The sequence below is a fragment of the Psittacula echo genome, assembly GCF_963264785.1.
Source record: "Psittacula echo genome assembly, chromosome: 6".
NCBI classification, from domain to species: domain Eukaryota; kingdom Metazoa; phylum Chordata; class Aves; order Psittaciformes; family Psittacidae; genus Psittacula; species Psittacula echo.
In genome coordinates, this window is record NC_137743.1 from 72,941,675 (window position 1) to 72,993,946 (window position 52,272).

Genomic DNA, 52,272 nt, shown 5'->3' on the forward strand with positions numbered 1-52,272 from the left:
GTAAGTTCTTCTTTGCAGACCTGCAGCCTTACCCATGTCTCCAGCTGCTGCAGTTCTAGGCCATGAGATACCGTGTGCCAGGTCTTGTGACAGGAGAGTCCTGAACCTGCTGCAGGGAGACTGATGCATGAACAGGCATCACTGCACACTGGGCAGAGCTACTCCAGCATTCCTACTGTGGGAACTGTGGGCACAGGGCAGAGGTGTGGAAATGGCAGCACGGTGCTCTGATTGCCCTCCTCTCCCAGCAGCTTCTGTGCTCCTTGCAAATGGTTGCATTCCAGGGTAACGTGTGTCTGGCATGTGGGATACTGGGGAGGGGAAAAATGCTGCAAAACACTGAGTGTGGATGGGGTCTGATTGTGGCCCTAGAGGCTTAACATTAGGTGGCCAGATTTCTGATGTGCTTTATAGGTGCCATGTTAGATAATTGGAGAGGAAATTACAGTGCAAGCGATGCACTGTATTAATTTAAAACTTGTTAACAACAGCTAAATTAAAACAATTTAAAAACAATTATATAGACAGGCAGACAACAGCTATAGCATTCATATAGATGCAAAAGCATCTGCCTCAATGCAGAGGTTACCTTTTTAAAACCAAGAAGATCCAAGTTTAGAAGAAACATGGCGGTTTTAGTGTTATTTGTAATGGTATTGGCACTGTTTCTCTTCTCCGCTCCTTAGAAAGAAAGACAATGGAGAAGGAGGAAGAGTCAAGCCTAAGCAATTTCAAAGCTAACAGAAAGGGCTGCTCAGAACTGCCTTGCAGGCTTTGGTGGCCCAGGGTTGGAATTAAACCTTTGGAAGTTTATCCTAAACAAACTTACTGCAGGGCTTATGCATGCAATTTGGTGCTTCTGAATGAAGTCGCACATTCATGCTAATGTTTGTGTTAAAATACTGGAAAGCATTTTCCTTTTCCTCATAGGAAATTTGTACCCATGACCTGCAGTTTCTAACACTTGGTACAGAACAGTAGTTCTGCCAGCCCCCTGTCCAAGAGCACACAAAGTACATCTTTGCAGGCCTCTATCTTTCTTGGCTTCAGCCCATCTCAAATTCTCTCCTCAGGTACTAAGTCTCCATTAACTCTACCTTAGCCTTTGATAACTGTGAAGCTGGTTTTATTTTGCCTTAAGACAAAATTAAGTTGGATCAGAAAAGAGAAGCTAGAGAAGCTAAGGTAAAGAAACATTAACTCTCATACATCTGTGCTGTTGGTATCCCTGCAGTGATCCAGATGCTCGCATGCTAGCCAAGAAGCCTCTGCATTGCCTGTGATGACATCTTAGATTGCTGCAGAGGCAAAGGACGGATTTAATCAATGACACAAGTACTGCAGTCTCCTTATGCTATGAAACAGAGGCTCCTGGCCCTGATTTGCATGACTCACTACTAGCCAAGGGTGGTACAGAAGATTTTAAAGCATGAAAATTTAGGGCTTCTAAAACTCCATCTTGTGTGTTCTGAACGACCTCACTGGTTACTCTGTTTCCCCAAAAACATTGGGATTTACTATTTCCCTAACTATTGTTTTGCTTCAGGCTTTTTCCCTTAAATGGCCATAGTCTTATGTTACTTATCAGCTTCAAAAGACGATCAGGCATGCAGTATTTTTGTCCTGTCAGCTGGTGGTGGATTTCAAAACAGGATGCCTATTTTTTCCCCCCATTATTTGTAACAGTGAGACACAGAAGTCTGAGCTTTTGTTTGCAGTTACAGGTTCAACCTGGTGATTCATTCTTCCTGCAGCTACATTTCCAGGAAAAGACAAAGTCCTGGCTCTTCTCCAAGTTATCCATAGGCTGCTTCAGAGTAAGATCAGAAAGCACTCCTTCTCCTGCAGCTGGGACACTTTCTAAGAAGAGAGGAATTGAATGCAACACATCGCAGAGCTGGTGTTGTAGCCCTGCAGACAAGCAAGGAGGCACATGGCCTTGGAGAGGCATGTGCAGTCCTAAGTCAAGGTGCAGATAACAGCAGAATTCACAGGATTTAAGATTCTTGGTCTAGTGAAGCACAACTGAACATTTGCAAGGAGCCATTCTCCATTTCTGGGACTGATGGTGACTGTGAAGCTGGATGGTTGTGGAAAATCCTGCAATTTCATTCCTAGCATGTTAGGAGACTCATGTTGTAGTTGGTGTAGTCAAGAAGAAAAATCCCCGTGGATTTGGGAATTTTTCAAGAGTTGTTATTCAGTTAGGAGCTGGTAACTATGGTTTCAGACATCTCTCAGGGCTACTGCTCACGGATGAAGGGAGGCCTGGTTTTGCATCATGAAGCAAGGGACTACAGGGTTGTGTGTTTATGAATGTAAACTCTAAGCTTTCAGGGAGGGGGTTAAATAAAAACATGCACAAATCTACCTGCAAGTAACCATCACAGGAAATGTAAAGACTTGTCTGAGAAGTGGAGCTCCTTTGAACACAAGCAGACAGCGGCTCACGTGTACAGGGCAAACAGGCCAAGTAAAGAGACAGAATTATCTTCCCTTGTAAGCCCACAAGCAAAAACACAGCTGGTAGCACTAATATTAGTCCTGTCAAGCCTGGCAGTCTTCATTTATTATGCACCCTGCAAATAATTATACATATACTTAAGCTTACAGCCCAGAAGCTGCAGTCAGTAGCTGGCAGCAAAGGCTGGTATAGATCCTTTGACCTCATTAGACTCACATCAGGAGTTAATCTGGTCCTTTGTATTTCAGAATAAGTCATGGGTCTTTTCCATCTCTGCATCTCAGACGCACAGATTGCTCCTCCTTCAGCTGTCATCACGGTCTGACTTTGGTTTTGTTTCAGGGTCCTGCCTGGCTTTCCTTACAGCCTGTGTGGAGTTCTCCTTACGATTACAGCAACTTCCCCAGAGGGCTTAAATTGTGACTCGTTTCCCACAGTTTGAAAAGTTGCTTTCCGTGTTGTAAAAATTCAAGCAAACACACTCTCTCCCCACCATGCATTATTAGAAGTTAAACATGAGCCATCCCATGGTGGAGGAATGAAGGCCCATATGACAAACTTGCTCTCTTTAGGGAATAGTGGCACTAAGTGCCGAATTTATAAACTTCCATCTGTGCTAGCGTTAACACACGCTGGAATCCATTCGGCAGTCAGTACCTTTGAGCTATTACTTTGTAGGTGTCATGTAGGTCACATTTTCTTTGAGAATTACTTTTTATCTTCATAAAAACAAGATTCAGGTTGAAATCAAAAGAAAGCAAACTTACAACGCCATAATAAGCCAAAAGCTGCTCTGCCCCTATTTGTTCCCTGGGAGAAAGATGCAGAATGCTTTTGACGAACAGATGCAAGGACCCTAATGATGTTACTCCGGCCCTTGTGCTGGTCCTTCTTTCCCTTAAGTGACTGAAACCTGTTAGGTGTCACCTGCAACTGAAACAGGAAAAGAGAGAAAACTAAAAAAGCCCAGAATGCCTTCATTCGTGGCTCACACCTGCCTAAAATCCAGGACTTTGGTCTGTGCCCTCGTTGCCTGAGTTATCCTAGTCAAATGCAGCGCCAAGGCAGTGTTCAAGTGAAACTAAACATAGTCCCTAACAGGTTAATTGAGCACGAATGCTCAGCACTAATCCAGACTACAAATACTGCATGCATTTAAAGCTGAGCAATAAACTGTGTTCTCATCCCATAATAAAAAGCTTTCATCATCTTAAGAAGTGTTTGCCCAGTGCAGAGGATGACACGAGTTCTTTCTGATCTGTTTGAATTTTGTCTGCAAACATGCAGGTTCAAGCCCCATTCAGAATTGGCCATAGCTTGTGATCAGGCCTCTTCCCTGCCTGCCACTGACTCAAAGAGAACAAGCAATACACCCATGAAACCCATTTCCATCAATTGCAAGTCTCTTTTGTGCCAGTTTTCACCCATTACAACTTGAACTGGAGTGTTCTTCCCAAGCATGGTGCAGAAATGACATGTGGTGCCATTGGTGGGACTGGCGCTTCCCAGTGTAACCCTCTGCTCCTCCCTGGGAATAGCATCAGTTCTTCCCTGTTCCCTGGGACAATCTTATTGCTATTCTGCAACAGGACTTAGTAATCTTTATGGGCCAGCCCTGTAATCAGGAGAGCTCAATAAAACTGACCCACCTCCCTTGCACCATCATCTGCATTGGGAATTGCCCTTCCCTGGCTGCACCCCTGGTGAACCAGGACAGCCCTGGAACCAGGAAGGGGGGGGAATGCTGCAACTAATGGGAAACACTTCCGGAAGAGTGGAGGACAGTTCAGTGCAACAGGTCGTGTAAAAGCACAGTATTTGGTATCTGTGAGAGTGGGTGCTGCCCAATGGGTGCCCTCCTCTGAGAGGAGGGCAGCAACTGAGTGTCCCGCAGCACAGACCTCTCTTCCCGGAGCAGCAGGAAAAAAGCGCTGGATCCCAATGGTCTGTAGTAAGCTATTTTCAGCTTATGTATTTGTTATTGCCAAGATCCACCATCCAAAACTCCTGCTTATGGAAAACGTGGAACTAGGTATGTGCTGCCCGTTGTACATCAAAGGAATTGATTCCTTTATAATGGAAGCTGTCTGATGATTCACTGGGGTAAATCAAGCAAAACAGTAGGAAGACAAGATGGAAAACAGGAAGAGAACCAGGACTAGCAGTAAATCATGATAGATGGTATTCAGGATATTGCTGGAGCAGTAAGTCAATAGAGTGCTAAGCTGCATGAATAAAAGATAATGTGTTTCATCTCTGCAGGGTGTTGCTCAGGCTGTTCCTATTAACAGGATCACCTGGTTCTGCAGAAAATATGCACAGCAACAGGTTTTGTCATATCATCCTGATAAATCAGACCAGTATTAAGATTTTAAGAGTTCATTTGCCAAAATGGAGGGGGAGAATGAATATTCCTCATTACTGCAGCTACAGGCAAACATGCACAGATATGGAAAAATACTCTTTAGTGGTGTACTGAGGTATGTGGAAGCAGAAGCTTAAATTCTTCTGGAATGACGGGGAGGTGGGACAGTTTGCTGTTTCTATGATTTCCAGGGATTAAAGTCAGCTTCCTCTTGCTTAAGACCTACATGAATAAGGTTACACAGGGAAGCAGACTGACTTCTTTCCTCCCTCTGCATGTTTGTATAAATCCTAATGCTCTACAACAGCGCTAGCGTGGGGGAAGAGAAGCCCTTCTCTCTTCCCCTTTGCAGCATTACACACTGAGAACAAGTATGAGACCCATGGGAAACTTCAGCCTGTGGGAGGCAGAGGAACTAAAACCTTCATGCCCACATAGCAATGAGCCACGTCACATACTCCAGCCACTCCAAGTTCCCAGCATTTTTCATCTATCGGGACAATTACGTGGGGTTTTGGCTGCTGCCCTCGATGGATGGGCCCTGGCCCTCAGCTGCCTGGTGAGCCACTCATGCTCACTGCTTCTGCACCCTTGAACAAGGATTTTCCACCGCCCAAAACCACAGCTTTGGCAATGGGCTCCCTGAGGCTGCTCCAAAGCACAGGCTTAGCAGAGGTCCCAGCTCCACCACAGACAGGCGGCCCCATTGCATGTGCTGGTGCAGCTGCAGGGAACAGGATGGACACAGTTTAAGGAATGGGATGCTTGGCGTCACGGCTGTGCAGCTGAGATGTGTGGATTTGCCTGTGATTCCTACCACTACTCCACATGGAGCAGGCTCTCCTCTGCTGGCGTTGAGCCGCTGGACAAGGCCAGAGTACAGCAGGAGTGCAGCTTGCTCAGGCACTGCCACTTTTAACATAGAGCCACCCATGTGAAACAAGTAAGGGAACTGCTTTTCTGGGGTAAGAGGGTAAATTACCCCAGTTTGTATTATATTAAATAGTGCCGTGCAAGCCAGCTCTTATTCCTGCTTGGGAATTAATTACTTCACTAAACCACACTGACTCTTCACCTTTCTTCTGTTCCCCACCATCCTCACCAAACATCAGCGGATGCAGTGCCAGAGGGAAATTAACACCAGCTTCTGCATGGCTGTTCGCCGTGAAGCCCCTTTTCTCCCTCCCTGTCTCCGTCCCGCTTTATTGTTAAGTCCCGTCCTTCCTACACCTGGGAGTAGGACCCGCTGTCCTACAGCTTTGTTCCACGCAGAGTACAGAGGCTGTGGAGGGACGCTGGGCTGAAGTGGTTCAAAAAGCACTGAAAGTAAATCTCCTCTGAGGCCCTCGTGTAATCCACAGCGAGGTCAGATTTCTCTGGAGTAACAAGGCTTTACAGACTTTCAGCAGCATGTAGAGAGGCTTAGCTAATGCAGTTTAGAGAACTTGCCAGAAGTGGGAAAGTATAATTCACCAGTCTGAAGGAGTAATCCTCATACAAGATTATAAATCATTTAGTTCCTCCCTTTATTGTGGCTGGGATTAAGCCGTACAGATTCTAGAAATACAGCACCTATGACTGCCTCCCTTCGAAGAAACCACCCATGGTTTTACCTGAAAACTGTGTCCATGATCACATGAGGGAGTCAATGTTAGGGTTTGTCCTACAAAATGGAGCAAAACCCTGAGCCTGCCTATCTCTGGAATATCTGCCAGCATGATAGCAGCGTTTTGTAATACTCTGTGTGTTCTGAAGTCTTCTGCAGAGCCATTCTTCTTATCAGGGGCCAGAGTTAAATTTCTGTAGCAATAGTGAGGTGATCCATTGCAGAATGACCTATGTTCATGTTTATCAGGGCCTCTGACTCCTTTGGGTATCTTGCCCTCTAATCCGTCTTCCCTGCAGTGTATTTGAGCATTCCAGTCCTCTGAGCAGCTCTCAGGTAGACGAGACTCACAAAGCAAAAACGCAGCAGTGCTGGAGGCTTTCCATACAGTCCCGGGGATCCCAGTGGCCACGTGTAATGTTTCATCCCCAGGCTGCATGCAAGTAATGCACAGAGCAGCAAATGGAAGCCATTAGTGAGCAGCATTGATTATGCTCAACCACTTTGAGGGACTTTGAAGTCATGGAATCACAGAATCATAGAAGAGTTTGGAAGGGACCTTTCAAAGCTCATCTAGTGCAACGCCCCTGCAATGAGCAATCACATCCTCAACTGGATCAGGTTGCCCAGAACCACATTCAGCCCGGCCTTGAATGTCCCCAGGGATGGAGCATCCATGACATCTCTGGGCAACCTGTGCCAGTGTTTTACCACCCTCATTGTAAAGAATTTCTTCCTCACGTCCAGCCAGAATCTCCCCTCTTTTAGTTTAAAACCATCACCCCTCATCCTATCACAACAGACCCTGCTAAAATGTCTCTCCCCAACTTTCTTACAGGCCACTTTTAAGGACTGAAAGGCCGCAATAAGGCATCAGAGTTGGTCACAGAGCTCCCAGGTGGCTGCTGCAGCCCCCAGCCCAGCCTGGCACCTGGCAGCATGGGCTGCCCACTTAGCATGCATGGGGACAGGTGGGAAAAACACCCCGGAGGAACCCAGGAGCCCTTAAAAACCTTTAATAAGTGGGGTAAAGAGCCAGTGTGGTCACAAACAGCCTTTTAAACTAGCAAGTGCAGCACCACGGCTGCCTACATCCCCCATTGAGCCTCCCTGGACTGCTGTACATAAGCATTGTAGAGGCAGCACACAGCATGCAGGCAGGGTATTGCTAGTATTATTATTTATTTATACATGTGTCTGGTTTATTATACCATATTATTGCTTTTATTATTATTTCTTAATGACTTCATACAGCAACATGGTTTAGTGTGAGGTGTCCCTGCCCATGGCAGGGAGTTGGAGCTGGATGATCTTAAGGTCCTTTCCAACCCGAACCATTCTATGATTCCATTCTACTGTTATTATAGCATTACTATACTTTAATGCTGCAGCTGCACCACGTGGACCCCCGGGCGGGCCGACCCAGACGCGCGGGGACTGGGGGAGTGGGCGTGATCAGGAGGGCGTGGTCACGCCAGGGGGCGTGTCGAGGGGGCGTGGCCTACGCGGGGCCGCGGCCGGCGCTCTCCGTGTGCGTGCGCGTGTGGGGCAGGCGGGGGGCAGGCCGGGCAGGGCGAGGCGGCGGCGGCGGTGGCGGCGTGACGAGCGCCGCGCCCATTGGCGGAGCGGCGTCACGCGGCGGCGCGGAGGGAGGTGATTGGGTGGGAGCGAGGCGGGGCTGGGCCGGGCCTCACTCCCCGTCTCCTCCCTGCTCCCCCCCGGCCTCCCCCCCCCCCCCGCCCGGGGGAAGGTGGCCGGTCGCGCGAGGTCCGTCGGTCGCCGCGCGCAGGAGGCGGCGGGGGGCTCGCGCGGCCGTTGGGGCGGGCGGAGGCGGCGGTGATGCGGCGCTGAGCCCGCCCCGCCCTCGGCCCTCCCAACCTCCGCCCTCCCGGCGCCTCGGCTCCCCCTCCCCCGCCACAGCCCGGGAGCCGCGCAGCCGGGGCCCGGCGGGGGAGCTCCGAGCTCCATGGGCAACACCGTCACCTGCTGCGTATCCCCGGACGCCAGCCCCAAGCTCAGCCGGGCCCGCGGCGGTGGGGCAGCGCCTGGGCCCGAGCGCTGGGCGGACGCGTACCAGGCGGCGGCGGGCGGCGGCGGCGGCTCGGGATCGGCGGAGGCCGAGTCCGGCGACTCGGATCCCGGCGGCGGAGGCCCCCACCTCCAGCACATCAGCGACCGGGAGTTCCCGGATGGTGAGCGGTGGGGCCCGGAGGGCGGGCGGGCAGCTCCGGGCACCGCATCCCTGCCCCACCGGCGGCTGTCCCCGTGGTGCCCCCGGGGCGCGGCAGTTCCCGGCCTGGGGCGCGCCCCCTTTGTCCCGCTGGCGGGGGGGAGCGTCCGGTCTGGCGACCCCCCACGGGGGAGCGGCCCTGCCGCCGGCCGGCCCGCGCCGCGCCCCAAGCAAAGTTCCCCGTGGCTGTCACCGCGCTGACAACGCCGGGGTTTCCTGCGGGCGCACCGCTGAGTGCCGCCGACGGAGTAAACCGGCCCCGCGTACGGGACCTCTGCCCGAAGTGCACGCCGCGGGGCCACCGCAGCGGCTCGGCCGCTGAACGAGTAACCCGACGGAGGAGCCGCTGTTTCCCCCTGCCCGGTGCTGCACTGCCGGGGTCCCTGGCTGTCCCCGCTGGTCGCACCCGGCCCGCTGGGACCCCGAAGGAGCCATGGCAGAGCCTCCGGGTGCTCCCGTCTGAGGTGGAAGTCTGGCTGCTTGTTACTCCTTAACTCTGCAGTCGAGACTCAGTCGTAACGCTCAGGCAGTTAACAAAAGCTGCTGCGTTTCCAGCCTCTGTTGAACAGGAGGAAGGAAGAGGGTGTGTGGGGAGTAAGGGAATTAAGAATTACAGAGATTGTGTTCATATGACATCATTGTGGCTGGACATGGGTAATTTGTAATCTGGCTATGCAGGGTGCTCAGTTATAGCTGCGGACTCATTACACCGACGTTCCTTGTGGTGCAGCTCTCGGTATTCCCAGTTCGTTTTCCTTGAGCTCATGGGAAAGTCCGTGTTCAGATTCTTTCCAGTTCTACCTGGAGCAGTGGTGTCACACGGACTTGCTCTGTAATGCATTTCCTTTTGAGACATGCCTCTGAAGAGCTGGCAGGGTTGTGCTGCAGTGGTAGTTACAGGGACAGCATGTAACAGGTTTGTGGTGCTCCCGTCTGTCCGTATGCGCACATGATACCATAAGCGCACAGCACAGTGTAATAGCTTATGATATTCAAAACTCAGTTTAATTAACAAGCTTCTTGCTATTCGTTTTCATAATTATAACCACACCTATATGAAATGTGTTCAGTTGAAAAAAGATAGCCTGTCTGACATGTTTGATGTACAAGGGTATACAGTAAGTATTCATGGGCCCTCCATACTCATCTTGAACTTAGGAAAAGATTTTTCTTATCGGGGAGAAACTGGCTGCCAAAGAATGAGGAACCCTTCAGAAATGGAGTTATTAAACTTGCAAGGTTCTGCACAACACCATGTGGTGCAGCTGTTGCAGAAACGAGACAGACCGCTCAGCCCCTTGGATCTGCTTTGAGACAGCTGTGCAGTACAGCAGTAGGAGAAATTGTATTTGCCATCTAGGAGAAATAAAACTGTATTTTTGTGAGATGTTACAGAAATCTCTCAGCTCTCCCATGCTTGTTAAGGGAGGAGGAGCTGAGCTTTGAAAATTCCGGTAACTCAAGCAGAAATGCCCAAGCTAAATACATCTGTTCAGGAATAAGGGTTGTGTTTGTTTGAATCTTTCGTACATGGTCATGTCAGTAATGCTGAGTAACCAGGCTTAACTGTGAGTTCATCCAGATTTCAAGACTGGCCTTGAAGTGGGGAAGTATTTCATACTTTGAATTTGCAGATGTGAATGATGGTGCAGAGTCCAAGAGTAAGATAGTAGCTGTCTGTCACAGGTTTTACTTTTGTGGCTATGGAAACTTTAGTCTTGAGGCAGGAGGTAATCCTAAAATTAGAACTGCATAAGTAGTACATGTTTTAGATGATGTTAAAGATCACTTTTACAGTGGTACGTGGTTCACTGTTGGCGTGGCTCAGAAGATCTGCTACAGATGATTGATGCTATTTGTCTACAGTTTTCCAATAGATATGACTATTTAGGGCTGCAGAAAATATCAAAGCTTGGTATCTTTATGAAAATCCAATTCCATATGGTTAATATTAGCAATAAAACTTCCTATGTTCATTTTTGAATGTTACAAAGCACTACTTGGGTAGGATGGAAGCAGTTAACTTCAAAACGTAAAAAGCATTATTTGCAAAGCCTGAAACCAAATGTTATGAAACAGACATTGTGATGAGTTTTTAGGTGATACTGCTATCTGTTTAATTTAAGACCTTCTATGAAAATAATAAAGCTGTAAATGCAGCACTTGCATACACCAGATAGCTAAACTTATCCCTCTTAACTCTGGGATATAAAAGCTGTCAGCATACCCAAACTGTGCAAACTGCCTGCATTAGTGGTAAGTAGTCCAGCAGTTTCATCTGAGGGATAACTATTACTTCTGTAATTTATTAGTGTATAATATCATAGGTTAGCTAAGATGTCAATCTTGTCCATAATGTAAGGCTGGGAACCTACTGACTGGCCTTTTCTTGAGTCTTTGGCAGGGGGAAAAGAGAGAAAGCTACAGGGAAAAAAAGTCAAGATCATCTCGGCTATTTTTGTTCAATGCTGCTCACTCAGTTCTGGGAGTTTCTAAGAACACAGCTAAATATATCAGAAAGCTAGTATCCAAATGTGATGGAGATGCTTCATTCCTTAAATTTTTATCTTTGTTTGTTGTTCTTAAGTCAGTCTTAATGCTTTTGCACTTGTTTTGCTAAAATTGAGTGGTTTGGTTGAGTCAGGAATGCAGAAGTTACCAACTGAGCCTTGGACTTTTTGTTTTGTAATGCTTTTTCTTAGCAAGCAGAATGTAGTCCTTGCAGGTCTGTGCTCTTAAATGAGGATTATGCTGTCGCTTCTCCAGCACACTACTTAACAGGCATTGCTTTCCAGTCAGCACCACTTATATTGCCTGTATCAGATCAGAATTAAACAAGAAAAAACTCACTATCTTAAAGCGGGGAGGTTATGAAGTGGTATTTATGTATGGCAAAAAAGAGTGGTAAGTGGAATGGAGATAAAATACACTGTGAAAGTGTAATGTTTCAACACAAGTTAATTCCAATGGGAAGGGATTGCCAGATCCACTGCTAAGACAGAATTTAAGGGATGACTTTGTATTTTATGGTTCTCAAGATCCTGAGCCATAACCTGTTAAATGCACACTTTTCCAGAATGAGAAATAAGCCTGTATTTGTGGTACGATGTGCTAAGCCAAGTTGTGTTATGTAAATGGGAATAAATATAACTTTGAAAATGGTAGGTTTTCCCTACGTAGGTTCATGCATAGTGCTAATGTTAAAAGCTGAAATGAACCTGAAGGTGATGGTTCAGCTGTGCAGTAACTGTTCCTTCTTCCAGTGGGCAAGCAACAGTCAGTAGCAGTTTGAACTGACCAAAAGGCTTTCTTATCTAGTTTTAGAAATGGCAACTCTTTGATCTTAATGGGCTATTTGGGGTGTGCTGGTTGCTGGTGTGGGTTCTTTTTTGTTGTTTTGAGGTCCCCCCCTGAAATGTGTGTCTGCTAATCTCTATTTGGCCTTGGTTTTTTCCTGTGATATTCTGTTCCTGGTTGGTTGGGGGAGAGCTTCTTTTGGCTGACACTTTCTTGTCTATCCCTATGTTTAAACATAGATTTAACTTTTCATAAATGCTTTGATCCTTGGATAAAACTAGAACACGACCTTGCTTGGCAGACTTTTCTCACTTGTACTTGAAAACATCTCCCTCCACCACTGTTGTGTACTGAGTTCACGATTTTAAGCAGGGCTTTGCCTGATTCACATGAACCAAGGGAAAGATTGTTGGCCTACGGAACTGGTGGGACAAAATGAATTTATACCTTCACCTGGAGAACTAGAGGGTGGGCGGGGGGTGGAGAACAAGGGAAAAGACAGTCAGGAATGAGAGGGAATGGCAAATGGGATCAGGAGAGCTGCTGAGTGGGATGTGGTCGTCACGCAGAGGTTAGATGGGAAAACAAGTGGAAGGTTAACAGAGAATGAAATAAGTGAGGTTTACCTCAAGAGGCTCAGACTAGCGCCTAGAATGACTTCAAGCAGCTTTTTGCACCTTCTTTTCTTTCTCCAGCAGCCCCCTGGTTCTCTAGAGGCTGTGCCATGCTGAAAAGGGCAAGCTTCAAGTTGCCTGTGTACTGCAGTTATCACACAGTGTTGAACAGATACTTGAATACATTGACTTGGATCTGATTTCACCAACAGCTTGTCTATAGGCTTCCTTGTAGAAGATCTAAATACTGTTCATTTGTTCCTCTCATATATAATGTCAGCTTACTTCAAGCATGTGGCTGGAGGGATTTTTTCCTGTTTTGTTATGTTTTAAATCCTGGTTAGAACGTTAGTAAGTTAATAATAATGTACAAAAAATGCAAACACGTTGGTGCAAGGAGTTAGCTTTCTGAAGCCAGCAGTTTTCAGCACAGGAAAGTCATAACCATCTCATGTTTTTTGCTTGTCTCTATGTGAAGATCTGTAGCTGCATAGGCTGACAAATACCATTGTCTAGTTGGATATATACAAAGTTGGGGGTAAAAACTATCTGATGCTCTGGTCCCTTTTCTTGTGTTCCCTCTCTTTTCTTCCTTGTATTCTCTGAGTTTTTCACCAAACTTACGCTCACGCTTATTTCCCCAGAACTCTCAATATCTATTTCCTCTAACTGACTAGGAATTAATTACGAAGGTGTTTGTAGCAGTTGCAGACAGTATGTGATCTTGATAAATGTGAAAGAATGGACTCCCTATAAGCCTGAAACACCTTCCATGTTGTTGGCTTAAGATTGCCGAACATCATGGCCTTGTGAAATGACCTGTGAAGTGCCTTTAGTGAAAATGACTGAATTGCTGTCATTCAGAAACAATGATGAAGTTGATCTACAAATTTGGGAAATGGAAATAGAGATTATCATCACTGTTGTATAGCATCTGCACTTCTTCTGCTTGGGCACTGCTGGCAGCTAAAGAATGCTCTGTCCTTTTCTCTCCTTGCTAAATCTTTGAGACTTCTGCAGGAAGTAAATTTGTGTAAGCCTTTAGTTTTTAAGAATAGTTGATATGGAACATACATACATAAAGCTCATATGGAAGGAAACTGGTTTGTTTTGGTGCACACGTTTCTTCAGGCTTCCAGTATAACAGCTATGATAACTGAGAGATTTTCATGAAATGGGAAATACTGACAGGAAATATATGGCTAACGTGAGGGTTTTGATGAAACCTATGGAACTAAGGGAACTGAATTAATTTCCATCCTGACTTTTTTTATTAAACTGTTTCCATGTAATTAACCTCTAGGATCCTTTCTTTGTCAGGCTTTCTTTAGGACGCTTTCTCTTTTCCCTCCAACCAGTCAGGGTAGCTGTAAAGCAGCAGCAGTTTTGTGGCTCGGAGTATCTGTTCTCTCAAGTGTGATCAGTGTGGTGAGGTCATACCGAAAGGCTGACTAACAGGGGAATGAACTCTTGCACAAGCCAGCAAAACACAAAACCCTGCTCCTCCCAAATTCACATCACACATTAAAGTGAGATTTCTGACAGTGTTTCTTCCACATATATAGGAAGAAGTGACTCTGGGAGGCAGGAGGAAAATTCGACTTAACATTAGGAATCCATACGCTGGATCTGTAGATCCTTGCCAACAAGCTCATGTTGAGATTTCTAAGTCTGTTTGTTTTTTCTTCATTACAGCTGAAGTTTGAATGTGCACTTTTATTTCACTCACCAGAAAATAGTGTTTTCAGAAGAAAACTCTGGATGTTTCGACTTGAAGGCACAAACGAGGATGCAGCTAGCTTTAAAAGCTTGGTGCTATTTGTTTAAATGTGTAGTAAAGCCAGATGGATAAAATTGAAGATCATACTTGCAGGTCATGCAAATATCAGGTTTACCTCAACAGCTTATGCAAAAGCCCCACTGTCAAGCAGGTAGTGTTCTGCAGTGTTTGATGAGCTCTGTGTGTAGCACAGCTTTGCTTCTGTGTGGAGTTCTGCAAGGATCTCGAGTCATTGGAGTAATCAAGCATAGTTTTGGGGGTTTATTCCAGTGTGAAAAGTAACACTGGCGTGTTATCAAACATGTCAGCCAGACTCAGGTAATAAACTGCTGAATGCCAGCTTCTTTCAAAGACCAAAAAAAGCTTTTCTGTAAAACTGTTGGACATGTTTTGTTATGCAGATAGTTATTTTTCTTTTATAGAACAAGCTGCAGGTAAGCTGGGATTCCACAAAGCCACTGTAAAGGGTGACTGAGCCTGTGCCTAAATGGGCACAAAACTTGATGGCACTGTTACTTTCCTAAAAGCCCAAACTTCATTTGAAGTTTACACTAACATGAGTAATCGGAAGGGGGAAAAAAACCACGTACCCATCCCATCAGGTGGCATATGACACTTAGCACACAGTACAGTGCATCTTGTTCTGGTTACCTGCAGACACTTGGTGAAAAGAGTGTGTGAGGAGTTGTTACAGGGATAACTTGCAGTTATCAGCATGAATCTAGGATTATAAAACTTGCTTGCTCTTTCATGTGTACAGTTAGAAACTTTTGGTTTGGCATATCAATTAAAAAATTAGAGCAGTGGTGTTCTACTTTTACCTCCTGATGGAAGTGAATTGTGTTACGTGTTGAGGTCTGTATGGGGAATAAAAAGCAGACAGCATGTAACCAATTCTTTCTCCTTGTGTTTTTGAATGGGCCTACATTAAATGCAGTACAGAAACATATCTCTAGCAAAATATCAGTAACTTCTAAGATCTACCTTGTGAACTACTGTTTTCCTTCTAGTTCCAAGATAAAATCCCAGGAGCATCTAGTTTTCCTCCCTTTTCAGTGGTTCTGCTTTCACTGTGGAATTTGAGGCACTCCTGACATCCTGCTGTTCTGCCTGGCTAAAATGTGTAGAAGTGATTATAACCCTGGTGGGTACATAATGAAACGCATGGAAGCCTACTCAGCTTCCTTCAGACCCAAGGAAACTAAGTATTGTGTATGGTGGAACAGATTTCTCCATCATGTTTCCCCAACAGGGACTGTGAACTGAGGGATTTGCTGTGGAGGCCAGTGATAGTGGTGTGGATCCTCCTCTGCTTTAAGAAATGCTGGATCCTGTATTGACTTTTTTAAACCACATAACGTAATAGATAACTGAAACCCTGGCTAGCCCACAGTATTTAATAGATGGTCTGCGCTTTTGTTTTCTAAGTTTTTCTGATTTTAATAGCAAATTTGAAATGCTTATTGTGTCAGCTTGACACAATACAATACAATTCAGTTGAAGCAGCCCAACTAAGGAGTTTGGTGTAAAAGGACAAATAAGTCCTTCTTAATTAAGAAAGCTTGTTGTATACTGAAGTAAGTTCTGCAGCCTTCTAAAACATCACAGTGCACATAGATACATGCTGGGTATTGATAATGGTACTGCTGTTATCGTAGTAGTGCCATAAAGAACAACTGTCAGATTTTAAATATTAAATAAAATAAAAATAAAAAAATAAAAATAAAAAAAATAAATAAAAAAATAAAAAAAAATAAATTTTATAATTTAAATATACAAAATTCTTCTGTGTGTATTGTGTGAAGTCAGGATCTTTAAAAGTAATCATTTAACAATGAGGGAGGTCAAACACTGGCACAGGTTGCCCGGAGAGGTTGTGAAGTCTCTGTCTGTGGTGATGTCCAAAGCCTGATTGACACAGTTCTGGACAGACCCCGCTGGAGCAGGGGGTTGGACCTAGCTGATCTCAAGAGGTCTCTTCCAGCCTCAACAATTCTGCCTTTCTGTGAACAAAGGCCAAATGTGCGGGTTGGTTTTTGTTGTTTTCTTTTTAAATAGACTTGATTTCCTCCAGGGAGTTAGGGAGGAGCGTTTTTAAGGGACCTGTGCACATGCAAGTGTTGGTTAAGATTGTTTTCACCAAGCTTTTCCCTTAAAATAGAGTTCCTTTCTGAGAACTGGTGGTGTTTGATAGCACTTTGTTATGCAACAGATCCAGTCCTTTATGTATTCAGATTTGCTTGTATTAGTTATGAAAACAGAGCAAGTTTTGTATCTTTTGAGTCCATCCCATTCCGGAAGAGAGATGTGTTTTGTTGAAGGCAAATAATCGGGAGATCAGAGTGCTTTCCTTCTGTCCAACTTTGGGGAAGGAGCCACCAGTGGAACATTTAAAGGATAGACTAACCTGTGTGTAACCGAGGACATAACAGGAGAAGGCAAATGGAAAACAACCTCTATGTGCTGGGCTCTGTGATGAATTTGAGGTGACTGATGAGAGTAAACACAGGTTGAATTCAGAAACCAGAATTGTAACTTTTGGGAATGTTTGGAGGGATAGAAATAGAATAACAATTTAAAGGACAAATAATTTTATAAGAAGGTATTGTTAGGAATAACAGACTTTCTGAAATGTGTTGGCAAATTTGTTACTCTCATTTGTTTCATTATTTTTTTTATCTTTATTGGGACTGTTAAGTAACTCACATCTTTCACACTGTAAGGTAATGAAATATGAGGGAAGCTCAGACATTAATGAAAGCTAGTATCCCACTGAGCAAGGGAACTCTGTTTACAGGAAGAGATGATATTATGATTTAATGCTTTAAATATATGCTATATCAAAACATTACTGCTGTCTGGTAAAGCAGAGGATGGAGCTAAACCTATTAAAGAAATGCAGTATTTTAGCATTCTGAAGTAGTGAAATCATCGAAGGGCTGCTACTTAATAACAGTGACATCTTTGACTGTCACCTTTATTAATGAGACAATATGTGTAGCATGATGCAGTGTGTAAAATGTGTTCTTAATAGTTAGAAATCACCCGTGGCAGTGTGTAAAACAGTAGATAAGTAGCTAGCATTATAAATTCCTAAAACCTACACATGTCTGACGTTGCGTAGATGAGTGTAAGTGAAGTCTTTATGCAGATCTTGTGTTGAGGAAAGGACATAAGATCTTGAGCTGGGAGCAGAGGTTTGCTTTTCAAAGTAATATGATCTGCCCCGTGGGGAGCTGTGTGCTCTCATCAGCGCATGTAGTGCACAGCAGCAGCAGAGGTAGCAGAGATTGTCTGAAGGGCAAGCAAGCTGCAAGGCATTCTTGAGAATCAGTGGTGAGAGAGGGAAGTAACGTCAGGCTTCTCTGTGCTCCAGCTGGAGACAGGGTTGATCGCACAAGCTTGGTAGTACCACGGCACTGAGAGATGCAGGGAAATAGGAGGGAAAGCTGTTCTTAATACACACCTCTCAGAGCGAGCAGGAGGTCCATTGTAGCACAGCAACATTACTGTGCTGCTCCCATAGACTTAATTTCTGGTGGGAATCTTCCTTTCTCGCCTCTTTATCACTGAGTCTCTGATAGAAAATGTGTTTTGACTTCTATTGAGTTGATAGGCTCTGGAAAGAAAATGTTTTGGTCTTGTTTTTTTTGCATTTTATATCATCCTGTTGCTTCTCTCATTCTTGATTCTTCATGTTTTAATTCATCCTGGGCATACCACGCTGCTTGCTTTCTCTGCTGAGTTTACGTGTAGCCTGAGCTTTCTGTCATATATCTTCTGACGTAGCTCTTAATCAAGAGTTGCCATTATTTTCCAGGCTAGTTATCTTGGGTTTGACTTGTAAGTGCTACAACAGTGAAGTCTTAGGAGTTATGCTTGGTTGTGAGTCAAATTGTTTGCAGACAGATTTATCTCTTTCTTTGGGTTTTCTTTTTCCTAGTTTCCCATTCCATTTTGCCTCTTGCTTAATGTTTCCTCCATCAGCTGTATTGCTGTTGCTTTTTGGAATTCCATGAGCAGCACTGACAGTTTAGGAAGAGCAAATCATACAACTAATTTCTCCACCACTTGGAAAAAAGCATTGTCCAGTGAGAAGAGGGCAGAAAGGATGGTTAAAGTTCTCTGACTGCTTAGAAGGTGAAAGCTACAGGAAGGTGATCTGCTTAGATGCATCTTTTTTTTCTTTAGTCTCTTGCAAGACAAAAGCAGGTGTACTGTTTCTGCTAATGCTACATTATTCTGGGTTAAGAAACGTACAGTTGGTCTTGATCACTTCTTGTGGGGTTTTGTACTGGCGGCTGCGCAGTGTCTTGGACAAGCACAAGGTCCTGTGTTAAGAGTTACTGAATTCAGTAGTCCTTTTTCCTCTGTTCTTCTGTGCTTGTTCCTTCCTAATCTTCCTTGCTGCCTTTCCCTGAATATCGCACAAGTCTCAGACAGTCCTACTTGCTCTTCCCTATCATTCCATAGTGAGTCCCATAGCTCTGTAGGCATTAGTACCCATTGGTGGGAAAGGTGATCTGGACTGTGTGGACCTTCATTGGAGGCTTACAAAACTCAACTGGGTAAAGCCTCGAGCAGCCTAGTTCTACTTCATAGCTGACCCTGTTTCCAGCAAGAGGTTGAACTGGAGACCACCTGAGGTCCTTTCTAACCTAACATCCAGTTATTCTCAAAGTAGTTGCTGAACTATAAATACATAAATTCTGAATTGTGCGCTCTGTTTGCGTATAAATGTGCTAATAATAATCTGTATTTGAAATCTGCGTATTGCAGTCTTGTTCTGCCTGTTGATGATATTTGGTATTTGGTAGTTATTTGGTAGACGAGCAAAATACTTCAGTTTGTGAATCATTCCTTTCTCAATCTGGAAAGTTGATTAATATTTGCCATTATTAGTGATTGCTTGGTCTGTGCTAAAGTTTGTTGGGGTTTCTTTATTTGTTTTAAATAGAGTGTTAGCATTAGGAACTAGAGTTGATCTCTGTATTGTCTCTTAAAAGTGATTTTGTTAAATCAGTGTAAGAAACTTGTCAATATTGTGGACAAATTTTAAACAACAGTTGCACTATTTTGTTTGAGACATTGCAAGCAGTGGTTAAATGTGCCACTATGGTATACTATTGTGTGCTGGATTTCTTTATTTTTTCTCTCCAGGGAATCAAATGTGTATTAGTGGTACTTGAGGTATTAGCTGTGGGGCAAATTCTGTTCTTGGGCTTCTAAAGCAGGACTTTTTACATTCTAACTACGTGATTAAATTCAAGAATCTGTTCACTTTGTGCAATGAATGAGCGCATTATGGTGAAAATAGGAATACTGGTTTTGTAAGTTAGCTTCTAAAAACTGCTTGCGGTGGTCTGCTTTCAGAGGAAATTCCTGGTTGAACAATATTTGTGTTCCTAAATAGACACTGGCTACCTTACTTACACAGTAGAATTTTAAAATCACAGTGGTCTGCATTCTGGACCAGTGTCAGAGCAATACTGCTGCACTGAGATCAGTGATGTTGTAAGTACTTGGAAAACATAGAGGTCTGGATACCAGTGTTTTGCGCTGGTGGGAATCTGGAATGAGAAGTCTTGGGGACACACGTACTTTTCCATTTACGTTCATTGCTGATGCACAAGGGCTGTGGCTGTGCTGTGTGTTAGGTGCAGTACCACAAAACATTCACATAGTTAAGACTTCTAGCGCCAAGAACTTGTGCATGCTATGGCTACTGTTTAACTGCTTCTGTTGGTTGAGTGCATAAACAGCTCTTTAAGATTATTTTTTTAATTATTAAAAGTTGATGGTGATTCTGAGATGATTTTTGAGGGTTTGGCAACAGCACTGGCATGCCAATGAACTTGAAACGCTAACATGTAAGTTTGCGAGCTTGCATGCTTTTATGGTCAGCATGGCATAAGTAGCACACAGGAAGATGAGAATGACAAATCATGGAATGGTTAGGGTTGTGAAGGACCTTAAGATCATCTGGTTCCAATGTAAATGGATGTGAATTTGCCCTTTCCAGGATGTATAGTATCACAGTACTTGATTATTCTGTTGATGTGTTCACATAAGTCAGTGTGTCTATAGCATGACTTCTTCAGAACAGCTGTTTCTTCTGTCAAAATGCAGCTCAAGATTTCATCATGATGTTTACAGTTTCATCAACAAACTTTTTAGTGCCCACTCCTGTCTCAATCTAAGGGAATAACATATCCTCATCTAATGTCATCACTGGTTCATTGTGGCAAAGGATTAAAGCGATCATTTTGTTCTTCAGAGTGATATATTAGCTGTACAGGGTTTTATGTGAAATTCCAGAAGAACAGAATAGTGCAAGATCCATGTTTTGATATTTATCAGTGCTGTAAAAGTTACTTATTAGGTTCTTTTATAAGACCACAGAGATTGTTTCTGTCCATGTTGGGTACTTACAGCACAGAGTGAAGGATCAGCAGTGTCCTCTTTTTCTCTCCCCCTAAAATTATGCTCTTGATAAAGTTTTTTACTGAGCACAGGCTCCACACTCAATCACCCTAACATAGAGGGGTGCGTACTGACTTTTGAAGATGTATGTTGTTTTCTGCAGTCTCTCTTTCCAGATTTTGTTATGATGGAAGCCATGGGATGCTTCACAGCTTCATGGCAGTAGGACTAAGTCCACAGGGTTTTTTATGCCGAGGGGGAAATGTTAGATTTTTATTTATCATGACAAAAGTAAGGTTTCTCTTTAGAAAGACGGTCCATTCTGAGTGTTTCTGATCTTGTCTCCATCACTGTGCTTGAGCGTTTTAAGGCTGGGTGGGAAACGTTGCTGTAATCATCTTCTGTTAAAGGTCTCTCTGTTCTTTTGTCCTTTCTGTTTCAGATTTAGCCTTGGAATCTAATCCATCTGATCATCCCAGAGCAAGCACAATTTTCCTGAGCAAGTCTCAAACAGATGGTAAGCTTTTTCCAATTTAAAAAAAGGCAGGAGAAAACCTGGGAAAATAACTGTTTATTTTAATTATACAGCTCCAACACTTACATTACTTCAGTTCTTTCAAGGCATAGGGATTAATAATTTGTGTGTTTACACAGCAATATGTTTGTAGGCTGCTTTACTCAACACTCACAACCACTTGTTCTTCTGACCACTTAAATATCAGGAGATTTCAGAGTCTGGATCCTAGCAGTCTGAAGGAGCAAGGCTTTCTTCACTAGTGTAATTCAAGCTTCAAGCTTTAAATTAAATATATGTATATATCAAAAAAAATCAAAGGACAGTTTTCTGTAAGGAATAATAAGCCTAAGCCATCAGTCTGTATCAGTTGCTTTTGACTATGTTGTTTTAAACCATTTGAACAGTTCCAGTTAACATAATTATTCTTGAATACTGGTTTTAATGACATGGATGTGTTGGGATTTTCAGTTTCTTTGCAGATCCCTTGTTCACTTGATAAAAGTAAATGTTGAACAATCACTGTAGCTTGCACATTCCAAAGTGCTGTTAAAAAGTGGAGGCATTTCCGTATTGCACAAGTAAAAAAGAGTTGTGACAACAGTAAATTTTGAAGTTGCAATTGAAAAGGAGTTTAAGATTATTATTTAAAATGCTTCTGGTCCTTTTACAGTTGGTTCTTGAAGAAGCTTTTCTAAGCTGTTTTTCTAAGACAGTGTTGCATTTGAGATCGGGCGTGTTGTTTAAAGCTGCAGAGCATCTTCCACCTTGGCATAGCTTTGCCCCAGAAAAGTAGAATCATTTTGACAGGAACTGTCAGTTGCAGTCCTGCTCTTCAGTCTTATGGCAAGTAGTAAAATTGTCAGTGGCATCAAATTCACGATGCTCAGATAATCTGTGAGCAGTGGAAACAAGCACTAACATGATTCTCCGGAAGAGGTGGTATCAAAGAAATTTTAGGCCTCTTTCCTTGAGGCCTCTAAGGTCCATTTTCAAACAGACAGAGAATCTGACCTGCACATTTCAAGCACCTCTTAGATGAGCACTGTTTAAGTTCCAGTTAGCAAGTTGACGTAGTTGTTGAGCGTTGTAGTGCAGCTTTACAGTACAGCCTTTCAGCCTCGCTGCAAGTAACATTCAAACTACATGCACATCCTTGTTGGGGGTAGTATTGCTTCTAAACGTGATTTGGTATTCTTCAAATGTGGTGCATTGGAATGCATGCACTTATGTTCATGTAGAAAAATGATCTGCTAGGTGAGATGATATCTATTAAACTGTTCTCTGAAGCTTGTATTAGTTGGGTGAATTGATTTTTACAGGTTATGTTTATGAACAAGTCAGGCAGAAGAATTTATTTTCAAATTTCACTGAATCTTCTGTAGTTAACCTTCCATAGAAGCAGTAGAATTAATGTAGGTAAGTTCCCTCTCGCTGAGGTGTTACCAGGATTATGAGTTTTCATTTATGCAAAAAGAAGAATTTTGGATACTCTGTTCCAATAGCTAATTTTCCTAAGTATGTAAGAGAACATGTCCTGCTAAGAAGTGGTAATGATCTGAGATCAAAACTTCAGAGCAGTCACCTGTCCAGGCTGGTCACATTTGTATAGCTTTCTGCATGTGTGCAACTTTAACAGCACTGTTTACTTATGCTGTTGCAGCTGGAAGTTACACCTTACAGTCTTTTTGAAAAGCTGACACAGTTTACAATTACCAGATAACATGATTGTGTTTATATGATGAATAGGCATAGCTTGTGCCAGTGTCTTCTGTAGAATGAAATAGGTTTTTACCCTTTGCTGTGTAATAGGAGGAGTGAGAACATGTGTATGTAATGCTGGGCACCTCACTTCCTCCTTGTGTCTCTTTGGCAGATTCAGTGTGTGATGTTTTTACTTCTGATTGCTAAGTGATTGCTGTTGGATGTTGAGCAGTGTCTATTTGAACTACCTGAAATCATCCAGTTTTTCATGATGCAGAGCATCTCTTCAAACCTGAGACATTTTTCCCGTAGTGGGATGGGTAGAAGTGGTTTTTAAATGTACACGTAGCTAGTTGGAGATAGCATGTAGTTAACTAGCTTGATAAAACTTAGGTTTTTCTCCTCAAACTGCTTTTCCAGACACATGAAGTCAAATTTCAAACTTCTAATCCTCATGTACTTCAGAAGACCAGGTTAATAGAACAACTTTATTGAATGTAAATTGGGATTGTATTTAAAAAACCTTTCAGTTCACATTCTTTCTCCCTCTTTCTAGTGCGAGAGAAGAGGAAGAGTAACCACATCAATCATGTAAGTAAAACAGATTCTTAGTATGCTATATAGATGATGTTAGCATACTGGGACAAAGGCAAATTCAAGAAACAACTATGGTAGTTCTGTGTATATAGTCCTACACATGTTCCAAATTCTCCATAGCAAGATAAAACTGAATTATCTTTGTGTGTAAGAAATAAACAGGCACAGTATCACAGAGCACAGAATGACTGACATCAAAAGAGTAAGACTGCATTTTTTTTGTTGTATTAGTCTTGAGCATTTCGTAACAGTAAAGGGGAAACACAAGTCAAGCTGCCCACTTAAAGCAAATTAAACTGGATTAACTTCTCACCTAAGGTGACAAGTCTCAAATGACTCGCTGCTTGAGCATCACTGTAGGACTTACTGTGAGGAATGTATCCAGCGTGAAGAGAGGATGATGAACAAACATCACCATCAGCATGATAAGCAAAAGATAATCTATTAGTTTTAAAATCTGAAACATGCTCTAAGCTTTCTCTGCAAATACTAGCTGGTTTGACACTTCATTTACAAAAGAAAACCCCCCAGAAATACCCACCAAAGAGAAAACCAACCAACAAAAAAGGTGCAATGTCATTAATAAGTGCATAAAAAAATATTGACTAGTAAAGTTAAAAATGGAAGTTATTAACACAAAGCTTAAAAAATACTGTCTAGAAAAAGTACCTACTGATGAGTTACTGGTAAGATAATGATATTTCAAGGCTGTTATATTTAGTATGATTATATAGGTGGATCCTGTTTTTTATTCCTTTTCTTTCTGTTTCAGTTCCAGCTTTAGTCTGCCAGCACCCAGTGAAATGTGATTGTGTTGGTTTTGCTGGCAGACTTTAGCTGGAATGGGAAGTATTCCCAGGCAGCCGCTGCTGGATAAAGGGTGCCAACATTTTCATTTGGAAGACTTTCAAGGTTTTGGACAAGGGATTTAAAAAGATTCTGGCAAAACCTAACAAATCATGAACTGCTTGATTAAAATCCTTCCTCAATTATGACGTCCTAGCTCTAGTGCAAGGCATTCTCCAAAAATGCTCAGGGAAGCCTGACTCAGTGTTCTATAGGAAGCTTTCTTACAGTATAAAATCTATAGGATTAGGAGAGATGATGGCACATACTGCTAGCTCTGAACAGGAAAAGTAAGGGTCGTAGTATTACTTTATTTCCAGATTGCAGACACTAAACAAGACACGAGTAAAGAAGTTTGGTTGTTTGGGTTTTTTAACTGAAATATAACAAGACAAAACCCCAAATCAAAAATATCTTTACATGGAACAATACTGGATAAGCAGAAAAGGTAAAGGTATAGGATATAAAACAGGGAGATTAATGATTAAGGAGTCACAGGGAAAGTACATCATGGGAGGGAAAACAGACTTGAACTGCAGGAATGACGTGGAGGAGAACTGAGAAAATTGGAGGACTTGCTGCTTTAGCTGCAGCTATTTTTTCTGAAAAGAACTTACCTAAAACCATCATGTTGTATATTACAAGGGATATTTATAAACCCATCTTGCACAAAGGATATCCTCAGGAACCTGATGGTTATAGGTTAGCTTACATAGCAGGAGCAGTCACCTACAAAGACCTCCTGTGCAGTAGCTATTTGAGGTGTAAAGCCAGTATTCAGTGTGGTAAACCAAAGCTGACAGAATCCCTGTCCTTGAATGTATTTCTGTTCTCTTTCTTTTTTCCTAAGGTTTCTCCTGGGCAGCTTACAAAAAAGTACAGCTCATGCTCAACAATATTTATAGATGACAGCACCGTCAGTCAACCTAACCTTAGAAGCACAATAAAGTGGTAAGAGCCATTTGTCATCAAGAAGGGGCTGAGTAGCATTGCAAGGTTTATTTGGGATGTTGTGGTGGTCTTGTCTGTTCTAAAGCCAGTTGCACATTTGAATGAGAGGAGCATGGCACTGCTTATTCAGGTTGGTCATGGAAGGGATATAGAGGTCTGGTTAATGATGACTGCTTATTTTAGTTACAGAGCTAACCTACTGTCGTATTTAAAAGTAGTTATTGTGCACTTGAGAATCTGAGGCAGTGCAGAAGTGTCAGCATCTTGGGGTTTAAAAGTGTATGTTGGGGTGGGGAGCCCAGGGGCTTTGCATTGAAAGCCAAATCCAGGAACTCTCGATCTGGGAAAACTTTAAATGGATTTTGTATGGAGTTGCCACAAAAGTTTGCAATACTGTATTTGCTGCTTGCCAGTGGTATTAGCCTGCCCTCTAGTTGTGGATAACGGTATGTTGCTGGTTTTAGTTCTAGCCGTTCTACTTTATGTATCAGTTATTTTACATAAGTGAGTTTGGTAATTGATTAATCTTCTTGGTTCTCCAATGGAAATGGCTGTTTGCCCTGTTGTTCGGGGTACCACACAGTCAATTCTTTGTGCATAGACAATAACAGCCAAGAACCGAGAAGAGAATTTTACTGTGCTTGAAGGGAAAGACAGAAAAGTAGCTTCAGACCCAGAAGACTTTACTGTTGTAACAGTTTACTAAAGCTTGGAAACGTCTGAGTTGATTTGTAGCTTTAAAATTTGATTTCAAACAAAGGTATCTGGCATGTCACTCCTGTTCTAGAGAAGAAAGAGCTTAAAAGATGATGCTTGTGCCATTTCGAAGTGGTCTACAGCTGGTAACAGATCAGAGCTTGCCTGTGATGGATTCCTGTGATGGCCGTGTTCCTGTTGCCACTGCCAGTGAAGAATCTGAAATTTGGCCACATTAGATAAGCATCAATATGAAATCTGTTGCCTTACGTGACTCAGCAGAGACCGAGATCTGTTGTTCTTTCCTTCTTGGATTATGCTGGCATAGTATCATCTTTATTATTAGCTTTATTTTTTAGACAGTGCCTAAAATAGACAGCCAGGATACAGAGTTAAAACATTAGCAGAATCTCTACAATCATGCATGTAACACCAAACAGAACTTCTGTTGTATTTTAGTTATGAATAGTTCACATTTCCAGTAAATGTTGCCTAATCAGACAATGAAGGTGCATGTTTAAAATCTGGCATAACATTTATTTTGTGGCGCAACTATCTGTACAATGAATGTAAGAGCAGTTTGGCTAGCAAATTTCATTTGGCCAGCTTCCCTTCAGGCAGGTAGATGAATGTGAGAGTAAGCCAATGCGTAATGGATTTTGAACGGTTTGGCCTGAATAACAACTTTTTCAGTGAAATAATGTGCACAGAATATGCTTTAAGTCATTTTTTCTCTTTCTCCTTTTTTAGTGTAACATTAGCAATATTCTACCATATAAAGAACAGGTGAGTGAACTGTCTTTTCTCTGAAATACAACAACTTTCTTTTTGAGCCAGGGATGATATGGTCTTGGTCACTTAAGTAACAGCTAGTTGAAAAATCTTGCACTTCATGTAGTATCTGCTCCCTCTTTGTACCCCCTCTTCAGCTGATACGGAAGGGTCAGTAATACACCCATCCAGTGGCACAACGCTGCATTGAGAATGAAGCATAAAAGGACAAAACAGGGGGAGCACAGAAAATACGCTTAACTGACCACAAATCAGCATTTGAACTTTGTTTAGCTTTTCCTGAATACAGAGGTATAGATTAGTATTGATGGGTGAATGAACACTCAGTCCCATGCACAAGTAACCCTGGCCATTTTAGCTAGTTACTTCTAAATTACAGCTGCCTTTTTGAAGTAAATGCTATCATTGAAGCAGTTTCGCATTTTAAGTGAGAACTGTACCCAGCATAATATGAGAACATGGATAGCTATTCATTGTTTAGCTTCTTACATATTCATCTCTAAGATCTCATCATTAAATACTTTGCAAAAATACAAGTTAACTTCATAACATATTACAGGAAAAGCTGAATTAGACCTCATAGCAGCCTTCCAGTATCTGAAGGGGACCTATAAGGATGCTGGAGAGGGACTCTTCACTAGGGACTGTAGCGACAGGACAAGGGGTAATGGGTTTAAACTTAAACAGGGGAAGTTTAGATTGGATATAAGGCAGAAGTTCTTTACTGTAAGGGTGGTGAGGCACTGGAATGGGTTGCTCAGGGGAGTTGTGAATGCTCCATCCCTGGTGATGTTTAAGGCCAGGTTGGACAGAGCCTTGGGTGGCATGGTTTAGTGTGAGATGTCCCTGCCTGTGTCAGGGGGTTGGAACTTGATGATCTTAAGGTACTTTCCAACCCTAACTATTCTATGGTTCTGTCATTCTAACTATGAAATATATCTCTTTATCCACTTTAATGAATAATACTTTGTAGTGGAGCATAGCATTAGCAAATAATTCTTGTTGCTAAAACAGATTTTTTACTTTGTAGAGATTCTGACAGATCATTGGATATTTTTGATGAAAAATCTCATCCTCTCACAGTAAGTAACTTTTGGTCCTCTGAATGTGTATCAACACACGTTGTTTTTAACATCTTGGATTTGTATTGTGTAAGTAAGTCGAAAATGTCTTGGCACTAGGTCACAGTCAAATAGATCTTAAATTGTATCTGTGTATGTAATACACAGTGCAAACAGTGTTCTCTGGACTGTTGATATCAGCTAGATCATGAGCTGGTTTTCTGAATGTTGCAAAGTGAATTTGGATTTCTGTTCTTTGGAATATGAATAGAAAGCAAGCACCTGATGAGTCTTGCATATTTTGTATCCGGACTTTCTTGTCTAAGTACTTTCTTCCCCTCGTCAACACTACTTTAATTAAAAGTCTTTCCTATTTATTTAGGAAGATGTGGTTAACGTGCCTAACCTTTTAAATGACTGCAAACAGGAGAACATGGTACATGAAGCATCTTGCAAAGTAGGAGATAGTGAGTTTGGTCTTTAAAAAGACTGAAAGAGAAATGTTAAAGCTAGTACAATTCTAATGTGGCTGGTACTGGTACACCTTTTAAGGCAGTCTTTAAGATGCAAAACCTCGTAACACAGGCAGGCTCAAGAGTAAAGTGTCCAGTTTGGGCACTGCTAGCTTAATGACTGTCCTGTAGAACCATTTCCTTTGTTTTTCATTTGGAATTAATTTAGCAAAGCTCTAGTGGCTTTAAAAATTCTGTCTGCTCAGGGACTTACCTGAGTGAATGCAGCTTGATCTATCTCACAGATTTAGCTGTTATTCCAAGTTCGTTAGAGTTTCATCCCTCAATATGACCCATTGTGCTAGGAGTTGTACACTGAATAAATACAACACTTTACTCAATGAAAATAATTATCAACTTCTGAAGAGCTGTATGGAAGAGTTCCTGTATGGATTGTGGTGCTTCAAGAGAGAAGTCCAATCCAAAACTGTTTTGACTACCTGAATCTGAATCTGTTGTTTCACATGGAAAATTGTTTATCTAAGATGAACACCACTTCATCAGGCAATTTCATTTCTTTATTTACCAACCTGACATCTTTTGATCCTGTGATACAGTCTACCTCCCATTTAATGAGTATGAATAGAGGAAAATCCTTGTGTCCTTTAGGAAACATTTAAAGGTCTCTTCTATCTTACTGCAATATACAGACAGAAATATAGTAAGGGCTGTATGTCATACTTATGAGGGGAAAGATACAAATGGTTTGTTAGTTTCTATAGCAATGAGGTTTCGGCTGGGTACCTACAGTTCCTTCAGAAAGATTTGTTACATGGAAGACATCTTTAAACACCTTTAAAGATTCTGTCACAAGGAGTCCAAATCCAGGCTCTATTGACCCTAATACCAGAAGTAACAAACCCCAAGTTACCAGCATCACAGAGCTTAGTTGCAAATACCAGTCCTTTCCTCCTCAGTTCCAGCCAGAACAAACATACTTCCAGCTTTTGTACCAGCCATAGTGCAGGAAGTATGCAAGAGGGATCCTGCTCATGTTATTTCTACTTCTACTCAGTGAGAAGAGCCAAGCATGTGTGGCTGTTGTTTAAAGTCAATGTTAAGTAAGCTAGATTCTCAGTAATTGCGAGAACTTTCTTTCAGCGGGAAGAAGTTCCTGATGACTACTACAAGCATGACCCTGATCACAAGCACATCTACCGGTTTGTTCGGACGCTTTTCAGTGCTGCGCAGCTGACAGCTGAATGTGCAATAGTGACACTGGTAAGAGATGCCTGATTACTGAAATGGAGCTTTTGGAAGACTTCTTTGCTCTTCCCCTCAATGAGTGAACTGGGCCAAACTGACGTTTAAACTGTTATAGTATCTCATGAAATAATGTTAATAATGAAGACACTGTACAAGTGAGTTCATTAGAGAAGATTTCTAAGTAGTCACAGAAGTGGTTAATTAAAAAGGAACTTACTTTTCTATATATGAATATGTAAGACTTAATTACTTGTCCAATCACACTGTTTCATAATGTGTAACTTGTTGAAGAACCTTGAGAAAGGCAGAACAATGGGACACCATAAACAGTGGGCTATAATGAGATCAGGCACAAAGACATCTTTTATTTCAGTTGTGTGGAAGGGAAAACAGGAGTTTGAGTTCATATTAACCAGAACAGTGCAAGTAGCAGTGCCTAAGAAGGGGCTGAGGACCAGAAGTGTAGGAACTCCAGGAGGCAAATGTTCCCATTATTAAGGTATTCAGCTATTGCAGCCTTTCTATCAAACCTTTTTTTTATTCAGCCAAAGAGTCTACAGATTTTTTTCCCCATGGAGGTACTTGGGACTTAAGAACAATTGTAAGAAAATAATCTCATTACGGTTTGTTTGATTTTTAGAAAGCAAGATGGATATAAAAGATTACAATACTGATTATGTATATACACAGCAATATATGCATGCATATACAAATATTATATATGAAGGGAAAGAAAAAACCACAACCTGTATAATTGCTGCCTTAGACAATCTCTTAAACTGCACTATGTTGCCTACTAGCCTTCAGTCTCCGTTGTGGCTTCTTTCTGAAAAACAGTCTGAAAGGAGAACAGAACTGTCACCAAAAGACAATATGGAAATTAAGCAAACTCTGCCTGAAGGACTCTCTTTAATAAGGAAATAAGTAATTGAAAGGATGGAATAGTTAGAAACGCTAAAAGTACTTAGAGATGTTTGCTTTTTCAAAGACGTGGATGCACTTTTAACAGAACAAGATGATAGCTAACACTGGGAAATCTAGCCAGCTGTTTACAAAGAAGAGAGTTAAAGTGGATTTTACCGCTAGATGGCTCTGTTACAATAGGAACACCTTTAGTCCACTTGAAGGCTACAAGCAGAGGATGGAAAGAAAAGTGGGGGAGACCTTAGTAATAAAGATTGATCCTGCCCTTAGACCTGCACCCACTAGTTTATCTGGACTTAGTTGAGGGAATAGAACACTAAATTCAGCTATCCAAATTTGAAAGTGCAGATTACTGTGGTGTTCATTACAAAGGAGTGAAATACTGGAAGACTTTTAAGGATGGGACTGATTCAATGTCTGTGGGCTGATCTGAGATTACATGGGAGGAATAAGTAAAAGATCAAGATATATCTTCAGCCTTGGGTATCTTTCACTAGCTATCTAAACAGTTGGTGATGTAGATGAAAGCAGAGGGTGACGCTGTTGTAGGTGAAGGATTGAAGTCTGTTCTTTTCCAAATGAAGTAGGAATAGCACTATAACACCCTTCATTGTGGAAAGATAGCAATTAATGCATCTTTGTCCCATGACTACTGATCACAGTGCAGGTTTTAGCACTTCCTATTAAGCTACAAGTGCTGAACCTTAGACGTGATGAAGGGCAAGTGTGATCTTCAGTGATTTACTATCCTAGATAGGCCCTAATGAAAACTTGTTAATGACTGCATGACTCAGTGATGCAAAGAACTCCGTCAGTGTCTCCCTGAAACAACAGTGCTCATTGCTTGCTCAGAACTTATCCTCCAGTATCTTTATTGTATACCTTGGTGGTCCAGTTCTTATGTTATAATAAAAAACCAGAATCTGTAAATCCCAGAAGTTTGGATTCTAAAGTGGAAGTAGTGATCGCTAATATTTACTTTGACATACTTAATGGTAATGGGATGAAATGGTAATATTGGACTGTCATGCTTGCTGCTCAGAACTCAGTTCCAGGTCCTAATTGCACACATAAAACTGTTTGTTTGTTGTTTGCTTGGATTTTTTTTCTCCCTTTCTACAGGTGTATTTGGAAAGGCTTTTAACCTATGCAGAGATTGACATATGCCCTAGTAACTGGAAGAGGATAGTCCTAGGAGCTATTCTTCTGGCTTCTAAAGTCTGGGATGATCAAGCTGTGTGGAATGTGGATTATTGCCAAATATTGAAAGACATCACTGTTGAGGACATGTAAGTTGCAAGGTTTGGCTAATCTGCAGTGGTGGGGATTTTGGTTTTGGAGTTGTTTGTTTTGGTGGGTTGGGTTGGTTTTTTTAATGGCAATTTTTGGGATCATGCAATAAAAATGTTTGGTGCTGTGGTATAGGTACATGATGTATACCTGATGTCCGGCCTCATTCCCTTTTTAACCTAGGAAACTTTGTATAACCCCACTTTGAGACAAATCTGTATTAATATTTCTAATGACTTGGGTGAGTAACTTTGCAGTTAGTTTTCTGTACCTTCTTTCCCCAAGTGATGAACCATGGGACTGGCTGCTTGTTTCCAGTTTGGTTTTTCTGCATTGGTGTAACTCTGAATTGCCCAATTGATAGTCTGATCAGCATTCTTTTGTGGAAGAAAAACACAAAGTGAACTCAGTTTGTTCCCTGCCTTTTCTGGTGTAGAATTTGAAAAACTGCAGGGTAAGCCATGACTTGTGTCTGCTCTTGTATCCAGCTGAGGCCTAAATATCTCAAGGTCTGAATTCGTAGCTGCTGCCGCTGGCAGGCAGGTGTCATTTGTGTTGGGATCTGTCATTGCATGTGTTACATCCAGCTGTTGCTACAGCTCATCCTCTTTGGATGAGTTCTTGGACATGCCTTCAGTGCTGAGAACAAAATCCTCAGTCTTACTACTGCTTGTTTATGTAAGGCTGATCCTTGTCTATATTCCTGTCTCAGGTGTAGATTTCAGCTTTTTAGGAATTTTGAATCTGCTGTCTTGTCTTGGTGCCTTAAGCCCTACGATTTCTGCAGTTTCAGAGGATGTTCATCCTTGTGGCTCCAGGCTCATACTACAGGCTGGAGGCATGCTTATATGGTGTGGATTTGGCCATTAGATTTTGTGTTAAATTCCTTCTTGCAAAGTTCTGTGTCTGAGAGCTTTGAGATGTCAATATTACTGTTTTAATTCTGTTTGCCAGCTTCTTCCCCTATTTCTCTTATCTCAGTGGTAGAAGTGCTAGAAGGCTAGCTTAATATCAGGCTTTCTGGCCTTAATAATCTTCATGATATGTTTTATGTAGGTTTGAGTTTAATCATGCTGCTGTGCTGTGACTGAGCATGTGTCCAGGCCTATGTAGTAACAGCCAGTTCTACTACAGGAGCAGTCTGAGGTGGCAGAGGTTTGCACACAGTGCTGGAAGGCTGCCTGTGTGAGAGAGTCTCTTCTTGCCCCAGGCTTTCTTCCCTGGATTCAGCCTAAAGCTGGTGTTTAAAATATAGTAAGTAATTATTTATCTGGGACTCTCTAGGAGGAGGAGTATCCAGTTTTCTTCCCTTTGGGAGTGGGACAGCATTTCTAATAATGGGGGAGTTAGTTACCTGCATCAAAACACTTTTTGTTATTCAAGTTGTTTCATATCACAGACCGCAAACACAGTATCTTGTTTTATATATACCCCTTGCCTGGGAGTTCTTTGTCTCCAAATGCAGGGCTGTGCCAGCCTGGGTTCCAGGAAAGCATAATTAGTGTTTTTGTACAATGTGCATCTTCACTCAACCTGGCTCATAGTGCTCATCTGTCTGAGGAACATACTTGAAGCGTTACTGCAAATTACTCTGAGATGGCTGAAGTGGGGTCAGCGATGCTAGGAGTGCTGGAGTATACATCTTGCTCTTTTTGATGTCTCCTCTTCTAGCCCTATTTGGGACAAATCAAATTGATAGCACTGAAAATATCTGTAACAAGCAGGATGTTTATTCTCTATTGCCTATGCCTGGTCTTCTGAAATAGTCAGTACTTACATTTTCAAAGCAGTGATGGTGGTAAAGAAAATAGATTGAATTTAGGCATATTTTTTCCTCCAGTTTGAAGATGGGGTTTTTGTAATCCCATCTCATTTGAAGTTATTTGGATCTTTGAATTTAGATATGGGCAGAAACTCTACAACCCCTTACTGACAGTGGACATGTGGTGTCCATCCCAGGCCCCACACTGCTGCAGCTTGGCAGACTCCACTGCTCCTGGGTTGGATAACATGACCGTAACTGGGACACTGGAAAACTGCTTAAAATACTCAGCAAGATTAAGTTTGTAAGTCTGCTTTCAGTTAATAGCCAGTACTATAGTTAATTGTCAGCTTTAGTACTTCCAGTATGTTTTAAACTAGTCACTTGCTGGTGAGCATTAGGTATTCTGAATGCATTTTGGGTGGCATGGTTTAGTGTGAGGTGTCCCTGCCCATGGCAGGGGGGTTGGAACTAGATGATCTTAAGGTTCTTTCCAACCCTAACTATTCTATGATTCTATGAAGTGTTACTGAGAGGAAACAATTGGCAAAGGAGTTCATTCTAACACTGAAGGTGGCTGGTGATGCTCCAAAAAAATCCACCCAAAACACTAGCAGCTCCCAGCTTAAAGGTTGCTTGGCAGGACTCAAACTGGTATCACTCCCTGGGTAGACCATTCCTGTGCAGTAGAGGCCTGTCTACAAGGACTGGTGGCAAGTTTTGTTTGTGAACTGTCTGTGAATCTTCCTCTTGGCTCTATGTATCTATAGTGATCTCACTAACCTGATGGGTACTCTTGTTGAGCCACTGCAAGCCAAGCATGGGAGTAGCACCGCTCTGGAGTTGCTGGAAGGGTTTAGATCTGGTTTAGTTTACCCAGTTTGCAAATCTGTGTGTGAATGTGTCCAAGCCAGACACCTCTTCTGCAGGCAGCACTGGTGGTGCGCCTTGTTCTCAAAAAACTGTTAGTGGGTTAAAGTCTGTTAAAGGATATGTGATCCATACCTCACAACTGGCAGATGAGTTCATTTGCCTTCGCCTCTTCCTACTCAACATAGGTAAAGTGTTCATCTTTTTTCTATCACAAGCCTTTTCTTAGGTAGTTTTTTTTTACTGAAACGAAGTGGAGGTGTTTGTTTTGGTTGGGTTGGGGTTTTTTTTTGGAGGGGTCTCTGTTTTTATTTGTTTCATTTATTTCTAATGGGAAAAAAATCAAAGGAAATTAAATAAATAGCATTTTGGAAGTCATCCTTTGTCAAAACTTGCTTGCTTTGATGAGGGTGAATCCATAATCACTGAAAAATTAACCGTGCAGCTGCTAATCTTGCTATGATTGCCTATAAGGGGACACTCGCTGTTCATTCTTTTGGCTACATGTATTTGTAAATAAGGCACAGAAAACACGTGGGCATTATCTTCTGGCATTATCCTCTGCCAGGTTTTAAACCACTGTTAATAGACTTGTTAATCCAATGAAGAATAGTATTTTTAAAGAATTAAAATGTATTAGCCTAGCGAGCACAAAAGGGACAGTGAAGAGCATTTATTCATAGGGTAAATCAAGCTCTGATCAGCTGATCATCAAAACATTATCTGATTTACATTTCTATAGGCTTATGACCATATGAACAGGAAATTAATTTTGGCACTAGGTTCAGTGCTACTCGAGACCACTACGCTAGAAACAAGCACAAAGCTGCTATTCATATTGAGACCCGCCAGCCAATGCAGGACACAACCTGTATTTAATAATAATGCTATAATTTCCTTGATTTATCTCCCCTCCTCTGATAGGTAAAACATCTATTCTAAAAGCTCCCCAAAAGCGAGAACAACCTTGGCACTGAATTTGTGCAGCTTACCTTCTGGTGTATTCCCAGTTGGCCTGTACAGCTAAATTCTGTTGAGTTAGCATTGAACTGAACTGCTTGGTTTGGGTACCACCCGTTTCTTTTGGGTTAACGTGTAAAACATTGGGTTTTTCCTCTCTGGAGCACCTCTGATGTAGCTAACCACAGTACAGTAGCTGAAGCAGCCTTTTTCCTGCCATGTCGCTCTCCCCACTTTCCTCCAAATATTTTGCCCAATGAAAACAGACGAGTAAGTAAAAACTGGGCAGTGCCCTTTGACATAGTACTTTGTTATCCTGGCTAATGCTATTGAGGAGAAAATTCCTTCTCCCACCTAATGCTGCTTATTTATTTATTTATTGGAGATGAATCCATGTTGCTTCAAGAGGCTTTTTTCTGTGAGATAATAGCAGCAGCTCTTCATAGATCCATTTGTTGCCGTGGTGATCTGCCTACTCCTTTTGTTAGTCCGCCTCTACTTCAATAAACCCCCTTCCTGTTATCAGCCTGGTGAAAATGTCTGCAAGTTCTTCAGAGCTAATAAACAGCATACATCATTCCTTTCATCTGATCACTATAGTGTGGGGCCGTACGAGAGTGAGAATGGCACATGAATTGTACAGCTGCACTAATGGAACTCCGAAGAATGAACCTCCCCGGTCAGCCGAGCGAGTGCACGAGAGGGCACTACCTTTCTCTCTGAGCCGGAGGTGCCAGGACTCAAAAGCTGCACCTTGTTTTGAGCACTGCTCTCTCAAAACTAATAAGGCAGAGCTCTCGATGGCTGTTTCATAGTTGCTGGTTTTAAAACCAAGCTTCAGGTCTCTTCAGTGTTTTCGGCCCGCTAAAACAATCTTTCTTTCCTTTGTCTTCTGTCCCTTACACCTCCTAGGAATGAGATGGAAAGACACTTCTTGGAGCTACTGCAGTTTAATATCAATGTTCCTGCCAGTGTTTACGCCAAATACTACTTTGATCTTCGCTCTCTAGCCGATGACAATAACCTGAGCTTTCTGCTGGAGCCTCTCAGTAAAGAGAGAGCACAGAAACTGGAGGTAATGGTCTGAGATTGCCTGAGCAGGGGACTCTGTACATGTAGTAAGAGCATCTGTTGCTAATCATGTTAAGTGGCAGTTAGAAAAACTAAAAAGCTTTTAAATTAGTGTATTACAGGCTAATTTAACCCCTTTATAACTACAGTTAGCATTTCTAAAACCATGCCTAGGCTAAGCTAGTATTCTGAGGAAAGGAAGGGAGAGAGATTACAGAAGTCTGGCAGATCACAAAGTAAAATGGATGTTATTTTGGGAACTGTAGCTCAGCTAGGCTACTTCAGATTGAAAGGATTAGTGTCACATGTAATGGATTGTCTGTCCTTCCCTGGCCACAGTCTGTATTCCAAGCACCTAGAGACAGTCACACTCAGACCTTTCTAAATACTACCAGCTGAAGGTTTCCCACTGCATCCCACTGCACAGCTGCTTTTAGATTTAGAGGGAGCACTCTTAACTGCTCTCATGGTTTAATAAACCATTTGTCTGGGGACAGCTGCAGAAATAATACATTTCTTTCCACAACTTTCAGAACCTCACCTTTGCAAAGAAATGTTGCTTTAAGATAAACTTTTGGAATAGCCCCTTCTTAGGAGTTCAGAATGCTCAGAGGAGTGTAAATACACATTACCGGCCCTTTCTGCTCAACGGGAAAGGCTGCCTTGTGTGAGTCCCCACAGCCTTCTTAGGTACAAGGGCTCATTTTAAAGTGTCTCGTACTCTTGCAGAGTCGTTTTCCTCATTGCTGGAGATGTGTGAGACGTTTTGGAAATAGCTAAATTACTTGCATTCCCAGGCAAAATTTCGTGTTAGATCAGTGCAAGCTTTCATCTGTCCAGGTTTAATTGATGACTCTGTGTGTTGTTTTGGTGACCTTTCAACAAAGGCATTACCGCAGGCCCTGTGTACACTGATACCATAGCCCCTTTCAAAGAGGGGTGTGCTACGGTATTCTTGGCTTACATTGTTCCATTGTCCACCCCCAATAATTCTGCCAAGTGCCAGGTTTTATTTCATCAGAAGTGGCTGAACTTTGGGAATAAGTGTGATCCCTCCTGGTCCTTTGGAATGATAGGTATGATATGCCTACAGATTCCTCTATTTAAAGTTAAGCAATGCAGCTCTTCTGCTTTGTCTCACCCATGTTACTTGCACTTTAAGCTAACACTGTCACTAATTGTAAATGTGGTTGTAGGGCAGTTCATATTCCACAGGAAATTGTTTACTGAACTGCTCAGTGCCCAGGCATAAGTGGATGATTTACAGATTGTGAGCCTGTTTTGTTTCTTCTTTGCTAGCATTTGGGGGCTTGGTATTTAAAACCAGAGTAATTTTCAGTACAGTGTGTGATTTGCCATAATGTATTTACTAATGCATGTATATAGGAGATTTGGGGGGTTAATTCTAAAGGTGCTAAATATTTAAGCCATTTGCTAAAATTTTTAATTCTACCTTTTGGTTAGAAGCACACGAGGAGTTGATGGGAGCCTGTATGAAGCAGTGAATTAGTATTCCAAGGATTGAAAAGTGATTTACACCATATGGGCAACCGGGGCTAAATATGTCAACACAGGTTGCTTTATGATTGATGTCCTAGCATTAAAGCAGGATGGAGAGTCTGTCTGGTCTTGCACCAGGAGCTCATGCAGCCAGTGTCTTAAAGAATGCCCCTCTCGAGCCAAATGCATGCCTCCAGAAGGTCGGCAGAAATAAATGTAAATAATTATTTTAAACCACACTTAGAAGTTTATTCATGCTCAGAGTGCTTTTCACCTTTTGAACTTCCAGAACACTGGGCTGTGCTGAATGGGTGCTGTCTTAAAGGGAAGGTGTAGGCTTGTAGCTGATGGCAGGACTCTGAAAGTTCATCTGGTGATAGGTGGTAAATTATTAATGGAGGTAAATGTTCAGGACTGAAATTCGGTTCAGCATGTTATTACAGGTTTCCTTATTTATTTGCATTGATAATGCCTGAAGGCTCCTGTGAGAAATAGGCCTTGCAGGGGAGGACACATGGTGTTTTCTGGTCAACCATGTGTTATTAGGATTTAAATAATGAGGCTTGTTGCTGCAATAGCTGCACCAGAATAAAGGCTGCTTGACTAGCTAGGTAAGCAGAGCAGAGGCAAGCCAGTAAATGGTGGAAAAGCAGTTAAATACTAAGTAAGTTGTCCGCATGTGCTGATATTTAATTAGCTGTATTAAAGTGCCATGGCTATTGCTGTAACATTGAGCAGTGAGCTGCCCTCCTTCCTCAGACCTCTTCAGGAACCTGATTATGTGAGTGACCCCAGGAACAGCATATTGGGGACAAGGTGTAGAGAAGGTAAAGGGAAAAGGGACATCTGAGTAGAGCTTCATTTGCTAGGCTCATGTGCACTGAATGGCCAAGGACACAGTGCCTGAGGGAGTGCAGAAAGCTTTCCAGTTTCACCCTTTTCTCTTACAGGAATGGCTGTGTGTGCGTTATTGTACTGTTAAAATGTCTGTGCTGCTGCATGCGCCAGACCTAGCTACTGGGTGCAGTTTTGAACATAAGTTCCACAGACTCATGAGTGTGAAGTGGATCCAAGTTTTCCATTAGATAGTGAGACTGGTAAAAGAATGAAGATACTTGGATATGGAAACCACTCACCTTCTTTATGCCTTGCTTCCTGATGGATAGGGTTCTGTTAGCACGGGGACAGACCACTTTAATATTTTCCCTCCAAAGTAGTTCTTACTGACTCTCATTCTCGGTAACAAAGTAGTGTAACTGCTATAGAGTGCCTGCTCTGTTGGCATTGCAGTTGTAAAAGCTCCCTTGAAATGATCAACCTTTTCTAATGTATACTTTTCCTTTTGTACCTGTACATGGTATCCAGGCTATCTCCCGGCTGTGTGAAGACAAATACAAAGACTTGTCAAAAGCTGCTATGAGACGATCTTTCAGTGCTGATAACTTAGTTGGTATCCGCCGTTCTAATGCCATCCTCTCCTGAGGAGAGAGAAGGGTGCAGCACCATGAACCAGCATCCATGTGAATCGAAGGAATACCACCACTCCATGCACACAAGCCAGTGGTGATGGTGTCTTCCAGCAAGAGGAGGAGAGGAGGGTAAACTAGCCAAGGGAGCCCAGAGCTTGAGGAGCGTACTTGGTGCAAAAGACAAGACCTTTGTCGAATCAACTCTCTCCTCCTTCTTATATATCCAGAGGTGCAAAAACAAACTTCTCTCCTTCTATCCCCCACAGATGTTTGCTTACTATGTAGGCCTATAGCTGTGAACTCTTGAGGTTTTTAATAATAAGTAGTTTTAAATTTTAGACTTTAAACATTAACCACATGACTATAGTTACAATGTTCTGCCCTCCTCTCCCTGGCATCCAGAGTCTCACTGCATTTGTATTTCAGGTCGATGCAGTGTTAACAAAAACAGAACATGGGACTCTGAGAGTATAAAGCCACTCTGGAACTGAAAACAGTAGCATAGACACATGTTGATGGTTTTCCCCCGGTTTGGCTACTAAAAGCTGCTATTATTGGTGATCTGTTCATAACCAAGAAGCTGCCCAGAAGGAAGGAATTCCAGCTCTGCACCCACAACTTCACTCCAGTAGGGATTGTCAAAAGACTCTGAATGTTTTGACTGGGAGCAGAGATGTGGGTTTATGTATTGTTAAAGTGTATAGGGTCCATGCTGCATTTCTTGTGAATTATGGTGCTTCTCTCATTTTCTAATACTTGTATTGCTCTGGAAGAGGCGCAATCTGTACATTTTTCTGAGGCATTGAGTGAGAAAGTTGGTGTGGAAACATCGTCACCATCCCAAACAGTGTAGCAATCCAGTGGTGAATGGCGTGTGTGCAGCACTGCTTCTCTGAGTTCTACTGCAGATCTCTTGTGCTATATACAGTGGAGTTCCTAAAGCTGATATTGTGCATCCATCTGGCTCTCCTTAGGTTTTTGTTTCCTGGGAGGGATTTACATTCATAATGAGGCAGTGATGAGTTTGCGAATCCTGGACTACCTGACCAGGTAGATGATTGGAAAATATTGTGTTCCATTGAGAATTATGAACAGCTTTCTATAAACCCTATTTTCTTTATTTTTGTTTCCAAAGTGAATTTTATCTTGTGCAGCTGCTCTAGAGGCTTGGGTTTTGCTCTCTCTGAGACTTTGGAATGGAGCTTACTTTCAGGCTCTGAAACTGAACTCTAAACAGGATAAGTATTATTAGGCTGTTCCTGTCACAGGTCTTTGTAGTATCTTCCCTTCTTGGATACAAATAGATTCTAGGCAGTTAGTCCTAGGAGCAGATCTCCCTCCGACTGGCATGGGTTTTGTGCACTTCCTCCTACAGCCAAGGCCCAGAAACTTACACTGAACAGCAGCAAGTCCATTTGCCTTTGAGAGTGGGGCTGCAGGAGTGCGGTCAGTGGTTTGGCTGCACCCAGCTGTTCAAGTGATGCATACAGCCTTTTGCGGTGTGCAAACAGGCCAGCCCCTGGCTCCCAAATCCGTGGAACTTGGCACTTCAGGTATTGATCACAGTTCAATTTTGAAAATAACGCTACATCTTCAGGTGGTTTTTCCTTTCTCATGTTTGTATTAAAAGAAAAGCTAATAAACTCTATTTTAATTAAAGCCAAAGGTGAAGTGTGTTTTCTGTAGAGCGTCTGGTTTCAGTCCCCCTCCCAAGCAGCTGGTGCTGGGCAGCTTCTCTCCAGTATGAAAGAAGGAACCCCAGTGGTGTGAGTTAAGGACCCTCCATTCCCTGGACCAGTCCCTGGCCTTCATTGTGTGACAGTGACTCGCGAATGTGTGGGGAGCCAGTGCTGGAGCTCATTTGGTGTCCTTGGGAATTAGACCCGACTGGGGCTGCTCAAATAACCACTCACTGACAGTTCCTTTGCATTCAAATGGCCTTTAAGTAGGGCCAGTCTTGCAGGAGGTGGTTTGATGTTAACTCCTCCCTTGAGGAACACTAAAGGGGATGCTACAAGTGACCTAATTGCTAAGGAGCTTTTCTTCCCGTTGCACCACCAGGTACCTTCAACTTTGTGGGATCAGCCTGATGCACTTTGCTGTGGGCTGGCACATGGCTTCTGCAAACGCAGCCATTCAGCAGTGGGGTACGCAGCAGCACTTGGGGTTGTCACTAACCTTTTTTGCCAGGTGGGATGGAGGCTATTCCCGCTGATCCCATGGCAGGTGAATGACAGCTTTAGCTGACAGCTGCTTCTGCACTATATCCTGCAGGAAACTGCTGTGCTCAACTTAATTTTGCCTGGCTTTAGTTGTACTGCAGCATAGCCCAGAGCACGTTGTCAATAGCACTGTGATCTGTTCAGCAGACACTAAGCAGGGCTCCACTACACCTCAGCTTCTTGAGAGGGAAAAAAGCAATTCCATTTAACACTCTGGTTCCTCCTCCCAAAAGAGTTAGATCCTGGAAAACGCAGCTCATGGGTTTCTTAGGTAAACAATGAAAAGTAAACCACATGGCTCCCTTTTGAAGGGATGAGCAGTGATGGTGTTTCAGACAGAATTACATTTAAGGGGTTCTGCTGGAAGGTGAACTGGGGGAGGGAGATGACCTCTAACTTTGACTGCTCTTTATATGGTGGCAGCACTGTTCTTAAAAAGGCAAAAGGAAACCTACAGTCAGAATACTGGAATTGCAGAGATAGGCACCTACCTCTGCTCCCAGGGAAGAGCAGCCAGCTACAGGATCAATATGCCTTGTTGCTCTTAATTCAACATCTTTAATCTGTTGAGGTGACCTCTGCCTGCACTTGGTTCAGGGCAGCAGCCCCATTTGGCAGTGGATACTGTTACCAGAGACAACAGCTACGTTGTGGACCAACAGGAATGGTGTGAGCACCAACAAGACTAACACAAGCATCATGCAGGGGCAGGAACCCAGGGATGGGTTTATGGGCTACGTGATGCCCTCGGCCCTCAGCAGCCCTTTCCCTCTGTGTACGGGAACTGTGTATGCTGTTTCCAAGGGGACTTCATGAGAACCTCTCCAGTGTGGGTTTGGCACGTAAGAGGACAGGCACTTCAGGGGCAGAATGAACGTCAAGACCAGGGCTTCTGGCTAAGAGTGTAGGCATCGAGCATAACCTGAGCCAGCAGAAAGGGACAGAAGAGCAATTGAGGCAAGGGCTTGCACAGGGGTTGGCAGGCGTGCATGGGGCAGGGCACGCTGGTGGGGTCAGTGCTTGGCATTGGGCAGGCTGCTGCCTCCCTCCTGCACTGGTGTTTCCCGCAGCACAACAGCGTTACGTAGGAATGAGTTTCCATAGCGTTATCTGGGAAAACCCCACTTGCACCCAGTAAGTTGTTTGACAATATACAATGAATGACATAGTGCTGCCAAAGTGCCTATAGTGCACTTACTAACACCACCATCCCGCAACTGACTGCCTGGTGATAAAGCATTTACCTGGCTGAACATGGGATTATTTGTCATAGGATTAGCAAAGTCTCAGGCTGCCTTTGTGGACAAGGCATGTTTTAGGTGGAACAATCACTTTGGCTTTGCTCTGTGCTATTAAAACCTATTTGAGAAGCCACATGGTCCCCATTCTATCAGTGACATTCTCCACGCTTCCCAGCCTGAAACTCTGCTGCATTTGCACTGGTCAACCCCAGGGAAGCCAGTGACTGCCTCGAGGATGGCCTAAGTTGACCAGATGGGCCATGGAGAGCACAGGAGTGACACAGCAGCACAGCATCAAGCTGTGCACAGCCACGTGTGCTCATAGGAGCAAAGTCCTACAGGGGCTTTGCAATCAGCTGCTTGCAGTAATGGCCCTTCCCTTCCTATGGAAAGGTGGCTCAAGTGGATACAGCTCGGCCAAACTGGTGTTTGTGGAGGAGCTGAGGACATGGCAGCTCCCTGGGAGGCAAGGGGGGTAACACAGCCCCCAGTGAGGTGCTGGAGTTTATTGCAAAACAGCAGGAGCGTCCACAGCTCCTCAGCAACAGCATGAGACCATGCATGTCCCCTACGCACCCCAAAACAGTTGCCCTGCATGGGATAGGATCAGCCCCTGCCCATGTGTTTTGCCTCTACTTGAGCAGTGGGTGCAGATCACCCAGCACTGAGGAATCAGGTGAGTCAGTCTGTGCAGCTGTCAGGTTTATCGCTGGGTGCTGGAATGCTGCTTCCAGGTAAGTGATCTATCTAGTGCGACCTGGTGTGTGCCTACACACCTAACTAGATAGCAGAGTCCTGCACCATTAGTCACCATTAGAACCAGCCTTAACCCCTTGCTGTCCTTCCTGAAGCGCTCCTCCCAACACAGAGCGCACAGCAGATGGCAACACGGGCACTCACATCGGCGGCAGCATCCTGCTAGGCTGGGAGCCGTCACCTGCTTGGCCGGAGGAGTATCAAAGAGCACCTCCTTGGGGCAGGGGCTGCTCCTGTGCAAACTGCGGAGGGCCCTCTTCTACCGGTGAGCTGTAACCTTGGCCCGTCAAGGAAACTGGTTGTCAGCGAGGCCACGGGCACCAGCTGGAAGCACAGCAGCCCCCGAGGATTAAACCCATCTCAGAGACAGGCTCCTCACCCGGGCAGCAACACACAGCATCCATGCACACCAAACGCACCATTGCTGCCCCACAGCAGTGCATCTGCCTCACCAGCCCCCCCAATCCCTAGTGACAGCAGCCCTGCACAGCCCTCCAGCACAGGCTGCCCTGTGTGTCCCCCCAGTTGAGTTTTTATGGCAATTCATATCCCAGCAGAAGCAAAGAAAACCACACACACGCTTGGTTTTGGTTCTCATAAATAACTAATCTCCATACTTCTCTTTGAATAAAACTTCTTCAGCTTTTCACAAAATATAGTACAGTTATTTAAACAACAGGGAACAGCATCGGGAACGGAAGAGGCAAAACCCAATGTGTGAATTGGCCATAGCATACAGGGCACACGGCAACTGCTCCTTTCCCCCTCCTGCCACTTGTTGCTGAGAAGCCAGGCTTGCACACACGTTGATTCCATTAACCTGACTTTAGATCGAAGCTGAAAATGCTTGTGCATTTTTCAATAGGCAACGGTTTGTAGCTAAGCCTGGATTTCTTTTTAACCTTAAAAAAAAAGCTTTACAGTCAGTTGCACTTTGGAAATAAAACAAAAACAACAAAACACCACCTTTGACATGGTTTTGTTCATTGTATTGCATGATGTGTGTTTAGCTGTATCTACAAAAGGCACTATAGAAAGAGAGGAGTCCAGCCAGGTGTGCATTGGAGCAGGTTGGAGTCATTTAATGCCCTGGATTACAACACAAGACTACCCACAGCACCTCTAAGCCTGACCTGCCTCGCTGCCGAGAACACACCTGCCCCAAACCCGTATCAAAGGTCACTACAGCTTCTGTATGTACAACCCAGGCTATAATACAGCTATTTACAGTTCCTAACACAACGTGCTGCAATCCTGTCCAAGGGGAAGTACTGCAACACGCTGCAGGGAGAGAGCCCTGCTGCAAGAGTGCTGTTCTGAGCGGCTGAGCAGCCCCTGCACCACTGCCCCTGCACCGCTGGCTCCTCTGGCCACAAAGCCCCAGACACGCACACTTGACACCTTGTGCCACTGGAGCATCCCCTCACTTCCCAGGCTTTGGCTTTAAAACGAGGTGGAAACCATCTTGACTGAAGTGGCCCAAGGGTGCTGAGAACAACCCCGCGTCCTTGCAGTCCCGCGGGAGCAAAGCCAGCGGCTGTTCCCCAGTGCTCAGGCAGCCAGGTCAGAGTGCCACGCTTGAAGGAGGGCAGAAAGGACTTGAAACAGCTGGGTGGTTACACACAACATCACCGCTGAGGGCAGGGGGGAGGGAAAAGAAATCATCCGCCCTGAAAACCAGAGCAAAACAAAGCAAAAACACATCCCCGTATACCCCCAAAAAGCCCCGCACAAACCGAACGGGTGTTTGAGCGCACAGCCACCTCCCACCGGCCCTGCCCCATTCCGTGCTGCAGCGGGAGCCCCTCGCCCTTGCAGCGCTCGGTGAAGTTGACAGCAGCGTTCCCCCCACCCTGCCATCACTCTGCTTATCAAAACCCTGCTGCCACCAGCGCTTATCACCAGGCTTCGTGTCTGTCAGTGCTCTGCTGCTGCCGGACCTGGCGGAGCTGCAGGGGAGTGCAGAAGTGCTCTGCTGAGTTTTCCTAAACCCACCGCCTGCTCCCGAAGCCGGCACTGCCTCCGATAGCGGAAAAAGCAGCACCAAGTGTTGAAGCTGCAAGAAGTGGCAAACCCAGCGGCTCCCCAGCGCGGCTCGGAACCCCCATGCACACAGCACCCGCTCGGTTGGGCAGGCCAGGGGCAGGTGCTGGGGCTGCCTCACCCCACGTAACCTGCACAGCACGAGCGGGGAGGGAGAAAATCACCCCTCTGCAGAGCAGGGGCGCGGAGCAGCATCGGCCGCTTCCCAGGCACACGGCGGCTCAGGAGGAGGCTGCTCCCGGTGCTGAGGCCAGCGGTGCCCAGGGCTCCCTGCGATCCCGGTGCTGGGACAGCCGCCTCGTCACCCGCACAGCCCCTGAGGGCTCCAGGGTGGTGGAGCCGGCTGCCCATTGCAGAGCACTGGTTGAACCCGGGATTTGGTGCTATGAGCTGAGCCCCACCAGCACCATCCCCTGCCCGGCCCCGAGCCCCGGCCCGGGGAGAGCCGGCATGCACGGCCCGGGGGGGGAGAAGGGACCTTGGGGTTGCCTGGTTCCCATCTGCGCTGCAGGCAGCTGGGACCCCATCCCTGCCCGCCTCGAGGGCTGTGTGGCAGCTCCCCTCTGCAGCTCCTCCCTCCTGCCCCACCACTGCCCGCGAAGCCCCTGGTCACACAGCTCCCTCTGTCCTGCTGCTCCACAACACGGAGCTGTACCGGGGCTCCGGGGGCTGTAGGGACACCGTTCTGCTGCAGCCCAGCAGGAAGGCAGCCCCCACTACCAGCTCTCCCCGGCCCCCCCTCACCCCTCCAGGCTCTGGTGAGCAGCTCGGTGCCAGTACCAGCACCACTATCACCTGGGGTTGGGGTCACCACCTGCCCTGCCTGCTGCAGCTCTCCCCTTCACCCAGCACCAGCAAAACCTGCCCAGAGGCCCCCGGTGGGAAACAAATCAGTGCTCAAGGGCTACCTGCCACCCGGCCGGCCCATAGGCAGCAGCACCCTCGGACCCCAGGCAGAACATGGGACCCTAAATGGGGCATACACCATGGTGCCGGGCTCCAGGCTTCCCTGCCCCTCTGCCCCTACATTGCTGGGAACACCTCTCCCTGCCCTGCCTGGGGCTGCTCCGTGCCCTGCGGGCACACACACTTGGTCCCAGGCAGCACTACCATACAGGGGCTGAGGATGCCGGGATGGCCCAGCTGCCAGCCCCTCTTCTGTGGCCCAGGGTCTTTGTAACCCTCTCCTTCCTGTGGCTGGGGTCATCGAGGCTCCCTCGGTCACACGTGGGACAGCGGGACCTGTTTGTGGTAGGAGGCCATGCTGGGCAGCACCGTCCTGCCCGCCAGTGCCGGGCTGGCCTCACCATACACCGAGGCGCCCACGGGCTTCCTGGCGCGGCAGCAGCGGGCTGTGAAGCGCCTCCAGGACTCTAGCGTCTTGCCAGACCAAATCCAGACACCAGAGGTGATGCCCACCACAAGGCACATGAAGTACTTGAGCATGAAGACAGCGTAGTCAGGCTTGGGGCGGTGGGGATCCCCCGGGCAGGAGCAGTTCTGAGCCCGCTCCCACGCCTCCCGGTTGTGCTGCTCGTAGATGTAGCAGGCGATGACGATGGTGGCAGGCACGGTGTAGAGCATGGTGAAGATGCCGATGCGGATCATCAGCTTCTCCAGCTTGTCAGTCTTGGTGCCGCCCTGCTTGATCACGCTGCGGATGCGAAAGAGTGAGACGAAGCCAGCCAGCAGGAAGAGGCTGCCAGTGAAGAGATAAACCACCAGCGGTGCCAGCACAAAGCCCCGCAGGTTCTCCAGGCTCTGGTTGCCCACGTAGCAAACCCCAGCCACCGGGTCACCATCCACGGAGCTGAGCGCCAGCACAGCGATGGATTTGGCGCTGGGGATAAGCCAGGCGGCCAGGTGGAAGTACTGTGCGTAGCTGGCAATGGCCTCATTACCCCACTTCATGCCAGCTGCCAGGAACCAGGTGAGGGACAGGATGACCCACCAGATGGAGCTGGCCATGCCAAAGAAGTAGAGGAGAAGGAAAACCACGGTGCAAAGGGCAGGGCCTGTGGTCTCATAGTGGATGTGGTGGTGCTCCGAGTTGCAAGCCACGTTGGCATGCCCTGCCACCAGCCGCACGATGTAGCCCACAGAGACGAAGAGGTAGCAAGCAGAGAGGAAAATGATGGGGCGCTCAGGGTACTTGAAGCGCTCCATGTCAATGAGGAAGGTGGCCACAGTGGTGGAAGTGGACAGGAAGCAGAGGATGGACCAGAGACCGATCCAGAAGGTGGCAAAAGTCTTCTCGTCCTGGGTAAAGTAGGGCTGGTAGCAGGGGATGGCGCAGTTGGGTACCTGCCCTGTCCTGATACGGTTGTACAGCGGATGGGACTCCTTGTTGATGGGGATCAGAGGAGCTTTGCACTTGCACGTCCGGCCACAGTCCAGCCCCGAGGGGCGCTGCCCATCAAGAGGCACCAGGTTTTTGGTTGCATCCTTGGCCGGGTGCGTGGGCTTCCCGAAGAAAGGCGGCAGGGTGGTGGCTTCCGTGCGGTTGTAGCCCATGCAGAGCACCTCGGTGTCCCCCAGCACCGGCAGGCTGTCGCAGCTCATCCTCTCGGGCCAGGCGAAGCCGTACTGCTGCATGATGGGCGAGCAGCCCGCCTTGGCCCGCTCGCAAACGGAGCGGCAGGGGGGCAGCGGCTTGGTGTAGTCGGGCAGGCAGATGGGGGTGTACATGCTGCAGAGGAAGAAGCGCAGGTCCGGGGAGCACTGGATCTCCACCAGCGGCCAGAACTGGTGCACCTCCAGCCCGGCCTCGTCCTGCGTGTCGTGGTTGAACTGGTTGGGCATGTAGGTGAGGTTGTAGCCGATGCCCTTGCACATCGGCACCGTGATCTCCTGGCACACCAGCGCCTTGGAGGCGGCGCGCCCCGCCGCCGGCAGCCCCAGCAACAGCGGCAGCCCCAGCAGCAGCGGCAGCCCCCGGCCGCCCATCGCCGCCGCCCGTCCTACCGCCGCCGCATGCCCCGGCCACCTGCAGCCGCCGCGCCGGGACAGGGGCCCCGCCGGCACCGGGACCGTGACCAGGACCTCCACCGCCGCCGCCGCCGCCACCTGAGCTCTGGAGCGGCCGGGCGGCCCCGCACCGCTCCGCGCCCGCGCCCCGCCCCGCGGCACGCCCCCCTCCCCGGCCCCGCCCCGGGAGCGCCCGTGGCCCCGCCCCGCGCGGGGCTCTCCGTCCCGCCGCGCTCCGAACCCGCGGCGGCGCTGCCTGAGCGCCGACAGCTCCGACCTGCGCCCTGTCCGTGCAGGGCTCCGCTCGCCCCTGTCGGCGTGAAGGGCAGAGCGGGACGGGGGCAGCGGCTGGAGGAGGAGGCGGAGGCGGTGCCTGCGGTGGTGCCGCTTCACCCCCTCCTTGTCGGAGCCTTCAGCCCCTCTCCGCGCGAAAGGGGCCTCACCCCGCCGTAACGGGACGGGGCAAAAGGGGAACCCTGGGCCGGCGGAGCCGCGCGCGAGTCCTGCCCCGCCTTTGCCTTGCTCCGGTAGCCGTTCTTGAGCTCCAGTACAAGGGCCGCGGCAGCACCTCCCGCTGGCTCCGCCTGCCGCTGCCCGCGCCCCGGCGCCCGCCTCCCGCAACGTGGAGGCTCCGCGGGAAGGAGGGGAACCGGCTCTGCCGCGCCGCGCAGCTGGCACGGAGCGGGCGGCGGCGTTGCCGCATTCCTGCGCTCCGTCGGGAGGGGGCCGCGGGAGGCGTTTCACCAACCAAGCGCGAGAACCCGGCGCTTTCGAGAGACCCTGACCGGGGCAGAGAGCCTTCCCCAGAGCCCCGGAACACGCGGGCTCCTGCCAGAGCGACCGCGGGGATCGCGCTCGGCTGCCTCATGTGAGGAACCTGAGCAAACAGCGAAGTTACAGCCCGGTTTTCAGAGACTTCCGCGGCACATCTAGGGCATGCAGGGGAACACTTGCTTCAAAACACAGATGTGGGAGTCACAGGCTGCACCCGCTATGGCAGCAACCTTATTCTGGCCAAGCAGAAAGGCTGCTCCCAAGCCCTTGCACAGGAGCTCGTCACTCCTCCTCAGCAGATGGGGATGGAAGGGCAAGTTAGACCAGAGTACTCACATACAGCATTGGATTTGCTAGTCAAGACATATACACAGCACATCGCATAAAGGGACAGCTCACATTCAGCCCTGGTGCTGCAGAACACCAACACCCCAAATATGCCCAGAAAGCAAAGACTCAGAGCAGGGCTTAGCCCCTGCCTTCCACGCAGAGGTAAAACCTGGCTTGCCTACTGCCCTTGTGGCTAGTGGCCCTTCTGCCTATGGGCACTGACTGCTGCTACCACACACCAAAGTCCCCAGCAATTTTAAGGCCAGAGATCTCATTCCCTCCTCCAAAATCCTTTGTGTCTGCGAGTCCACCCAGCCTAGATGTGTATACCATGTGGCACTGCTGACCTTGATGCTTAACAACCAGTTTTTGTTTGAAAGAAAAAGGCAAAAAAAGGCTCAAGTCCCTACACCTCTTTGCTTTATGCTGCAAGTTTTGCCTGTAATAGAACTGCAGAGAAGAGAATTACCAGCCACATGTTCCTTTGGAGCACAGTGACATATCCCTGTAGCAGGAGCTATAACTTTCAATTCTCCCCAACGAGTTTCTGTGGACTAGCAGCCCAGCAGAAAGCAATCACAGTTTCATTATGGCTTTCAGTTGATTATCTAAATTACAGCTGAGAGCAGAGGGCAGCCTTTTTATTATCATCATTGCTGTACAATTAGAAAATGCTGATGAAGCTCCATAAGAGCAGAAATTCTCTTTTTCTGCTGGTAGTTTTAATTTTTCAAACGTTCCCTTGGGCAGTATCTTGGTTTGATTTGACACACAATGAGGAACAGGTATAGAGGTGGAAAGGGGGAAGATAAGAAGGGGAAATGGGGGTGCTCTTCATTTCAGCTAATCTATCAATTCTTGTAGCCTGGTTCAGGTTTCACCACTCCTCCAGATGTATCTAATTCTTAGAGCCTGGCTGTAAATAATGCTATATTGGCTACACTGGAGACACATAAAACCCAATTAAAAACCAGGTAGACATCTGTTGGCTTGCTCTGTGCTTCTGCTTCCTTTTTGTTTTCATGAATACACAGCAGAGCAACCAGAACAGAACTGAAGATGGTGAAAGTGCAAGTACAGTTGATAGGCTCGTTACTAATCTCTACAGTGCAGTATGAGAGTACAGTGCTTTAAGCACATCCAGCACCACCGGTGACACAAGCTGTGCCTGCACAAAACCTGTTGTACCCAGCCAACAAAACAGAACCTGTTTCGTGCCCCTAAAAATATGCTGTTGTTATTAAAACCTCTACAAATTATCAGGAAATGGCTTTAATCCGTGTGTGGAGGAGTTCGTGAAGCTCCATCACACTAGACAGGTCTGCTAGGAAATCCAGCTAGTCCCTGCTCATGGCTCCAACCCACAGGATACAGGCTGACAATATATGTGTCCTCATAGACTAAGTTCCACCTGTTGAGGCATTTCCAGCTTGGGGGCAGTGGTTTCTGGTAGAAGCAGAAAGTGAAGAAGTGGTAAATATTTCTGTATTTGGTTCTTTCACTGCTGTGTTGTCAGCCTACTCTGTTTACCTGCACAAACAGCCTTTGTGAGGGCACTGTGACTTCTGACAGACTTTAGCAAAGGACCAGGCGAGCTCCCTTTGTAAAGACTAGCTATTGCCCTTGCTCTTGTTAGAGAACGCTGTGGACTTGTGCAAAGAGCTTTTCAGCCCAGGCTCTGGGCAGGGATAAAGCCAGGGTATGCTGATCTTGCTCTTGGCTTTGTGTATACCAAAGCAGGGCAGAACCTCCTGCCCCTGCTGCTGTAGGACCTCAATCCTTCCTGCTTGGAACAGCAAATCCCAGTTCTGTTTGTACTGCTGACCAGTCCCTGGCTCCAAAGAAGGGAGCAGTGGGGGCCCAGTGCAGGTGACTGTGGGCTCCTAGTGCTGGTGCCCATCACCCCCACTGGAGGCTGTGGTAGCTCAGGTGCTGCTCGAAGTAGCAGTGACCCTTTATAATGAACTGCTCGAGTGAGGAGTGCTGGGGACCACAGGGGTGTTTGCAGCAGCACAAGACCTGCACCAGGCCTTACTGCCTGCCGGGGTACACGGATGGACAACCAGCATGTCTGGCATTATGGTGAAGCCCCCAGCCAGCTCCAGCACAGCTGACCCACCATGTACTGGTACAAAAGGAGACTGATACTACCTTTACACACAGGACATGGTTGCATGCTGCATCAAGACGGCTGTGCCTCTATTTCCACCTGTGGCAAGCGTCTGCATTCCCATCTGCGAGTTGTAAGGCCAGCACTGCAAACCTCGGCACTGAGACTGACTTTCCATAACTGGACCTGGAGCAGGACTCCTGAATGAGAGACCAAAGTCCTTGCTGCCCTGCAGGAAGGAGGGACCTTGAAGGTAGGAGATGGGGTAACTCTTAGACCTTCCTGAGCACAGCCCAATAGGAATCACTGATGGCATCTGCAGAGG

The 52,272-nt window shown here is 45.5% G+C and overlaps 2 protein-coding genes across 2 annotated transcripts; one reads left to right on the forward strand and one right to left on the reverse strand.

The window, feature by feature from the left end:
- Positions 1-8,178: 8,178 nt before the first annotated feature.
- Positions 8,179-41,142, forward strand: CCNYL1 (cyclin Y like 1). The gene is made up of 10 exons (XM_080621711.1): positions 8,179-8,627; positions 21,222-21,296; positions 23,554-23,588; positions 25,291-25,391; positions 26,838-26,873; positions 27,910-27,961; positions 29,554-29,673; positions 31,705-31,871; positions 36,377-36,539; positions 39,401-41,142. Exons 1-10 carry the CDS (start codon positions 8,402-8,404, stop codon positions 39,515-39,517), a joined length of 1,092 nt encoding a protein of 363 aa, XP_080477837.1. The 5' UTR covers positions 8,179-8,401; the 3' UTR covers positions 39,518-41,142.
- A 5,845-nt stretch (positions 41,143-46,987) lies between these two features.
- Positions 46,988-48,712, reverse strand: FZD5 (frizzled class receptor 5; the record flags this gene model as incomplete). Its single annotated transcript, XM_080621064.1, has 1 exon — positions 46,988-48,712. One exon carries the CDS (start codon positions 48,710-48,712, stop codon positions 46,988-46,990), a length of 1,725 nt encoding a protein of 574 aa, XP_080477190.1.
- Between the last annotated feature and the right edge of the window lie 3,560 nt (positions 48,713-52,272).

Bases quoted from the DNA above. Each gene is read 5' to 3' on its own strand.
- CCNYL1 (XM_080621711.1), top strand. From the start codon at position 8,402: ATGGGCAACACCGTCACCTGCTGCGTATCCCCGGACGCCAGCCCCAAG. The intron at 8,628-21,221 runs GTGAGCGGTGGG...TTTCTGTTTCAG, and splicing joins CGACCGGGAGTTCCCGGATG to ATTTAGCCTTGGAATCTAAT. The intron at 25,392-26,837 runs GTAAGAGCCATT...CTCCTTTTTTAG, and splicing joins CTTAGAAGCACAATAAAGTG to TGTAACATTAGCAATATTCT.